General features: G+C 38.9%; 2 protein-coding genes across 2 annotated transcripts; both read left to right on the top strand.

Moving 5' to 3' along the window:
* The first annotated feature begins 17,043 nt into the window (after positions 1 to 17,043).
* LOC127122646 (uncharacterized) lies at positions 17,044 to 41,393 on the top strand. Its single transcript, XM_051052947.1, has 3 exons — positions 17,044 to 17,335; positions 39,011 to 41,259; positions 41,364 to 41,393. Exons 1-3 carry the CDS (start codon positions 17,044 to 17,046, stop codon positions 41,391 to 41,393), a joined length of 2,571 nt encoding a protein of 856 aa, XP_050908904.1.
* An 869-nt stretch (positions 41,394 to 42,262) lies between these two features.
* Positions 42,263 to 45,196, top strand: LOC127121316 (uncharacterized; the record flags this gene model as incomplete). Its single annotated transcript, XM_051051846.1, has 1 exon — positions 42,263 to 45,196. A coding segment is annotated over exon 1 (2,934 nt), but the record flags the coding sequence as incomplete, so codon positions are not given.
* Positions 45,197 to 72,089: the final 26,893 nt, after the last annotated feature.

Raw genomic sequence — 72,089 nt, 5'->3', positions numbered from 1 at the left:
TTCAAGCTGAAGAAGAGGGTGATGAAGACTGTGAACTCCCTGAAGAACTTGCCAGGTTGTTAAAACAGTAAGAAAGGGTCATTCAACCGCATCAAGAGTCTATTGAAGTGATTAATCTCGGCATCGAGGACGTCAAGAGAGAAATCAAGATAGAGGCTGCTTTGGAAGACAATGTGAAGAAGGGGCTGATTGAGTTGCTGCAAGAGTATGTTGACATCTTTGCTTGGTCTTATCAGGACATGTCAGGGCTTGACACAAACATTGTGGTACACCGTTTGCCTCTCAAAGAGGATTATCCTCCGGTCAAGCAGAAGCTCAGAAGAACAAGACCAGAGATGGCTGTCAAGATAAAGGAAGAAGTGCAAAAACAGTTGGATGCAGGGTTTCTAGCGGTTACAAATTATCCGCTATGGGTTGCAAATATCGTTCCTGTACCTAAGAAGGATGGAAAGGTACGGATGTGTGTTGACTACTGGGATCTGAACAGAGCTAGTCCTAAAGATGATTTCCCATTACCTCACCACGACGTTTTGGTGGATAACACGGCTCAGTTCTCTGTATTCTCATTTATGGATGGCTTTTCTGGCTATAATCAAATTAAGATGGCACCAGAAGACATGGAGAAGACAACTTTCATAACCCCATGGGGAACCCTCTGCTACAAGGTGATGCCGTTTGGTCTGAAAAATGCTGGGGCAACATATCAACGAGCTATGGCAACTCTTTTCCATGATATGATTCATCATGAAATCGAGGTTTATGTTGATGATATGATTGCCAAATATCAGACGGAAGAAGAACATCTAGTGAATTTGCAGAAACTGTTTGAGCGTTTGAGGAAATTCAAGCTGAGGCTTAATCCGAACAAGTGTACTTTCGGGGTGAGATCTGGAAAACTGCTGGGTTTTATTGTTAGTGAAAAAGGGATTGAGGTGGATCCGACCAAAGTGAAAGCGATACAAGAAATGCCGGAGCCAAGAACAGAAAAACAAGTCTGTGGTTTCTTAGGAAGGTTGAACTACATTGCAAGGTTCATCTCTCACCTGACAGCCACGTGTGAGCCAATATTCAAATTGTTGAGAAAAGATCAGGCTATCAGGTGGAATGATGATTGCCAAAGGGCTTTTGAGAAAATAAAAGACTATTTACAGAATCCTCCAATCCTTATGCCTCCAGTCCCAGAGAGGCCGCTGATTATGTATTTGACAGTACTTGATAATTCCATGGGTTGTGTTCTCGGTCAACACGACGAGACAAGTAGGAAAGAGCATGCCATCTACTACCTGAGTAAAAAATTCACAGATTGCGAGTCGAGATACTCAATGCTTGAAAAGACATGTTGTGCACTTGCATGGGCTGCTAAGTGATTGAGACAATACATGCTGACTCACACAACCTTACAGATCTCCAAAATGGATCCAGTCAAGTATATATTTGAGAAGCCATCTCTCACCGGAAGGGTTGCTCGTTGGCAAATGGTACTGACAGAGTACGACATCCAGTATACATCCCAGAAAGCCATCAAAGGGAGTATTCTGTCAGGCTATCTTGCTCAGCAGCCGATTGATAATTATGAGCCGATGAAGTTTGATTTTCCGGATGAAGACATCATGTTCCTCAAGATGAAAGACTGTGAAGAGATAGTTGTTGAGGAGGGACCTGATCCAGATGAAAAGTGGACTTTAATGTCTGATGGGGTCGTCAATGCCAAAGGAAGTGGAATTGGTGCTGTCAATACCACTCCGAAAGGTGTCCACATGCCTTTCACCGCTCGTCTGACTTTTGAGTGCACCAATAATGAAGCTGAGTATGAAGCATGTATCTTGGGTATCGAGCAAGCCATTGATTTGAGAATCAAGACTCTGGACATCTTCATAGATTCAGCTCTAGTGATCAATCAAGTGAATGGTGATTGGAATACTCTCCAGCCTAGTCTGGTCCCCTACAGAGACTACACGAGAAGACTGTTGACATTCTTCACAATAGTTAGGATGTATCATATACCTCATGATGAGAACCAGATGGCAGATGCTCTTGCTATTCTGTCCTCTATGATCAAGGTGATTCGGTGGAACTATGCTCCCAAGATCGATGTTATGCACCTTGATAGGGCCGCGTATGTGTTTGCTGCTGAACTGGTAGTTGATGACAAGCCTTGGTACCACGACATCAAGTGCTTTCTGAAGAATCAAGAGTACCCTGCAGGGGCATCCAACAATGATAGAAAGACTTTGAGAAGATTGGCAGATAGTTTCTTCTTGAACAAAGACGATGTGCTGTATAAGAGAAACTTCGACATGGTTTTGCTCAGATGCGTGGATAGACACGAAGCAGACATGTTAATGCAAGAAGTTCATGAAGGCTCCTTCGGTACTCATGCCGGCGGACATGCAATGACTAAGAAATTGTTGAGAGTGGGTTATTACTGGATGACCATGGAATCTGATTGTTTCAAATATGCTCGGAAGTCTCATAAATGCCAAATTTATGCTGATAAGGTGCACGTGCCGCCAAATCCTTTGAATGTGATGTCTTCGCCGTGGCCGTTTGCTATGTGGGGCATTGATATGATTGGAAAGATTGAGCCGACTGCTTCCAATGGGCATCGTTTCATCCTTGTTGCCATCGACTATTTCACCAAGTGGGTCGAAACAGCGTCATTTGCGAAGGTCACCAGACATGTGGTTGCCCGATTCATTAGGAAAGAAATCATTTGTTGTTACGGGATTCCCGAAAGAATCATTACTGATAATGATTCTAATCTCAATAACAAAATGATGAAGGAGTTGTGCAAGAACTTCAACATTCAACATCACAACTCTTCCCCTTATCGTCCTAAGATGAACGGTGCTGTTGAGGCAGCAAATAAGAACATAAAGAAGATTGTGCAGAAGATGATCGTTACGTACAGAGATTGGCATGAGATGCTACCCTTCGCCTTGCATGGGTACCATACTTCAGTACGTACATCGACCAAGGTAACCCCTTACTCCCTTGTGTATGGTATGGAGGCAGTCCTACCTGTTGAAGTGGAGATTCCTTCTCTAAGAGTCATGTTGGATGTCAAGTTAGACGAAGCTGAATGGGTTCGGACAAGGTTCAATGAGTTGAGTCTTATCGAAGAGAAGCGAATGGCAGCCATTTGTCATGGGCAGTTGTATCAAAGTCGGATGAAGAGAGCCTTTGATCAGAAAGTGCATCCTCGATGCTTCCAAGTCAGAGATTTGGTGTTGAAAAGGATCCTTCCTCCTCAGACAGATCACAGGGGCAAGTGGACCCCTAACTATGATGGACCGTATATTGTCACCAAGGTTTTTGATGGTGGATCCTTAATGCTTGCAACTATGGATGGTGAAAACTTCATTTCCCCTGTGAACTCAGATGCAGTTAAAAAATACTTCGCATAAAATAGACCCGCTGGACGATAAAAAGAATAGTCCAGGCAAAAAAATTGGCATCCCGGCGAACCAAGAAAATGAAAAAGGTTCGGGAAAAAGTTAGGGATTAAAAAATGAAAAGATTGTACACCCGGTAAGTTGAAAACCTGAAAGGGCAACTTAGGCAAAAATGGGTATCCCGGTGGATTGAAAACCCGAAAGGGCGATCCAGGCAAAAGTTACGGATTAAGCGAATGGCTGCGTTCTGAGTAGTTCTGAATATCATCTCGTGTCGATAACCGGAAACTTCCGAAGGATAGGAAACAGTCCAATCACCTTTTTCGGAAAGCTGATCATCTGGAGGATCTTAAAGACGAGCGAATCATAGTAGAATTGGAACCCGATAGAAATCCATTTCACATTGCCATTAGATTAATTTCTATTTTTATTTGTTGTGCAATTACCTCTTTCCAGGGATTGCTTCCTGATGTAAATACCTATTCAGAGGCCACTAAATCAATAAAATCATGTTATTCAGTACATCTCTGTGTTCATTTTCATTTTACTGTTTTGTTTGCAAAAATGACGTCCAAATTTTTGATAAACATTGCATCATGAAACATAAGAGCTTTACAGGTATGTGCTTAATAAACATTGAAAATTGCAGTAAATTTTAAGTGCTTTGGATCGTCTATTCAGAATAGGTACACTCGGGGCATTTCCTTAAGGACCCATCAAATGATCACATATGTTTTTCCTCAACAGTTGGAATTTGGTATCTTATCCCTGCAGAGCTGGTCCGAGCGTTGGATTCTTCAATCCCCAGCAGGCTCTCACTGCTGTACTTCCCCAAGCATTTGTTTCAGATTATACATTCACCAGTAGAGTCGACAGTGTCTGACTGTATATCCCCAACGAAGTTGACAGTGTCTGACTGTATATCCCCAACGGAGTTGACTGTGTCTGACTGTATATCCCCGACGGAGTTGACAGTGCCAAACTGTATCTTCCTAGCAGAAGCGGCTGCTCCTCAGAGTTCGATGCAAGATCGATGATCTCGACGGTAGACCCATGGTCTCTTTCCTTGAAGTAGAATCTCGGTACGCTAGACTCATACTCATCGCATACTGCATTAGTGACATGGAGATCAGGTTTTGATCGATCACTCCTTAACAGAAGGAGCCCACACAAAGCAAGATTGAGAATTGGACCTCATTTTCTAAGTATACAAGTCTCAAGGGTCTCAGGGGGGTCCAAGTATCTTATTATGGTCTTCAGTCCATCAGTGAAGGATTCAAAGCTATCAGAGTGTTCATCTTGATTTAATCAGAAATTAGGGTTTCATGGCTACCTGCAACAGGCAATATTTGGTTGGAAGTAGAGGAGCTCATCCATGCCATGATTAGATAGGCATCTTGGCCTAGGAATATTCATAATCATCTTAGAAAGATCCATTGGCAAGCAGTGCAATCAGTTCTTGATCATTTTGCTCTAAAACTAGGGTTTGGTATAAAATCAGTTTATTTCTGATTCTTTGGGTGAAACCCTTTTCCATGGCCCTCCATATGTCCACAAGGGTCTACATAGAAAAAATCAGCTCTTTATTTGAGCTGGAAGTGCTTCGATTGATCAATAGAATCGAGAATCAGACAGTTTGGGAAAAGTCAACTCTGGGGCCAGAAAAGTCAACTCCTGACATTTTGAGAGTGGAATCTCAAAATCCATGCCTAGGGGATCCTACATGTGAAATTTGATCAAGGTTGGATCATGGATTCATCATTTAATCAGGAATTGGAAAAGTTACTTAATTTGGAAACGGTTGACTTTCCGTTTAGGGCAAGTTTTCATGATCGTTGCACTCACTTTAAGCCCATTTTTCATCAAGATAAAAGCTCCATTTGAAAATTTCTCCAACATGAGCGTTGTTCCTATTGTTCCAAGCTTTCTAGAGATATAAAGTTTGCTCCATTTGGATTAGAATTGAGAAAGTTATGCTTAGTCAAAGTGAGATATTTTTTTAGGACACTTAGAAAAATTTCTAAGTCCAAAATCTTCAAAATTTGTCAAGACTTCTTGGCAAGTTTTCTTGCACTTCAAGGCATTATTTTAAAATACTTTCTTCACAACAATTGTACCTTGACATGTCCTCTTCTCACATCCTTTTGACCAAGTTTGGTTGGTTGACTTTTAATTTGACTTCTGTTTTATTTTAATTAATTCACGTACCAATTTTCATTATTTTTAAAATCTTTTAGGGGGATGATGATGTCCTGACCCCACCTTATTTAGTTTATTTTTTCATAATTTTCTTGATTAATTTACTATTTTTTCTTGATTTATTTCTAACCTAGTCTTATTAATTGACTTTTGGTTTGACCTGTGTTTTGTTTTAATTAATTCACGTGCCAATTTTTTCATTATTTTTAGAATCATTTTGGGGGATGATAGTGTACTGACCCCACCTTATTAAGTTTAATTTTTCATAATTTTCTTGATTAATTTGCTATTTATTTGTTATTTTTTAAGATGACTTGAATTTTCAGTTGACTTCTTTATGATCGATGTTTGACTTAGGGATTGCTTATGGCAATTGAAGAGATCTTTTGATCCTCCCTCGTTCATCTCATATGCCATGTATTAGAGGCCTTTTACCTTGATTTTATTTGGTCCTTACCTCATTTCCTGATTAAATTATTCAGTGGACCCTTCGTGTGCATATTTTCCTCTGTTTGATTCATCTGTTATCTTTTATACTTGTTTCTCTCATTCATGCATTTTATTGCTTGATTATTTAACATGTTCATACTCACATGCATTGTTTAAATGCTCCATTATTTGATTCTTTGGTTTGATTATATATTGTTTATTTATCCGATCTAATTGATAACTGTTGCCTACTTGTATGATGTATGAGGCATATATTCTTATTGTTTGTTTGCCATGAACAATCCCCATTCATAACAAATGTACCCCTCTCCCATAAAGTGTGTAATATTTATTTCTTTATTTCTTTAGTCACCTGTTAATACAAGAATTAAAACGAGCATCCGATAACCATTTCAAAATAAGATCAAAAGCTCGATCCAACGTCGAGTAATCATTTTCAAAACTTAACAGAACCAGCACGCATTCATCCATCCTCTTGTAAGTCGATTTCCTCAGGCATCGCCATCTACCTGTAAGTCGATTGCCTCCGACATCACCATCTACCCTTATCTGTAATTCCTCTCCGCGCTCCATCCGTCGACTCTTGTTCCGTTTAGGTAGCACCCATTAGGTAGAACCCTTTGTATGATAACATAGGTAGAATTCCCTTATTCTTTGCATGCTAACATTAGGTAGATGTTCCCCTTTGTAAATCCTAACACATAGGTCCATATTGCATGACAACTCTAGAGCAGAGCTTCCCCACTTTTAGACCTTCCGTGCGTCTCCGATCTTGTGGCATGTCAGTCCGTTCTATTGCAAAGAGGTAATTGCCTAAGACTCGATTCAGCAAGTTGCGACACCTACTGCTAGGACGTGAACGCATTGCCCACTTTCCTTTGACACAGTTGGTGTCCCCTTTTGTAAGTCCATGTTCAGATGGCAATCCTTAACCCCTAGTTAGCCGAACTACGATAACTCTGATTCTCATGTTCAGATGAGATACGTAGGTACGAGACACAATGTCTTGCCGAGTTTGACTGACGACTAACAACTAATCCTTACTAGCTTTCGCCCTTGCTGCGATTCTTTTTTCACGCCCTCGTTACGATCGAGACCGTCCCTTTCCCTTGCCCTAGTTGCAATCGAGACCCTTGTTCCCGTAGTTAGCCAAACTACGTTTTACTCTGATTCTTATTCCAGATGAGATACGTAGGCATAAGATGCGATGTCTTAGCGAGCACACTTCCCTTTAACCCATAGGTAGCCGAGCTACGAAGACTCTGATTCTCATATTCAGGTGAGATACGTAGGCAGTGGATGCGACATCCTTGCGAGTCATTTTCTTTTAACCCTCCTTTTGATAAATAGTACTTTAGATATACCTACACCCTTTAGACTAGAACAACACTTATGAAAAGGGCTCCCTAGGAGTACCTAGGATGTTTTGGGTGCTCAAAACCTTCCCATTGCATAACCTACCCCCTTACCCAGATCTCTGACATTTTTACTAGTTTTTGAATTGATAAAACTTTTACGTTTTTGTTCGCTTTCTAACCATTCCTTTGGTTAAATAGAAGTGCGGTGGCGACTCGACTTGTATGGTTTACCTTGGATTTAGTCAATATCTCTAATGGTAATGAATACCCCGCTACAATAACCAAGCAAGTTGTTGTAAGGTTTATCAAGAATCAGATTATATGCCGGTATGGTGTGCCAAGTAAGATAATTACTGATAATGGATCAAACTAGAACAATAATATTATGGAAGCTCTTTGAAAAGACTTCAAGATTGCACATCATAATTCTTCTCCCTACAGACCCAAGATGAATGGGGCTGTTGAAGCTGCAAAAAAGAACATCAAGAAGATTATTCAGAAGATGGTTGTAACATATAAGGATTGGCATGAGAAGCTCCCATTTGCTTTACACGGTTATCCATCCATCTGCACTTCAATAGAGGCAACCCCTTTCTCTCTTGTATATGGTATGGAAGCAATGCTCCCCGTAGAGGTTGAGATTCCTTCATTGCGTGTGCTCATGTCAGCTAAGTTGGCTGAGGCTGAATGGTGTCAAACCAGGTATGATCAGTTGAATTTAATTGAAGAGAAGAGGTTGATTGCCATGTGTCAGGGACAATTATATCAGCAAAGGATGAAGAAAACTTTTGACAAGAAGGTCAGACCTCGTTTGTTTAGAGAAGGTGACCTTGTGCTCAAGAAAATTCTATCTTTTAAACCAGATTCTAGGGGCAAGTGGACCCCTAATTATGAAGGCCCATATGTTGTTAAGAGAGCCTTTTCAGGCAGTGCTTTGATTCTTACAACTATGGATGGTGAAGAGTTCACTCGTCCTGTGAACATAGATGTAGTCAAGAAATACTTCGCCTAAAAAGAAAAGAACAACTCACTAAGTTGAAAACTCGAAAGCGCGACTTAGGTAAAAATGAGCGTCTCGGTGGATTGAAAAGCCGAAAGGGCGATCCAGGCAAAAGTTAGAGACATAAAACAGAAAGAATCATCCCAATAAATTGAGTACCCCACCTTGGGAAAATTTATGCAAAAATAGGGATTATGGCAAGTAACTGCATCCTGCTGATCTTCAGTTTGGAAAACTTTGTTGAGCATAAGGGTTGACGGTGATGCATCACCCCAGTAGCGGCCAAAAACACAGTGAACATCAAGAGTTGGTGGAAGTATTAGTGGTCATTTGTATTCAGTGTAACCCTTTTCCATGTAAATTACCATTTTCAACTTTGTAAAAGATATATGGAGTCTTGTCATTTACAGACTACTATTATATTAAATAAAGTTGAGCTTTTATCCAATTGTTTCTACTCTTGTTTACTTCAGCCAAATAGTTTTAAATTTTATTATGATCATTTTTTAAAATTAGATTTTTTTTTTAAAATCAAAATCATTTTTCTTAAATATATAAAAGCATGAATTTTAAAGCAATTAAAAGGAATGTCAATAGCAGTTCGAAAGCAGTACACCTTAAGTGTGGAGCATTATTGGTTCTCCCTAAGCAGTTGATTCTCCGTAATCCCCAAGCCAAGTTGGTTAATTCAATTCCCCAGCGGAGTTTGTGTATATTCCCCAGAGGAGTTAGTATTTATTTTACCTAGCTTGTTTCTTATCTCCAGCAGAGAAAGGTTGGTGTCCTCAGCAGTTCATATGGTTGCGGTAGAACTTTGGTTTCCTCACCAATCACCATTAGATTCGCTCCCAGTCAGAGTTTCCTCCTATTTTCTGAGCAGCTTTTCGCGCTTGTTCCTCTGCAGGATTGTCTCCCATTCAATTTTGTGTTGACCTAAAATTCCTCACAAACTCGATAACGTTTTCTTTTCCTCACCAGATCTCCTTCTTCCCCAGCTAGGGTTGAGCCTTTGGGATGTTGATCTCTCTTTTCTCCAGCATTTGTATCCCTCTCTTGTGGATTGACCGAGAATTGTACCGATGAATCAAATTTGCGACACCTTCGAATCCTTTGCAATCGTTTTGTCAGCATAATCATCACATATACATATACATATATACACTCATATAATTTCATTATTGCATAATTACATGTTCATAGTGGTTGATTCATTCCTGTGATTATTATTCTCTGTTATGGCGGTACTTTACCCCATATGAGTTTGGTGTATGTCCTCCCTCAATTATAGAGTGTCAGCCCCTTAAGCAGAAAAACTTTAACCTTTCTCCTTTCTCCCGCTGAGTTATTTCCTCGTGGATGATTATTGTTGCAGTTTCCTCCCCAATCGATTATCTGAATGGAACCACTCCCCTTGAGTTATATCCTCATTGGGTTGAGTCTTGATTGACCGTTTCTTTCTAACTCTTACCCAGATAGATGCTTTAGGTCCCCTAAGAATTTATTACCCAGTAACTGGTAATATCCTTCTTAGTTTGCAGTTTGCTACTTCTTGCCCAATACCCGACAAAAGTACCCCTTAAGAATTTATTACCCAATAACTGGTAATATCCTTCTATCCTTGATATGTTCATCCTAACCGATGACAGATATTTTCTTCCCCTGTTTTGAGTTTATCCTTGATATGTTCATCCTAACCGGTGACAAATACTCTCACCTTCGGTATTCTACCCAGTAAAAAGGTAGTTGTAATCCATATGTTGTTCCCCAGAGAGTTAATCCTTGATATGTTCATCCTAACCGATGACGGGTTTCCTTCTCTTTGGTCTTCTACCTAGTAACCGGTAGTTGTAAATCCTTCCTTTTATTCCCTTTTGTAGAGTTTATCCTTGATATGTTCATCCTAACCGGTGACGGGTACTCTCTCTTGTGGTATTCTATCCAGTAACTGATATATGTAATTTCTATTTATCTCCTCACAGGGTCTATCCTTGATATGTTCATCCTAACTGGTGACAGATTTTCTCTTTGATGGTATTCTATCCAGCATTCGATAGATGTAATTCCTACTTTTTGTTCAGTTAGTTTATCCTTGATATGTTCATCTTAACCGATGATAGATATCCTCCTTAACATCCTCAAGCAAGTCTATCCTTGATATGTTCATCCTAACCGATGACAAATTTTCTTTCCTTTGAGTCTATCCTTGATATGTTCACCTTAACCGGTGACGAATATTCTCATCTTTGATCTTCTGCCCAGTAACTGGTAATTGTGAATCCTATTTCTGCAGTTTTCCCTAATAGGTTTATTCTTACCCAGTAACTGGTAATGAATACTCCCTCCTGGCGGTTCCCAGCGAGTCATCCTTGATATGTTCATCTTAACAGATGACAAATGCACTCTCTATCAGATCTTTATTATCTCCTTACCCACTAGAAGGTAGTGGATAATAGATTTATGCTCCTCCTACGTTGGAGTTTATTTCTTCTCCAATTGAGTTGAGTGCGCATTTCCTTAGTGAAATCGCTTTTCCTGCATGAATCAAGTACTTCAGTTTTATCCTGATCTACTCGTATCCCCTGCAGATGTTTTTGTTTCCCTCAAATGAGTCCTTTCATTTTCATGGAATTCCTCTAGTCTCCCAGCAGTTTTTAAGTCGTAGCCTGGCCTACGCATAACCCTTTTTATCCCCTCAAAGTCTCTGTCTCCCCCAGTGAGCTTTCCTTATGGAATGCTTTATGCTCCTGCCGATTGTCGATTGCTCTGATTTCTTTTCCTTTGTGGCAATGTTTCCCCATAAATAATTGGCTTTTACATTCATATCATACGCAACATGAGGTCTCTTAGGGACAAAAATTTGTTTCTATATGTGGTTATTTAAGCCCATTCTACTGAGTTGATACGAAGATTTTAACCTTCACCTCCTCAATTAGAATGTCCTTAAATAGGGGCAGTTGTAAGACCCCAATTTTGACCCTAAGATCCCTCATGTAATTTCATCATATGCATTAACATTGGGATCATACCTTGGCATCCTCCTTACCCCTTTTTCCTTGGGTTTGTTTTGGGAGATATCACCAAGCACCATGTGATTGTACCATGCTTGTATATTATCATTTTACTAACCAAAATACCAAAAATAGGTCTTTGCATTTGCGTAACTCTTTTGCAGGAAGGGCATGGTTCCCATTGATCTATCAAGTTCATATCTAGGGCTTAAGACCCTCATGGATAAAAGAACAACCAAGGATTTATCCAAAATGTCTCAAAGCATCATATATGAGTCCCCATTATCTTTACATGTTATTTTGATCAAGATTTCTTCAAGAGTTTGAGGGTGATTTGCCTTGGAAACCCTAGTTTGTATGGGTATCTTGAGTAACTTCCTCAACAAGCTACCTCACCAATTGATTAAATTTTTCAAGGGACACTTCAAATTTCATCATATTATGCATATATGATCTACCATGAGCCTAAAAAGTCAATAGAATTGAAAGTTAGCAAGTTGGTTGATGGTGGTTGGCCAGATGAATTCATCTGATCAAAATTGGGACTCCCTAGACATTACTCTAAATGACATTCCAAACAACTTTCATGTTGAGACCCAGAGCTAGTTTTGCCTTGAAAGTCATTTTCTATGTAGAAACATTATAGGTCATTTTGTCTAAACCCTAATTTGAAAGTCAACTTCCCAAGGCCATAACTTTCTAAATTTTTATGAGATGAAATATTTACAAGATGCACAATTAAATTCAAGATGTATAATTCAACTTTAATGTTTGGTGTGAAAGCTAAATCAACTTTTATGAGCATGTGATATGAGGATACATTATAAGTCATTTTTGACCTATACCATTGAACAAGTGATTTTCCTCAACTTCAAAAATGCATAACTCTATCATTCTAAATCCAAATGACATAAAACTGGTGACCATTTTGAACGTATTTTAAAGACCTACAACTTTGATGGATACACTTTTATCATTTGCAGCTCACATTAAAAGTTAAGTAAGGTGGAACATTGAGGTATATGACTTGACACTTAGAAATTTTTTCAACATGTTGAAATTTCCAAACTTCCACCTCAAAATTCACCATGATCCAAGGTCCAAATTAAAATGTGTCCAACATCAAAGTTGTTCCGCTTGATCTAAGCTTTCCAAAGAGTTTCATTTTATGCATTTTGGATGAGGTTTTCTAGGGATGTGCATGGCCTTAACGGGTTTGCATCAAGTGGAAAGATCAAATGTCCAAAACACCATTTCACATTTCCTTGCCATTCAAGCTTCTTTGAGACTTCAGAACAATTGAATTTGGACCAAAATGGATTGCCTCATGGGCCTGTACACGTCCATGCAAGCTTGTCCATGACATTGCCAAATTTGGAAGCAAATTCAAATATGCAAATATAACTCCCTCATGCTATAAATACATGCCCTCTGATCTCATTTGGAAGATCCCTTGCGCGCCAGCTTTGCCCCCTCTTTTCAAACCCTCATAATTTAAAGGAAAACCCGAGAATTTTCAATATGAAAATTGAGTTTGAATCTCACTGTTTGGAGATTCAAAAACTCCAGGATCCAAAGCTTTGTTCCATTGCCAAACCACTTCTGCAAGTTCCCTGAGTGTGATCAAGCAAGGATTGAAGCAAGCAAGATCAAGTTCTGCATAACATTGAAGGCATTTTCCATAATTTTTTTTCTCTTTGATTCTCACTCAATTCTCATCAATTCTCTTAGATCTTTGGTTATCTGAAGTCCTATCAATGTAGGAAAGAAGATTGAGTTGCTTTGAGGTCAAATCGAAGCAACTCAGTTGACACACCTCAAAATTCAACTCCTCATATTTTTCTATATATGTGGAGTTAGTTAAAATTGAGGTCAGATTCGTGCTCTACGCCATTTTTTCTTTCAGATCATGTCCTCATTTTCATTTATGTGATGGTGATGACTGAAACAGTCAGGCGAGGTTCGCCTGAGAAGGTGACCGGAGTTTCAGCGCTGGTGGTGTGCTAGACAGGTTCTGAGCCACATGATCAATTCAAAATGTTTTAATCTCACGCGTTGGTTTTGATTATCATCCCTGTGGCGCATTGACTTAAGTCCATGGTGGAAAGCGCGTTGATGACCACTTGAACTGCCACCTCAATTAATGAGGGAGATCAAGTGGTCAACGTTTTCTTGTATTTTCTGATTTTCATTTTATTCCTTTGATTTTCATTAATTCATATTAATTTTAATATTGATCCAAAAAATATGAGAGTCTCACCAAAAAAATTTAAATAAAATCCTATTTCATATTTTGAATTAAAATTATTTTTTGTATCATTATTAATATTTTTCATGATTTAATTGACTTTGTGAATATGTTAAATTGTTTAAAAATACTTTTAAGTCTCTTAAAATTCTGAAAAATTTTCTCCAAGGTCCTTTGACCTTGTATGACCTATGATGAATCTCATGGCCATTTCTTTGGTGTTTTGATGAGATTTTAGGAATTTGACACACCATATTTAAGTTAATGCATTATTTTTAGTATTTTTAAATTGAATAAATGCCAAATAATTGTGTTGAGCCATTTTGATTGTTTGTAAGAGTTTGACTAGTGTTGTTGGGCCTTGGTCAAGGTTGATATGACTTTGCTAGGTTAAGATCATTGGATTTAGGGGATTGATGGAATGTACATTCCATCTCCAAAAATGAATGAATGATCTTAATTTGGAAAAATTCCTCTTTTGTCCAATTTGAGTTTTGATCCATTACCCCCTCTTCATCTTATTCCCCTTATTTATGCAGGACCTATGATATCTCAAAATCCTAAGGCTAGTTGATTGAAAAATCAACATAAGTATGGATGAGATTATGCCACCTCTTTTGCATATTCATTTTGTGTGTGGTATATTTCATGAGCATAGTCCATTATACTATGTCTCTAACATGCATTAACACCAAAATTTTATTGCCTGACCTCAAATAGTTGTGACTTCTACATAAGTCCAATTACGATTGCTTAACATAGCGCTAAATTTGTGACACAAAAGGCATAGCATTCTAGTTAGTGAGATTGTAAGTCTCCCCTCTTTCATGGTATTGTGTGGAAACTTGGCCTTTTTTCCTTCCTTTGGAAGATGTCTTGGTTCAAGAATCTATGTTTATGATAAGTGGGTTGAGTATTCTCCAAAGAATGACTTAAAAAGAAAAAAAGCAAAAGCAATACTAACCACTAACTCATTAACAACTAACATTTATTTTCAAGTTATTTACTTTAATGCACTTTACTTTTAAGCCATATTCATTTGCCATTATTCATACCATTCTAATCGTTTATGTTAATGTCATTTTCACTTTGTCCATTTGGGCCATATTTTCTGATATATTTTGCTTGTGTATATTGTGTTGTTTGGTCTTTGGCCATTAATGTACATAATAAGAACAAAAACCCTAAAAACCATCTTGTGTGGATTGTTGGTTTGATCTGAGACAATTGGACTTAGAATTTAGGCAACACTCCCTATGCAAAGGACTTGGCCAATGCCAACTTTCATGTAACCAAGTGCTTGTAATCTGAAACTTCATCTGATACATCATTAAAGATCCATTTGAGTTCATCTCCAACATGATCATTGTGAAGCTGTCATTTTGAACCTATGACTTATGTCATTATGGAATTAATCTGCTACATGGGCAAATTTGAAGAAGATCATGGAAGGGTTAAGCTTGGTTGTGGATATCTTTATTTGATGCCTTGCTCTTCAAGTTAATATTGTATGATTTATTTGTTTCTTGATTCTAATGTCCAAGGGAATTTGGGTTTCTATATGACATTCTTGTCTATTGGATTGCAGCCCATTGATCAGATCTTTTCAACTCTCAACTTTTAAATTTATGCTTAGGATTAGCCTCTTCATCTCCTCCCCATCTTTTTAATTTCAAAATATCTCTCTCCTTTTAAAAATTTCTTTGTTTGTATTTGTTTTGTTTCTAAACTTAGACCATTTTGCAAACTATAAACTTTGGCCTTATGCCATTGCATTTTCAAACTTCTTTTCTTAAATAAACATGTAAATAAACTTAACTATACTTGACTTAAAGATTTCAAAAGCCAAAAAGAACTAACTCATTAAAACCACTTTTAGGCCTCTATGCCTTTCAAATCTAATTTTTGTTAAAAGCAAAGCATCCATTTTGAAATTTGTATCATGAACTACGAGGTTTTGATCCCTTATTCTTATGTTGGTACGTAGGCACAAGTCCGAAGGTCTTGTCAAACACAAAAATATAATTAATGAATTCTTTTCTCATCCCCCCATTCTATTTGTTTGTAAACATCATTTTGTACAAAATACATATGCACACAAGAAAGGGCTCCCTAGAAGTACCTAGGACACTTTGGGTGCTAACACCTCCCTCTATGTAACCAACCCCCTTACCTCTAATCTTTGGCATTTTATTAGTTTTGATTTGGAAACTTCTTATTTTTGGGTTTTGTTCGTACTTTTGTTATTTGATGTCTTACTTATCCATAGCTTGATGATCATGAATTTACCGCTACAGGTAGTTTGAATATCATTGACAGTTGTGGTGAGTTCTCTAATGTGCCTCTCATCGGTACGTAAGGAGGAATCAACTACAACCCTACTTTGGTCTGTCGTCAACTTGGGTTCCCCTTGATAGATAAGCCTAATAACATTCAGTTAGAGGGTCTATTCTATCAGGAGGGTAAAGATTCCTAACTTTTGAAGAGTAGAATGATGCATTCTTGGCATAATGTGCATAGAAAAGGAAGATTTGAGCTTGGTCCAGGCAACTGTGTAGCTTTGGAAGCTTACACTGTTTGGGTGAAGAAGAGAGCTTTGGAGCTCAAGATGTCGTATGCCTGTGAGAGACCTATGTCTGTAGTTGTGGATGAGCCATTAACTCTCCCTAACCAAGATATAGAGGAGTTGGAAGACGCACTTGCCAAGATGAAGCAAGAGAGAGACTTGTGGGAAGAACGATTCCATGCTTTGAACCAAAAGCATGAGGAGTTGCAACTTGAGTCGAAAGACAAAGATGCACTTATTGAGATCCTTGAGGATCGCGCAGTGAAAATACAAAGAGATCCAGAAGGCTTAGTTGCCTCTAGCATGCCTCATCCTTCCTGTGCTTGGAAGAAAATTGTTGATCAACTTGTCCTCGAGAAGGCTCATATGAAGAAATCATTTGAATAAGAGATTCGATGCATCCGAAGGAAGTACACTCCCATAGCCAGATCAGTTGATGCAAGTACTAGAGATCCTTAGGATGATAGTTTCCTTTTCTCTTGTATTTGTATTTTGGTTTCTGAAATTGTACTCAGTGTAATCCTTCTAAATTTTATGAATAAAAAGAGGTTTTATGGTTAATCGAGTTATTATTATTGTTAATTGTTATTATATTTGCAAATGAGACTTCATATGTTCCCTGAAATTAAAAACAATTAACATTCATGCATCATTTGCATAACAGGTTGCTTCTGCCATGTATCTTATCAATTCTTCTTCTGTGTATCAGCCAAGATGACCCATCATTATAACACCTGAGCTAATCGACTGAAAAGAACGGAGCACCTTGAACAAGAGAACAAAGAGTTGAAGGATGAGATTGCCAGACTCACAACATCGATGGAGTATGTAATTGCTGCTCATAACCAACCATCTTCGCCTCCTGCAATTCCTCCTCCTCAGAGGACTGTTATTTATGCGATTTCTTCAGCATCTGTGCTTGTTGTTGCTGCCAGCCAATTTGTGCCTGCTGGGTCCCCTTGGGGAATGCCACACAACTTTGTACCTGAAGGGTACGCTCTAACATTTGCTTCCATGCCAGAATCTAGCCCGGTCCTGTTTGTGCCTCCTCCTATTGTGCATACTCTTCCTTGTGTTGAGGAAACCATTTACCACTTTGAGCCGTCTGAAGGTCCAGATGTCTATGAGAAGATGGATGAGATGAAGGATCAGTTTCTTGAGCTATGTCTAGTGCCTAATGTCAAAATTCTGGTGAAGTTCAAGGTCCCATAATTTTAAAAATACAAGGGAAATACTTGTCCATTAAGTCATCTTGTCATGTATACAAGAAAAATGTCTACTCAAACTGACAACGACCAGCTGCTTATTCACTACTTCCAGGATAGGCTGACTGGAGTTGCCCTCAGATGGTATATGGGCCTGGACAGTGCTAACATCCGTACTTTTAATGACTTGGGCAAGGCCTTTGTCAAACAATACAAGTACAATGTTGATATAGAACCAGATAGAGATCATTTAAGGTCGATGTCTCAAAAGGACAAAGAGACATTCAAAGAATATGCTTAAAGATGGAGGGAGTTAGCTGTTCAGATTAGTCCACCTTTGGAATAAAAGGAGATGACCAAGATTTTCTTGAATACGTTCAGTTCATTTTACTATGAATGTATGATCACAAGTGCCCCTAATGATTTTACTGAGATGGTAAACATGGGGATGATATTGGAAGAAGGAGTTCGTGAAGGATATTTATCCAAAGATGAGGCGTCAACAAGCAAAAAGTACGGTGGTAGCTTCTCCAAAAAGAGGGAAGGATAAACTAACGCAGTATCAGTAGAGAGGAAGAGGAGGTCTCATGTGAGGAAAAGTTCTACGTTAACATCTGTAGGTGTTTAATTGGCTGCATTGTATGGTAAAACACTAATGTCTTGACTGATGTCATGACATGTATATGTGACTACATTGTAGTTACTGCAGGACTAGCTAACACAGGATTATTGAATGCTGTGACATTCATACCTGTCAACAGATACTAAGGAACAGAAGTTCTGTTAGAACTTAGTATTCATTTGCAGTCTGGTTATCAAGGAAGAACCAGACCTGGCATAAGGCCTACTGACTGAATGTCAAACTGGATGTTGTGACATTCATCATTGACAGCAGCTACTGAAGATTAGGCAGAGTGGTGTTCTGCTATACTTCAGCATATTACTTAGTTTGTTCTTCAAGAGAATAACAGAACTAACTTAAGGCCAATTGTGTAAATGTCAAGTTGGACACTTTGACATTTATTAATGTAAGCTGTTACTGTAGTATGGTCATTTTGATCATGTACAGGTCAGCAAATTTGTACAGTCTGTTTTCTGGAAAAACAGACTCAGCATATGGACCTTGATGTCAAGCTGAATGTCGTGACATTCATTCCTGACAGCATATGCTATTTTGTAGGTTGTTCAGTTTTCTGTTTCAGCTTTTTCTCAGGCTATTCTTTAGGGATTCAACAGCTGAGAGAAAATCCAGGAAATCAACAACCAAGCTACATTCAATGAACCTAACAAATAGCCTATATGTTAGCAACCTAATTGTTGAATTTGAGGGAACTTGTGTGACCTAAAATTCAGGAAAATACAGGTGCAAAAGCCCAGGTGCTGCAATATAAAAAGGAAGGCATTCCTTCATTCAGTCTCGGGGATTTTGAAGCGTGAAGAGTCAGTGTGTCCATCATACTTCACTGCTGTATTTTGTGAGTCTTGTATTAGACGTATCTTGTAAGCCAAGCCATTATCAAGTAGATGATTGCTTTGGCATAGGGTGTTCATTGAGTTGTAAGTGTTGTGTCACTCAAAGCTTTTAAGCGTGAGTGCTGTGTATCTTGATTTAAGCTGTGAAGCATAATCAAGAGTTGTTTTTGAAGTGTGACTTCAAAGTGTTTTTAATATCACTGAGGTGATTGAGGGGGAGTGAGTAGGAACTCTGATCTTAGGTTAAGATTGAAATTGCATTGGGTAGGGATTAAGTGATAAGTTGTAAACGGGTGAGTTTAGCTTTGAATTGATACTACTAATAGTGGATTTCCTCCCTGGCTTGGTAGCCCCCAGATGTAGGTCATGTTGGACTGAACTGGGTGAACAATTACTTGTGTTATTTACTGCACTTACTATTAAGTTCTGCATAATCCCTGTCTGTGCAGAATTGGATGTCATAACAACCAGTGTGACATCCAAAGTCTGATAACTAGAATTTCAATTGGCATCAGAGCAGGCACCCTGCCTGTGAAGTTCTGGGTGAGGTCTAGGGAAGTTACTTTCTAGTACCATGGACAAGGATTTAGGACACTCAAACAGACCACCCATGTTGGATGGATCTAATTATGATGACTGGAAGCCTCGCATGATAGCCTTCTTAAGGTCTCTAGACAGCAAAGTCTGGAGAGCTGTCAACAAGGGATGGGAACATCCAACGAGGACTGATGAAGATGGAGTCAGTGTGCAGATTCCTGAAGAAGATTGGGACAAGGAACAAGAGGCATTAGCTCTTGGAAATTCCAAAGCCTTGAATGCACTGTTCAATGGAATCACTAAGAACATCTTCAGGCTAGTGCACCATTGTGAACTAGCTAAGGAAGTTTGGGATACCCTCAAGGTAACTCATGAAGGTACTTCCAAGGTGAAGATGTCAAAACTTCAGATGTTGACAACCAAGTTTGAAAATCTGAGGATGAAAGAGGATGAGACTATTCATGACTTTCACATGAATATTCTTGAAATTGCAAACACCTCTGGTGGACTAGGTGAGAAAATGACTGAAGAGAAACTTGTAAGAAAGATTCTCAGGTCCTTGCCTAAGAGGTTTGCTATGAAGGTCACTGCCATAGAGGAGGCTCAGGACATCAGCAATATGAAGGTAGATGAGCTCATTGGTTCTCTCCAAACCTTTGAAATGGGCTTAGGTGAGTATGCTGAGAAGAAGAAAAGCATAGCCTTTATATCTAATGCTGAAGAGGAGTCAGAAGAAGGATATACTGGAGGTGATGAAAGTATATCAGAAGCCTTAGCCATGCTTGGGAGGCAATTCAACAAGTTCATGAAGAAGATTGATCAAAGAGGTAGACCCAATGTCAAGAACATCCCGTATGACATTAAGAAAAGATCAACTTCTGAAGAAAAGTTCAACCATGGGAAGGGAATCCAGTGTCATGGTTGTGAAGGGTATGGACACGTCAGAGCTGAATGTCCTACCTACCTCAAATTGCAAAATAAGGGGCTAGCTATCACATGGTCTGAAGGAGATTCTGAAAGTGAATCTGAAGGAGAATCTGCCAAACATGTCACTGCACTAACCAATGTGTGTGTCTCTGAAGATGACACAAGTGCAGATGAGCTGACTTTTGATGAACTTGCTGCAGCATATAAGAAGCTGTGTACCACCAGTGCTGAAGTGCGTGCACAAGGAGAAAAGCAGAAGAAACTCATCAAGGAACTGGAAGATGAGAGACAGAAGCAATTGTCTGCCATAGAGGGGCTAAATGATGAGATAGCCCTGCTGACCTCCAAGCTGAACCAGATGACCAAATCCATCAGAATGATGAATAAGGGAACTGACACCTTGGAAGAAATTCTAAAGGTGGGACAGCAGTCTGGAACCAAATCTGGGCTAGGATTTGGAAAAAGAGCTGAACACAAACGCCCAAAGGCTAGAGTTCAGAAGTTCAAGCAGATGTCAAAGCCAATGTCTCAACATCGAGGAGCTAGGATGAATGATCATCAGAAGAGAATATACCAGAATTGGAGGTGTCACCACTGTGGCAGGCTTGGACATATAAAAGCCTTCTGCTACTGGATTCATGGCTTCCCTAACAGAGCCTCACATGTCAGACCTAAGCAGAACACACGTAAGCGATGTGTTCCCATTAAGAAGCAACAATGGTATGTTAGGATAGCATACACTGCCCTAAGGGCTTCTTCCAGAGAAGACTGGTACTTTGACAGTGGATGCTCAAGACATATGACTGGTATGGAAAATCTACTGGTAGACATTCAACCTCACACCACCAGCTATGTGACTTTTGGTGATGGTGCCAAAGGAAAAATAAGAGGTGTGGGCAAACTGGACTGTTCTGGAGTGCCAAAACTGAACAATGTGTTGTTAGTAAGAGGACTAACTGCAAACCTCATCAGCATAAGTCAGCTGTGTGATCAAGGTTTTCATGTTCAGTTTACTAAGGAGCTGTGCATTGTGACAAATGGTGACAATCAGGAAGTTATGAGAGGAACCAGGTCCAAAGACCACTGCTACCTGTGGGAACTTGATCTCTCTAACTTTTCCACAACATGCTCCTCAGCCAAGGAAGAACAGGAGGTGAAGCTGTGGCATAGAAGACTTGGACATCTCCACTTACGGGGAATGAAGAAGATCATATCCAAGGAAGCAGTCAGAGGAATGCCAAAGCTTCTGATTGATGAAGGAAGAGTCTGTGGAGAATGCCAAGTGGGCAAGCAAACCAAGATGTCACACCCAAAGCTGGGACATTCCACAACCTCCAGAGTTCTGGAACTGCTGCACATGGACCTAATGGGACCTATGCAGGTTGAAAGTCTTGGTGGGAAGAAGTATGCCTACGTGGTGGTTGATGACCATTCCAGATACACGTGGATAAGCTTCATCAGAGAGAAGTCAGATACATTTGATGTCTTCAAAGATCTGTGCATAAGACTTCAAAGGGAAAAGGACAGTTGTGTGGTCCGGATTAGAAGTGATCATGGTACTGAATTCAAGAATTCCAAGTTTGATGAGTTTTGCTCATCTGAAGGAATAAGCCATGAGTTCTCCTCCCCTATCACTCCTCAGCGGAATGGAATAGTTGAAAGAAAAAATAGAACTATCCAAGAATCTTCCAGAGCAATGATTCATGCAAAGAAGCTCCCTATGCACTTTTGGGCTGAAGCAATGAATACAGCGTGCTATGTTCACAACAGAGTCACCTTGAGAAAAGGAACCTCCTCCACTCTGTATGAAATATGGAAAGGCAGAAAACCTACTGTGAAGTACTTTCATATTTTTGGAAGTAAATGCTACATTCTCACAGATCGTGAACAGAGAAGGAAGCTAGATCCCAAAAGTGATGAAGGCGTATTTCTGGGATACTCCACAAACAGCAGAGCCTACAGAGTGTTCAACTACAGGACCAATGTCCTGATGGAATCCATAAATGTCATTATGGATGATAAAGAGGAAGGAACCGATGTCATGGAGGATGTTGAAACATTCCTTGACAGTCCAACTGACAGTCCAGTCAAGTCTGAAGAAGTACAGGAACCTCCTCCTGAATGTGAAGTAGAGGCACCCTCCAAAGTGCCATCTATCAGGATTCAGAAAGACCACCCTAAGGATCTTATCATAGGGGATCCCACCAGTGGTGTAACTACCAGGTCAAGAGGAATAAACTCAAATTCCTGCTTTGTTTCCAAGGTTGAACCAAAGAATGTGAAAGAAGCCCTGACTGATGAATACTGGATCATTGCCATGCAAGAGGAACTCGAGCAGTTCACAAGGCATGAAGTATGGGAGCTGGTTCCAAGACCTGAAGGGTCCAACATCATTGGTACCAAGTGGATCTACAAAAACAAATCTGATGAGAAAGGAGTAATTACTAGAAATAAAGCAAGACTAGTAGCTCAAGGATACACTCAAGTTGAAGGAGTAGACTTTGATGAGACATTTGCTCCTGTGGCTAGACTTGAGTCCATCAGATTGTTGTTGGGGGTAGCATGCATCCTGAAGTTTAAGCTATTCCAAATGGATGTGAAGAGTGCATTCTTGAATGGCTACCTGAATGAAGAAGTCTATGTGGAACAACCCAAAGGGTTTTGTGATCCTAACCAACCTGAGCATGTATACAAGCTGAAGAAAGCCTTGTATGGGTTGAAGCAAGCACCCAGAGCTTGGTATGAAAGGTTAACCAAATTTCTGACCACAAATGGTTACAGAAAGGGTGGCATAGACAAAACCTTGTTTGTGAAGGATGAAGAAGGCAAAATCATGATAGCTCAAATCTATGTTGATGATATAGTCTTTGGTGGAATGTCCGAACAAATGGTTAAAAAATTTGTTCACCAGATGCAGTCTGAGTTTGAAATGAGTCTAGTGGGAGAACTGACCTATTTCCTTGGAATGCAAGTAAACCAAATGGAGGACTCTATGTTTCTCTCCCAAAGCAAGTATGCCAAGAACATAGTTAAGAAGTTTGGTATGGATCATGCCAGGCACAAGAGGACTTCTGCTCCTACTCATCTGAAGTTAACCAAAGATGATGGAGGGCCTAGTGTTGATCAATGCCTGTACAGAAGCATGATAGGTAGTCTGCTGTATCTAACTGCAAGTAGACCTGACATTTCTTATGCAGTTGGAGTGTGTGCCAGATACCAAGCAGAGCCCAAGGTGAGCCACTTGAATCAAGTCAAAAGGATTCTCAAGTACATTAATGGGACGTGTGACTATGGGATGCTGTATTCGCATGGGTCTGAGCCTGTCCTATCTGGGTACTGTGATGCTGATTGGGCTGGGAGTGCTGATGACAGAAAAAGCACATCAGGTGGATGTTTCTTCTTAGGAGAAAACCTCATATCGTGGTTCAGCAAGAAGCAGAACTGTGTCTCTCTGTCCACTGCAGAGGCTGAATACATAGCTGCTGGAAGCAGTTGCTCCCAACTGGTTTGGATGAAACAAATGCTCACTGAGTACAATGTCACTCAAAATGTCATGACATTGTTCTGTGATAATCTCAGTGCCATCAACATCTCCAAGAATCCCATCCAACACAGCAGGACCAAACATATTGACATTAGGCACCACTTCATCAGAGATCTGGTGGAAGACAAGGTGATCACTTTGGAACATGTAGCCACGGACCTTCAACTGGCTGACATATTTACAAAGGCTCTGGATGCTACTCAGTTTGAAAACTTAAGGAGCAAACTGGGAATATGTCTCTCTGAGACCTTATAGCAACCACTGATGTTTGGGATAAATTGTTTAATATCTCTGCCTATTAAACAATTTGTACTAGGCTATGATTGGTCAACAGATCATAACTATGCTGCTTGCAACAAGGGTGGATACAAGAGGGTAAGGAGACACCCTACAGAGAGAAGGCCACTGTACCTGCAGGAGTTCAAGGATGCTGTTCATGCAGGAGTGGTTCTGGATGTCAGAAACAAAATCATGGCATCTGATATGGTGGTACCTACTGTAAAGCAAAAGTGGGTGATCACTTGATCGAAGCTGTGAAGCAAGATCAAGTGGATGTTAACTTGGTTGAAACTGTGAAGTAAGACCAAGTCTGGAACTCTGTCATTGTGCTCTGACTATGTTGTTGGCTTTGGCAACATTTGTGACAAAAAGGGGGAGTAATAACCACCAATACCCCTGACAAACAGAGTGGGTCTTTACAACAGACTCTCATGACAGATCTGAAGATTCCCCCCCCTGCAGCTGATGTTGAAGTTTAGGTGCAACTTCTAATATATGTGTGCTGCTATGTGAAGTTTTTATTTAACTTCCATGTGTGTGAGTGTGCTGCCACTCTGAGTGTATTAGCTAGTATTATTCCGCTGCTATGAACTCTGTTATGGGGATCAAAGTGTTTTAGCCAAAAATTTGCCAAAGGGGGAGTTTGTAGGTGTTTAATTGGCTGCATTGTATGGTAAAACACTAATGTCTTGACTGATATCATGACATGTATATGTGACTACATTGTAGTTACTGCAGGACTAGCTAACACAGGATTATTGAATGCTGTGACATTCATACCTGTCAACAAATACTAAGGAACAGAAGTTCTGTTAGAACTTAGTATTCATTTGCAGTCTGGTTATCAAGGAAGAACCAGACCTGGCATAAGGCCTACTGACTGAATGTCAAACTGGATGTTGTGACATTCATCATTGACAGCAGCTACTGAAGGTTAGGCAGAGTGGTGTTCTGCTATACTTCAGCATATTACTTAGTTTGTTCTTCAAGAGAATAACAGAACTAACTTAAGGCCAATTGTGTAAATGTCAAGTTGGACACTTTGACATTTATTAATGTAAGCTGTTACTGTAGTATGGTCATTTTGATCATGTACAGGTCAGCAAATTTGTACAGTCTGTTTTCTGGAAAAACAGACTCAGCATATGGACCTTGATGTCAAGCTGAACGTCGTGACATTCATTCCTGACAGCATATGCTATTTTGTAGGTTGTTCAGTTTTCTGTTTCAGCTTTTTCTCAGGCTATTCTTTAGGGATTCAACAGCTGAGAGAAAATCCAGGAAATCAACAACCAAGCTACATTCAATGAACCTAACAAATAGCCTATTTGTTAGCAACCTAATTGTTGAATTTGAGGGAACTTGTGTGACCTAAAATTCAGGAAAATACAGGTGCAAAAGCCCAGGTGCTGCAATATAAAAAGGAAGGCATTCCTTCATTCAGTCTCGGGGATTTTGAAGCGTGAAGAGTCAGTGTGTCCATCATACTTCACTGCTGTATTTTGTGAGTCTTGTATTAGACGTATCTTGTAAGCCAAGCCATTATCAAGTAGATGATTGCTTTGGCATAGGGTGTTCATTGAGTTGTAAGTGTTGTGTCACTCAAAGCTTTTAAGCGTGAGTGCTGTGTATCTTGATTTAAGCTGTGAAGCATAATCAAGAGTTGTTTTTGAAGTGTGACTTCAAAGTGTTTTTAATATCACTGAGGTGATTGAGGGGGAGTGAGTAGGAACTCTGATCTTAGGTTAAGATTGAAATTGCATTGGGTAGGGATTAAGTGATAAGTTGTAAACGGGTGAGTTTAGCTTTGAATTGATACTACTAATAGTGGATTTCCTCCCTGGCTTGGTAGCCCCCAGATGTAGGTCATGTTGGACTGAACTGGGTGAACAATTACTTGTGTTATTTACTGCACTTACTGTTAAGTTCTGCATAATCCCTGTCTGTGCAGAATTGGATGTCATAACAACCAGTGTGACATCCAAAGTCTGATAACTAGAATTTCAACATCAACATCAAGTATCATAAGTAGTTCCAGTGTTTTCCAACAATTCAACCAATCAATTAGTCCCAATTCAGCAACAACATCAACAACAACCACAACAACGTACTAACTACCACCACAACAACAATCATCACCAGCACTTTGAAAGGAAGAAGGTCTCTTTTGACCTTATTCCTATAACATATGTAGAGTTATACCCGTCCTTGATAGTCAAGAATCTTATCCAGTTGAGGAATCTGTAAGACCCCAGTTTTGACCCTAATATCCCTCATGTTATCTCATCATATACATTGGCTTTGGAATCACCCCTTGGCATCCTTCTTACCCCTCACTCATTGGGCCTGTTTTGGGAGAGATCACCAAGCACATTTTAATGTATCATACTTTGTTTTTCATTATTTACTAACCAAAATACCAAAAATATGTCAATGTATAGTTTGTTACTTTTGTAGGTAGTGTGTGTGTGTGTTCACCCATGCTCCATCAAGCTCATATATAGGGTTTGAGACCTTCAATGCAAGTAGACTAATCAAGAGATGGTGCACATTGACTCTAGACATCATATATGGGTCCCCATGATCTTCACATGTCATTTTGATCAAGAAATCGTCAAGAGTTTGAAGCTTGTTTGCCTTGGAAGCCCTAATTCATCTGGGTATCTTATGTGACTTCCTCAACAAGTTTCTTCATTATTTGATCAAATGTTTCAAGGTATACTTCATGTTACATCATCTTACACGTATATTATCCTCCATGAGTCCCAAAAATCAAGATAATGTCAAGCTAGCAAGTTGGTTCATGGTGGTTGACCAGAGAAAGTCAACTGGTCAGAATTGGGGTTCCCTAGACCTTATCTCCAACATTGTTTGTCATATGAAAATAATTCCAAGAGAAAAGTTACTCATAATGACATTCCAAACAACTTTCATGTTTAAGTCAAGAGCTAGTTTTGCTTTGAAAGACATTTTTTATGATGAAAGATTATAGGTCATTTTGTCTGAACCCTAGTTAGGAGGTCAACTTCCCAAGACCATAACTTGCTCAATTTGTATGAGATGAATTCCATTCAAGTTTCATGATCAAATTCAATATGTCCTAGTAAACTTTAATGTTTTGAATAAGTTCAAATTCAACTTTCAAATGCATGTTCCAAGAGGAAACATTATAGGTCATTTTGGGCCATTACCATTGAACAAGTGATTTTCCTCAACTTCTGAAATGCATAACTCCTTCATGCCAAATATGAATCAGGTCAAATTTGTGACAAAACTTAAGAGCTTTGAAATGTCTACAACTTTAATGAAGAAAGTTTTTCCATTTGAAGTCCATAACAAAAGTTATCCAAGGTGGAAGAAGTGAACATTTGACTTGGTACTTAGAAAATTTTCATTTATGTTTGATTTCCCAAACTTCCATCATGATCGAAGCTTCAAATGGAAAAGTGTTCAACATGAAAGTTGTTCCCCTTGATCTCACCTTTCTAAAAAGTCCACAATCATCTCATTTGGATGAATATTGAAGTACTTGCGCATGGGTGTAATGCTTGGCACCATTTGGAAGTTTCTCATCTTCAATTTCATTTCAACATTGCATGGCTTAATGCATTGCTTTCAACATCACATGTGCATGATTTTGTACCTTTTCCAATCATTTTTTAGGCTTTGTACACGCCCATGCAAGCTCATGATGCAAATTTCTATTTTTGTATTTCAAATGAAAGTGTGTAGAAAACATTTGAATTGGCTATAAATAGAAGTGCAATGAGCTCAGAACTCCATGAATACCTTGCCCAAGCTTTGCCAAGACGATTCAAACCCCTATGTAGCACCTCAAATTTGCACCCCCCATTCTTGCATTAATTTCTTTTTTTAGGTCATTAACATTACATTGACATTACATTAACATTGCACAGTACATTGCATCTCATCAGTCAAGACTGGCATCAGGAGGATCCCTTAGTGCACAAGAGAGCAAGGTTTTTACTTGAGATAAAAGCCCTATGGTGATTCTAGAGAGCTTATGTGAACCAAGGTTCATTTTGAAGCATTGTACCAAGTGCTAGAGGCTCAAAGTCCACAGTGCAGTTTCAGGTCATCTAAGGCCCACGAAAGTCAACTGAAAGTCAACTGAGGGCTTTGAGGTGTGGGAAATGAGTTTCAACATCTCATTCGTGTCCCAAAGAGGATTATTCATCATTTCAAATACATATCTTGAAGATTTTGAGGCCAGATCAAAAGTTTCCCAAAATGGAAAGTGACCTGTAATTTCAAGTTTCCAAAAATGGAAAGATTTTGGTTCAAATTCAACTTGATCTTACATCATCAAAAAAGCTTCAAATGAATTTTTGTCCAACATGAAAGTTGAAGATCTTTCTCTCCCACTTCCAAAAAGTCCAATATCATGAGCATCTGATGAATGGTTGAGGAGATATGATCAAATCATTGCCAAGTGTGCTTGAAATTTCAAAAGGCCATAACTTTTGACTCATAACTCCAAAATGAGTGCCTCGTTTTGCATATTTCTTCTCATGACCTATAATTTCCAAAACCAACATTGCATTGCATGAAATTTCTTCATATGATCATGGGTGCATACATGTGATTTTTGGAGGGAAAATCATGAATTCAAAATTGGTGCATCACATGAGCCTTTTGATCATTCCAACATGTTCATAAATGGTTTTAAGTGAAATTGCATGGCCATTGGCTACTGTTCACGTGGGATTTCCATGCATGAGGTGAAAAATCAATTTTGGTCATACACCTCTTTTCTTCTTAAAATTCCATTAACCAAGCCTAAGCATGATTAGCAAATGGATTAACACATGGTATAAATAGTAAAGCGTAACAAAATTGTGGGGTTTTTTGGCTCATTCTAGATCTAAATTCTTCTTTCCTCCAAAATTTTCTCTCAATCAAAACTTGAAAATTCACCACATAGCATTGCATTTTTCTTCCATATTCTGGTTCATTGAGTGTAGTGGATGAGGAATCAAGCATTGGATCATTGATTTTGGCCAGAATTCGTGCATAATCCAAGGAAGAACATGAAGATGGAAACTGATTTTTGAGATGGATCTAGGTCGTGCCAAGCCTCAATTTCTATTTAAAGCTTCATAACAAGTGCTCAGGAGTAGATCTACACACGTGCCAAACCTTGAATCACCAGAATTCAGCAACTTCTCTTCAAGAGGTCAGATTTTCGAGTAGCATAATTCTTTATTTTGCGTGTATAATCTTGTAGATCCTTGCTTGCTGATCAATCTGATCTAAATTTCATGTGAATTGGTGGATTATTGGCTGAGATATAGTGAATTGAAGTTTTGAATGCCAAACTATTTTTGCTCGATTCTCATGATTGGTGATGAATTAGGTTTAGTTATTGCTTGATCTGAATTCCTCATTGAATGAGCGTTCCAAGGATGTACATTTTGGCTAATTCTGCAAAAAAAATCGTGATGCTGATACTGTTCACTACCGTCTTCATGAAGAAGACGGTGGTTTCCACCGCTGACCGCCGTGCTGTTACTGTAGCGATAGGGTTTCTGGTTCGTTCATGCAATGTCACTGTTTAAATGCTATTTACTGAAGCCGTGTGTGTTCGATTCTTGCATTTGGTTGTTGGTTGTTTAATTCATTTCCATGTCACTGCTTGCATGACACTCCGTGGCACAACCGTTGGTTCTTGTTTATTTGACCAAGCCTTGTGTGCATTGACTGGCTGACTGGGATGCCATGTCAATTAGTTATGCTGTGCGTTTCGATGGCGCGCTGAACATGCTTCGATTCTGGACTCCAACATGTTTTCAAATTAATTCAGCATTCTCCTTTCCCTCCAATTTCCATATGTGTTTTGTTCATTATTTCAAATATTTTTACCAAACTTTGAAAAATCATATCAAATTGAAAATGATTCCAATAAATTTCCAATTTTTTGCAAAATGTTCATGTGTTTGTCTATTATTTTTTGGTGGTGGTTTCATGATTTTTATCATCTTTGGAATTAATATGTGCTTGATCCTTTGGACATGTATGCTTTTGTGACATTGCTTCATTCAAATTGATGTGAAATGCTCAATACTTGACCAATTGCCTTGAAATTTTATATGCTGCTTCCTAACATGTTGTAGGATATTTGAGATTTTATTTGGCATTTTTAGCATTTTCCTTCTCTGTTTGGGACACATGATTGTATGGTGTGACAATGTGTGTCACACAATTTGATGTTGATCTTATTCATTTTCATTGACATATCAAATGAGCTTCTCTGATCCTAATATTTGGCATGATAATTATATTTGACATGTTGTATGCTCATAAAAATTTCCTGAATTGTCTGAGTCATTTCAGTTTTAATATGGAATTTTCATTCTTGATGATCAATTGAGTGCATTGAAATTGCCTTTGCCATAGCTTGCTCATGAGATGACTTTGCTTGATGCTTTTGACTTGGTCCTTTTTAGGACATGTTCATGATAGATTAAATGAGCTTTATGTTGAGTTTTGGTTGCTGTTTTAACTTTTTTCCTCACCTTTGACCCTAGGCTTTGCCCTAGGGGTTTGTACTCACATTTTGAGTTGTGCATTTCAGGTTCAAGCCATAAGTTCTAATGAATGATGTGATCTCCTTACTTGAGATGCAATTCACTTTGCTTAACTAATGTTGATTGTGTTGTAGGTATTTGGTGGTGAACTCAATTGAGTTTATGGCCTACATGTTGTGTATATTGGTTGTCTGACTGTTGTTATCTGTTGATTGTTTGTCTGAACATAGTACTGATTGTTTAGCTTTTCTTACAGGTACTTTAGCCGCTTTAACTCATTGCTTGAGTTGCTTTGCTTGTGGTTGGCATACCACCTAGGTAACTTCTTATTCTCCATGTAGTCTGGAAGACCTGTCATTTTCTTTTGGCAGGCACCTGTCTGAAGTCCTTTTTAAGAGGCAATGTTTGTGTATGTTTATCTTTGTTCTTAAGACCTCCTTGTCGAGGCATACAGGTTAAGTCCTCCTAAGTGAAGAGGCATTGGCAGATAGAAGGGATGTGCAATCCATCCTCTGCTATTCAGTTGAGTCTTTCATCTTGCTCGCACTATGTGCTGATGCATTTTGAATAAACACCCAAGATCCTTTGTATATAGAGTCGGTCAAGTGGAGTAGAGTCCCACATTCTGGACTCCCACATTTTCATTGATTCAAGCTCACCCAGGCCCAGGTTAAGAGCTATGAGGACCAATCCTCATTACCTTTCATCTGCTCACCCTGACGGTCAATGTCAGTGGTTAAGAGCCGTCATATACCCTTCCAGTTGGCTTGTTTGTCGAGGTTGATATGACCCCTTGACTAAAGCCTTACCCTTGATGTTTGAGCCCCCTTGTTGGTGTGTTTACTTCATGATGTATGTGTTTGTGTGGTGTGATTGTATCCCCAAAGGATTGCTAGACTCCGTGTAGTCTCTCGTTTGCATGTCAATTAAGGTAGCACGGTTCCTTCGTCTAGGACTTCCTTTCTTGCGTGAGCTTTCCTAAAACACAAACCAACTTTATCCCCTCTTAGGGACACGTTAACTCCTTCTACTACAGGCGAGTAAGTCTCCAAAGGTCGAGCATCCGGAAGATTGCGTAGTAACGTCATCCACATAAAAAACACAAAACAAACAGAAATAGTTTAGCCGAACTACGACAACTCTGATTCTCATGTCCAGATGAGATATGTAGGTACGAGATGCGATGTCTTGTCGAGTTTGACTAACGACTAACTTTAATCCTTGTCTCTCGCCCTCGTTGCGATCGAGACCTTCCTTTTCTCTTACCCTAGTTGCAATCGAGACCCTTCTTCTTCTTGTGTGTTTGTTTGGAGTCTGAGGTAAGTCCAGCGATTGGCATTCGGTTTCCTGTTGGTGTTTGTTTGTTTGGAGTCTGATGTAAGTCCAGCGATTGGCATTCGGTTTCCTGTTGGTGTTTGTTTGTTTGGAGTCTGATGTAAGTCCAGCGGTTGGCATTTGGTTTCCTGTTTGCGTTTCTTTGTTCGGAGTTAGATGTAAGACCAACGATTGGCATTCCGTTTTCGGTTGTGTGTTTGCTCTGACGTCTCAGCGTCTTCTTTCAGCGTTTTGCTTCGGCGTGCGTTAGCCGAGCTACGACTGCTCTGATTCTTACTCTGGTTAGAGAAGATACGTATGCATAGGATGCAATGTCCTAGCGAGCACGTTCCCCATTTCCCCGAACTACGTCGACTCTGATGTTTGTGTCTGACAAACTACGTAGGCCCAGGATGCGACATCCTGCCGAGTCCGCTTTCTCCGTTTTTCATCTGTGTTTACTCCAGCTTGTGTAGTTTTGAGCAGTTATTCAGCAACCTTTCTTCTATTCTTTCTGAGCGTGGATCCCGTCGAGTACGACGGATGCGTAGGGGTGCTAATACCTTCCCTTCGCATAACCGACTCCCGATCCTTGCAATCTCTAGTCGTGAGACCATTTCCTTTCCAGGTTTACTTCGAGCGTTTCCTTTCCCTCCTTTGGGATAAATAACGCACGGTGGCGGTTCTGTTTCTTTTCCCGCCGGTTTTTCGCGTAATGCGACAGCTGGCGACTCTGCTTGGAAAATGAGAAGTTGACCTCTTGCTGGTCCATCTTCCCTAAGCGAGTCAATCCTAGCACTCTCTAGGATAGTTGTGGTTGCTTTTACTGCTTTATTTATTGCATTTATGTTTATCATGCTGTGATTGTATATATCTGCATAGATGTTTGCATGCATCTGTCGCACCCCAAAATTTGACTTTGGCTTTGTTGACCACATCTTGATTAATCTCGTTGTCTCGTATTCATCTCAATTTCTTAAACTTCGCGTGACAACTGGTTTGATTAGGTTTTGTGTGTTTTCGTTGCTTACCGTGTTGTATTTCGTTGTTTTAGCAAAACCTGGCCGATATCGTTGCCTCGTATTTATCTCGCTTATCTCTATTGTGCGTGGCATCGCTTCGATTAGGTTTTGTGCGTTTTTATCTATTTAATTGTTTGTTTGTCGGTATTTTGACTGTATTTTGAATATATTAGAGTTTTCGTATTGTCCGATTATTTATGATTGTGTTTGTCAGTGTTTTCGTGATGTCGTGTTGATTTTATTATTGCCTAGGGTTGTTTATTTAATTACGTGTTGTGCCGTGTGATTTAATCGAGTCTGTTTGAGTCGTGTTGTTGATTTTACTGGTTTACCGGTTTACTGGTTTATTGGTTTTATCAATTTGTCTGTTTTGCTGTGCAAATTGTCATCGTTTTTATCGCGTTCGTGTCGCTCTATTTTATCGTATTTTAATCGTGTGCCGTTTAATATTATTTGTGCTTAATATTAATTGTGTTTAGTTGTTAATTAGTTTATTTGATTAGGATTAATATTATATTAGTTATTATTATTATTATATAATATATAAATATATTATTAATTTATGTTAGATATTTTTTAGGTTTCCTATTGTTTAAGTAATCTAAATATATATTATTAATTTATGTTAGATATTTTTTAGGTTTCTTATTGTTTAAGTAATCTAAATATATATTATTAATTTATGTTAGATATTTTTTAGGTTTCTTATTGTTTAAGTAATCTAAATATATATTATTAATTTATGTTAGATATTTTTTAGGTTTCTTATTGTTTAAGTAATCTAAATATATATATATATAGATGTGGTTAGTAAGAAAAAAGAAAAGGAGAGAGTGGATCAGTAAGGAAAAAACGTGTGGTGAGAGAAACAGAGAATTGAAAAGAAATATTTTTTCAAAAGCATTACCGTATTTCACTTGTTCTTCATTTTCGGTAACCCAAAATCGTCCCGATTATTCACCGAAACACAAAACCGATTTCATATATTTGAAGTTCGTTGAGTCCAGGTCACAAATATCCAAGGTTCATTTCATTCCGGCGTCGTTTCACCGATCAAAAGCGACGTTGAAGTCAGGTACTCACGAAGGCAGCCAGCACTGCGTCGGTGACGGTTTCCAGCTTTCGGTCGATCATTTGAACGATCAGAAGTTCATCCTCTTCACACAAGGTAATATTCTTCACTTATCTCTGAAATCGGCAAAGTTCCGGCTTGCCGACATGTGTTTTAATATATTATTTATCTATATATATATATATATATATATATATAATATATAATATATAATATATTATTTTTGTCTATATATATCTAAATAAATTATATATATATAATTATTATCTTTGTCTATTATATATTATATTTGTCTATATATATATATATATATATATATATTATAATATATATATATATATATTATATATAATATAATATATATATATATATATATATATATATATATATATATATATTATATATTAGTTTTGTCTATTATATTATTTGTCTAAATGTACATATATATTATTTTTGTCTACTATATATTTATTGTCTAAAATATAAATATATATATATATATATATTATAATATATATATTATATATATATATATATATATTACTTTTGTTTACTAAATTTGTTTATCTTTTTTATTATTTTGCATATATGTTTTATTTAAATGTTAGTTAAATTAATTATTTGTTTAAATGTTTATTTTAATAAATGTTTATTTATATCAAATGTTTATTTTGTCTAAAGTAAATGTTTATATTGTTTTTTTTATATTTGTTTATGTTGTTACTAACCGTTTCGTTTCAGTTTCAGCTCGATTAACTCCACTGACTATTCGTAATACTAACTATTCATAGCTAACTGTGTTGTAATAATTTACTTTCTCGCATTTTTTATGTTCTGTATTGTGTGTTTAATCGTATTGTTCACGTTTTATGTTAAAAAATCGAAAAATCCAAAAAAAAGAAACCCGATGCGATTCCGACGGTCGCCGTTTAAGAAACCCTTTTCACACACTCATAAGCTTACTCTTGGGCTTTCCTGTAATGAGCCCATTTATTTATTTCTTTAGGGTTTAGGCTCGTTCAAATCTAAAATCAACAAAACAGACTTTCCCCTTTTCTTTTGGGAGAACTACGTGGATTCTGATTTCTCCATTGCGCCTTGGAGATACGTAGGCATGAAGTCTACGACTTCATCGAGTCCAAAAAGCAATAAAATCAAGTTCTTTTCTCATCTCCCCAATCAAACGATAAAAGCGAAAAAAGCAAAGCATTCACATAAACATAAGCAAAAAGGTTCCTGTGGAGTACCACAGATGTAGAGGGTGCTAATACCTTCCCTTTGCATAACCAACCCCCGAACCCGTAACTCTAAAGGGATTTATCATTATTTTTCCCTTCCTCTTTTTGGATAAAATAAAAGACGGTGGCGACTCTTGCATTTAAAATATTTTTCAAACGGGTTAAGTTCAATCAATACTTAATCCCGTGAAAAATCCCGCCGCGACAGAATGGCGACTCTGCTGGAGACAACAATGCTTAAACTTATTTGAGGGTTTAGCCTATCTTTGCTTGTTTATATGTTTGCTTTGTGAATATTTGCTAAATTGTATTGTTTGTAATGTTTGTTATTTTGGGTTTTGGGGGATACTTGTGATAAATCCTATACCCGGATTTGGGGCACATTTGAGATAGGATGGATGATAATTCAGGTTGACTTGATAGGAGACAATCCTTACCGAGTTGACTTGAGCCTTTGTCCGCTTGGTGGAGGCCTCTTTGAGGGTGATAGTGCTAAACAAGTCATTTGTGAGGCATTGTTGCTTTCGACGGGCCCGTGAAGCCAAGGACCTTAGTTTACCTTTACCCCATCTTGGCCTTACTTAGGATGTGATGCGGTGACCACTTCGGACCAAAAGTTGGTTTGGTTGATACGCGATATCACACTCAAGCGAGATTCTTTTGAGAATAATATTGGAAAGCGAGCAGTTGCTTAACCCGATATTATCCGAAGAAGGATCCATAACCTTGGAACTTTTAGAACCCGTTTGGCAGGTGAACCTTAGAACTTATCTTGGGGCTTTGTCCTAAACTCCATGCTGGTGATGAACTTTGAGCCTTGTATTGTTTGACCATGTTTGTGTTTGTTGCATTCATGCATGACATGCATTCATTCCCATCATTTCAACCTTTTTCCAAGGAACTTAAAGTGAGGATTGCAAATATTGCAGGAAACATGGATTTTGGACGGAGAAGTGTGAAAAAGTACAATCTCATCAATCCAAAGATAGATGAACTAAAGAAACTGGTTTCTTCGATCGCAGATCCTATTGGTTTCAGAGACAGATATGGGGCACTTATATCTTTATTGACACTTAGGATGGAAGAAGGGTTATTGCAGACATTAGTACAGTTCTATGATCCAGTCTATCACTGTTTCACATTCCCAGACTATCAACTCATGCCTACATTGGAAGAGTATGCCCAGTTGCTTCACATCCCAGTTGCTGATACAGTACCTTTCTCTGGTTCAGAAAAGTTACCCGAGCACAGTTCTCTTGCAAAAGTGTTGTACATGAAGAAGTCAGAATTCAAGAATAACTTCACCACCAAAGGAGGACTTCCAGGTTTCACTGCCAAGTTCTTAATGGGGAAGGTTTCTTATTTTTCCAGTCAAGGTTGTGATATTATTGTGGAGCATTTGTTCGCCTTGTTGATCTACGGTTTGTTACTATTTCCTAATATTGAAGGTTTTGTGGATTCATATGCTATACGCATCTTCCTAAGTGGTAATCCTGTTCCAACTTTGCTCGGAGACACCTATCATTCCATCCATTACCGTACTTTGAAAGGAGGAGGAACCATAGTCTGCTGTATACCGTTACTCTACAAATGGTTTGTCTCTCATCTTCCTAAGTCAGCTACTTTTTGGGATCGCAAGTCAGGACTTCAGTGGTCACAGAGGATTATGTCTCTTACCCAGTCAGATATTGCATGGTATAGTAGAGTTTTAGACGATGTGAAGATCATTGATAGTTGCGGGGAGTTCCCCAATGTGCCCCTCATGGGCACAAAGGGAATCATTTCTTATAATCCAGTACTTGCTAGGAGACAACTCGGTTACCCTATGAAGGACAAGCCTCCTAACATTCTTTTAGAAGGTATTTTCTTGAGGGATAACGAGGAGGACCCTACCATGAAAGAGAGAGTAGTAAGAGCTTGGCATCGTGTTTGTCGCAAAGGGAGACTTGAATTGGGTAAGAAAGATTGTACCTCCTATGAGCCGTACCTCCAGTGGATCAGAGCCAGAGCTATACAGTTGAAAATGCCATACCCACATCATGATCCTATCAAACCCGCTCCGTTGAAGACCCCCTACCTTCCGCTAGATGACAAAGAAGAACTCCAAGCCACCTTGGAGAGGGTCAAGAAAGAGAGAGACGCTTGGAAGGATAAGGCCCAGGTGCTCGAAATGGAAAATGAAGAACTTCAGAGACAGTTAAAGGAGCAGAGTGGAGAAGATCGTGCAGGTAAACGTCCAAGGGTGCAAGAGGATTTATTTTCCTCAGGCACAACAGATTACTCCCAGATTCCACAGTCCTCAGGTGCATGGAAAGGTCTTGTAGACAGTTTGGTGAAGGAGAAAGCTTTTATGCAGAAGGCCTATGAAGAAAGAATTGAGAGACTTGAAGGACAACTCCTACTTGTTTATGCTCGTCCTGATGACACATGTCCTTAAATGGTTTTCTTGGTTGTATTTTGGGTTGATAACTTTGTATATTTTGATAAAAATGCTTAAAATGAAATTTTGTTTTGTTATCAAAAATGTTTGCAATTCTATCTTTTCCTTCACTTAGAGTTCCTTGGAAAATCATTCATTTTGCATATCCATGCATCACGTGCATACAGGTTGTCTGTCTTGGTCCAGTCTTCTAACAGTTGCTTCCCGCCAGCAGATCCATTTCAAGCTGACGCATAATTACAACACAAGAGCCAACTACAAAAGAAGAATGGAGATAACAGATAACGAGAACCGAGAATTGAAAGCTCAGGTTGACCGCCTTTCTGCTATGGTCGAGACATTGATAGCAAACCAAGCAGCCCAAGCTGCTCAACTTCAAACAGCACAAGCTCAGGTTGCCGAAGCACAAGATGCACAGATCCAGGCGCAAGCACAGGCAGCAGAGATGCGCAACCAAATGTTAACCGCCCGTCTACAAGCAGAGGAAGCCCAGGCTAGGGCTCAAGTTCATAATTCAGGACAGACTTCGGCACAGAATCAACCTCAAATTCAGAATCAGACAACAGCAGCACCCGTCACTACAGTCATCGCTTCAGAAATCAACGCTGTCCCAGTCACTTCTGTTACCATCACAGCATCCCGTCCTTGGGAAATACCCAGGGATCTTAATCAAGATAGATATCAACAAGAGTTCGTTCCACCAAATGCTCCTGTCTTCACTAATGTGCCTCCCGTTGTTCACTATACTCCTCACCTAGGAGAACCTGTCTATCACGGCCCTACCCCAAGTGAGGATCCTGGTCTCAATGATAGAATGGATGAATTCCAGGATCAGTTTGCGGAATTACAAAAAGAGATAAAAGCTCTTCGTGGGAAAGAACTGTTTGGCAGAGATGTAAATGATATGTGTTTGGTTCCAGACGTAAGGATGCCAGCAAAATTTAAACTACCAGAATTTGAAAAGTACAAAGGAAGTTCTTGTCCACAGACCCATTTGGTTATGTACGTGCGAAAGATGTCAATGTACACCAACGACCAAAGGATGCTCATTCATTGTTTTCAAGACAGCCTTACCGGTGCAGCTTTACGCTGGTATATGGGATTAGACAGTTCTCAGATCAAGACTTTCAACGATTTAGGCGAGGCCTTTATCAAACATTACAAATACAACCTTGATAATGTGCCAGACCGAGATCAGTTGAGGTCCATGCAACAAAGAGAAAAGGAGACATTCCGTGAATACGCGCAAAGGTGGCGCGAAATTGCAGCACAGGTTGTTCCACCTATGGAAGAAAAGGAGATGACGAAAGTGTTCTTAAAGACTCTTGATACTTTTTATTACGAGAGGATGATTGCAAGCGCTCCTACAGACTTTACTGACATGGTAAACATGGGAGTCCGTTTAGAGGAAGCAGTTCGAGAAGGGCGTCTAGTCAGAGAAGGAAGTTCATCTTCAAGCGGGGCAAAGAGGTACGGCGGTTTTATGAAAAAGAAGGAACAAGAAACTAATGCTGTGTCCTATAATCATCCAAGAAGGATCAATTATCCTTACCATTCCCAACACCAACATATAGCAGCCGTGACTCCAGTAATCACTTCCGCTCCAGTTCAAGTCCAATACCCTCAGCAGCGTACCAACCGCTTCCAACAGAATACTCAGTATCAGCAACAACATCAACCTCAACAACATCAACATCAGTTACAACAACGTCCACCACAGCAGCAAAGAAGAACCAATTTTGATCCAATTCCAATGTCATATGCAGAATTGTATCCAGCTTTGATCACTAAAAACCTTGTGCAACCACGACCACGACCTCTTGTACCAGAAGTGCTACCTTGGTGGTACAAGCCAGAGGTATCTTGTCCCTTTCATCAGAATGCTCCAGGTCATGACTTAGACAACTGTTTTGCTTTAAAGTTGGAAGTACAGAAGTTGACAAGAGCAGGTATCCTGACCTTCAAGAACATGGGTCCCAATGTGAAGGACAATCCAATGCCAAGTCATGGTCCTTCATCAGTGAACAATATAGAAGTTTGTCTCAATGAACAACGTGTTACGAAGATAGAGGAGATTCGGCAGTCTTTGGTTGAAATTCATTCTGTTTTATGTGCTCATGGTCTATTCCAACATGACCACCAGATCTGTGGTACATGTTCAGTCAATTCAAGAGGTTGTAGAAAGATTCAAGATGATTTGCAAGGCGTCCTTGATCAGGGTTTGATTCAGATTTCTAGACAAGTGAGTTCTCCAGAATCACAAGAACAAGAGGTGAATGTCATCATTCCTTGCTTCAACATTCCAGAGAAAGTAGAGATAGCTTATCATCCGAGGGAGCCAGTGGTGATTTGCCCTCCGGGCCCAATGCCTTACACTTCAGATAAAGCGGTCCCCTACCGCTATGCAGCAACTATTATTGAGAACGGTAAAGAGGTCGAGATTAAAACCTTAGCCTCAGTTACCAATATCGCAGCAAATAGCCGAATGACGCGCAGTGGCCGCGTGTTCGCTCCGCCGGTTATCCCAAGTAGAAATGTTGAGAAAGATCCAGTAGTCGTGGTACCAGTGACAAGAGAAGCAGAAGGGCAAACAAGCAATTCAACCCTTGATAAAGAAACAGATGAACTACTTAGAATTATCAAGCTCAGTGACTACAAAGTGGTAGATCAGTTGCTACAGACACCGTCAAAAATCTCGATCCTGTCCTTATTATTGAATTCAGCTGTCCACAGAGAAGCACTACTGAAGGTGCTTGATCAAGCCTTTGTAGAACAGGATATAACAGCAGAGCAGTTCAACAATGTTGTAGGCAGCATCACTTCGTGCAATGGCTTAGGCTTTTGTGATGAAGAACTGCCAGAAGAAGGAAAGAATCACAACTTCGCTCTCCATATCTCAGCCAATTGTCAAGGGGATTCTTTGTCTAATATCCTAATTGACACCGGTTCATCTCTGAATGTCATGCCCAAGTCTACCTTGGTGAAGCTAAAGTACAAAGGGGGGCAAATGCGGCACAGTGGAATTATTGTGAAAGCGTTCGATGGATCAAGAAAAACAGTCATTGGAGAAGTTGATTTGCCTATTGGTATTGGACCACACGTATTCCAGATCACTTTCCAGGTTATGGACATAGTGCCAGCTTATAGCTGTCTGCTCGGACGCCCATGGATTCACGAGGCGGGTGCCATTACATCCACGTTACACCAAAAGTTAAAGTTTGTCAAGAATGGGCAAATAGTGACGGTTAATGGGGAGCAGGCTATGCTGATTAGCCACCTTTCATCGTTTAGTGTGATAGAAGTAGACGAGACGGCTGTTCAAACTCCATTTCAGGCCCTGACCATCGATGATTACAAGAAAAGTGAAGGTTCAATCGCGTCATTCAAAGACGCCCAGCAGATTGTCAAGACAGGTCCTACAGAAATGTGGGGCAAGGTGATAGAGTTGCCAGAAAACGTTAACCATGCAGGATTAGGCTTTGTTGATGGAAAACAAGTGCAGACTTCAGTGGTGCGACCTTTCAAAGATATCTTTCACAGCGGTGGGTTTATCAACATGGTAGCAGTTGAGGAGGATACTTTTGAGGGAAAGACAGAAGACGAAGGCCCCAGATTTGTGACACCAGGAGTAGTTATGAAGAACTGGACCGCAGTTGACATCCCACATTGTGTCCACATATCAAAGTAATTAAGCTTTTCAGTTTTCAAAAATCTTCCGCTTTAGCCCAAAGCGCGAAGCATTAATTTTGTAAAATGGGCACTTTTGTCAAAAACGTACTATCCATGAAAAAGATCTTTTGTGTTCCTATACACTTGTGTCCTTTTATCTTTTCAGCTTTTTCGGAAAATGGTAACAAAAAAAACCTTAAAAAGAACACATTTTTGCATGTCATGGTCAGTCCTCTAAAAACAATTGTTTGTACAGGTTACTTAAACCCGTTGAACACAATGACATCATGCCCTCTCCCAACTTTGAACATTCTGTATTCGAAGCTGAAGAGGAAGAGTGGGATGAGATTCCAGAAGAGGTCGCCCGCCAGCTTGAAAATGAAGAAGACACTATTCAGCCATACAAGGAGCCTTTGGAAACAGTCAACTTGGGTTCGGAAGAAAATGTGAAAGAAGTCAAAATTGGAGCATTGTTATCCCCACAGGTCAAGGAGCAATTGATCAGCCTGTTGAAAGAGTATGTAGATGTGTTTGCTTGGTCTTATCAAGATATGCCTGGTCTCGACACTGACATCGTAGAGCACAAGCTACCTTTGAAGCCAGAATGTCCACCGGTCAAACAGAAATTAAGAAGAACACATCCAGATATGGCCGTCAAAATTAAAGAAGAAGTTCTGAAGCAAATAGATGCTGGTTTTCTTGCCACTTCAGTGTATCCAGAGTGGATAGCAAATATTGTGCCAGTTCCTAAGAAGGACGGGAAGGTACGAATGTGTGTCGACTATCGTGACTTAAATAGAGCAAGCCCAAAGGATGATTTCCCCCTGCCTCACATTGACATGTTGGTAGACAATACAGCAAAGTTTGACATATTCTCCTTCATGGACGGATTCTCCGGGTATAACCAGATCAAAATGGCTCCCGAAGACATGGAAAAAACTACATTCATAACACCATGGGGAACATTCTGTTATCAAGTGATGCCGTTTGGGTTGAAGAACGCAGGTGCTACTTACCAGCGAGCCATGACAACGCTCTTTCACGACATGATGCACAAAGAGATTGAGGTTTATGTGGATGACATGATCGCGAAGTCTCGTTCAGAAGAAGGTCACTTAGTAGATCTATTGAAGCTGTTTCAACGATTGAGGAAGTTCCGTCTTCGCCTCAATCCGAACAAATGCACATTTGGCGTCAGGTCAGGTAAACTCTTGGGCTTCATTGTCAGCCAAAAAGGCATTGAAGTTGATCCAGATAAAGTAAAAGCTATCCAAGAGATGCCCGCACCAAAAACAGAAAGGCAAGTGAGAGGTTTTCTAGGACGATTGAATTACATATCCCGGTTTATTTCTCACATGACTGCCACTTGTGAACCTATCTTCAAATTGCTGAGAAAGAGTCAGAATTGTGTTTGGACAGAGGATTGTCAGAAAGCATTTGACAGTATCAAAGAGTACCTCATGGAGCCTCCTATCTTGTTACCACCTGTTGCTGGAAGACCGTTGGTTATGTATTTGACAGTGCTTGAGAATTCTATGGGCTGTATTCTGGGTCAACAAGACGAAACTGGAAAGAAAGAGCATGCCATTTACTACTTAAGCAAGAAATTTACTGACTGTGAATCACGATACTCCTTACTCGAGAAGACATGTTGTGCATTGGCTTGGGCTGCTAAGAGATTGAGGCAGTATATGTTAAGTCACACCACTTGGTTGATATCCAAAATGGATCCAATCAAGTACATTTTTGAGAAGCCTGCACTCACTGGTAAGATTGCCAGATGGCAGATGCTGTTATCAGAATACGACATTGAGTATCATACCCAGAAAGCTATCAAGAGCAGTGTGTTGGCTGAGTACCTTGCTCACCAACCCGTTGAAGATCACAATGATAATGAGGATGAGTTTCCTGATGAAGATGTCATGTTCCTAAAATCCAGAGATTGTAAAGAGCCACTTCCTGAAGAAGGACCTGAACCAGATTCTCAATGGGGTTTAGTATTTGATGGAGCTTCCAACGTTTATGGACATGGAGTAGGTGCAGTCATTATCACTCCAGAAGGTTCTCATATTCCTTTCACGGCAAGAATTTGCTTTGAATGTACAAACAACATTGCTGAATATGAAGCCTGTATCATGGGTCTTGAAGAAGCCATTGACCTCCGCATCAAAAATCTTACTGTTTATGGTGACTCAGCGTTAGTTATCAATCAGATCAAAGGAGAATGGGAAACACGCCACCCTGGCTTGATCCCATACAAAGACTATGCAAGAAGATTGTTGACTTTCTTCACCAAGGTTGAATTGCATCACATTCCTCGGGATGAGAATCAGATGGCGGATGCTCTAGCTACGTTGTCTTCAATGTATCAAGTGGGTTTTCCAAACGAAGTACCCAGAATTGTGATCAAGCGACTTGATAGACCAGCACATGTGTTTACAGCTGAGGCCAGTTTTGATGATAAACCATGGTACCACGATATCAAGCATTTCCTTCAGACTCAGGAGTATCCTCTTGGAGCAACAGAAAAAGATAAAAAGACTTTGAGAAGATTGTCAGGCAGTTTCTTCCTTAATCAGAATGTGCTCTATAAGAGGAATTATGACATGGTCTTACTCAGATGTGTTGACAAAAAGGAAGCAGAAATGTTGATGAAAGAAGTTCACGAAGGGTCCTTTGGTACTCATGCAAACGGCCACTCTATGTCAAGAAAGATGTTGAGAGCTGGTTACTACTGGTTGACCATGGAATCAGATTGCTGCAAATTTGTAAAGAAGTGTCACAAATGTCAGATCTACGCTGATAAGGTTCATGTACCACCAACCTTTTTGAATGTGATTTCTGCTCCTTGGCCATTCTCAATGTGGGGCATTGACATGATCGGTATGATTGAACCCAAAGCTTCCAACGGACACCGTTTCATTCTCGTGGCAATTGATTACTTCACCAAATGGGTGGAAGCAGCTTCGTATGCAAAGGTGACAAAGCAAGTGGTGGTCAGATTCATCAAAAATAATCTCATTTGCCGATATGGCATTCCAAACAAGATCATCACTGACAATGGCTCCAATCTGAACAACAAAATGATGGATGAATTATGTGAAAGTTTCAGGATCGAGCATCACAACTCTTCTCCTTACCGTCCCAAGATGAATGGGGCAGTTGAAGCTGCAAATAAGAATATCAAGAAGATCATTCAAAAGATGGTTGTTACCTACAAAGATTGGCATGAAATGCTGCCTTTTGCACTACACGGATATAGAACATCAGTCCGTACTTCAACTGGGGCAACCCCATTTTCACTTGTATACGGTATGGAAGCTGTGTTACCGATAGAGGTTGAAATTCCATCAATGAGGATACTAATGGAAACTCAGTTGTCAGAGGCTGAATGGTGTCAAAGCAGATACGATCAGTTGAATTTGATTGAAGAAAAAAGAATGACTGCCTTGTGCCATGGACAGTTATATCAAAAGAGAATGAAGCAGGCATTTGATAGGAAGGTTAAGCCGAGAGAATTCAAAGAGGGTGACCTTGTGCTCAAGAAGATGATACTATTTCACAATGATTCTAGGGGCAAGTGGACTCCTAACTATGAAGGACCCTATGTTGTCAAGAAAGCCTTCTCAGGCGGTGCTTTAATTCTTACAAACATGGATGGTGAAGAGCTTCCACGTCCCGTGAATACAGATGCAGTCAAGAAATACTTCGCCTAAAAAATAAAAGAACAGCTCGCTAAGTTGAAAACCCGAAAGGGCGGCTTAGGCAAAAATGAGCGTCTCGGTGGACTGAAAACCTGAAAGGGCGGTCCAAGCAGAAATTAGAGACATAAAAAAACAAAGAGAATATTATCCCGGTAGATTGAAAACCCGAAAGGGCAATCTAGGCAAAAGTTAGGGATTTCAGGCAAGTAACTGCATAACAGAGATAAGATCATTGAAGTATCAGAATATTTTCAACAGTTCTCCAACTTTCTCAAAGCTGCAATACAGGTCAAAAGTGGAAGAGAGAATGATGTCATTGTAGTTCAACGTACCCTTTTTCCACGAAATTACCATTTTCCAATTTGTAAAGATCTATGGAATCACGCTGTTGGCTGATTACCATCCTATCAAATCAATTTGAGCCTTTCTATATTTCTTGGCACTCTTAATTTTCATTTCAATTTACGAAAGTTCTTTTACTTTGACAGATATGTTTGAAACAAAAGTTTTGAATTAAAAACAGTTTTTGAAAACTATAAAGATTATTTACTTTAATTTGTGGACATCAATAAAAGGATTGAGACATGTGGTCCCAGTAATTCTGAAATCATGTGATTCCAACTAGACATGTTCATATTACTATCCTTATATGTATATGATGAAAAAATCTCCACAGGTGTCTTGGCAGTAATATTTCTCCAGCAGAGGTTGTGATTCTGGATATCCCCAGCTATGCTTCCTAGTTTTCCTCAAGAGATCATGCAAGAAATATTTCAAGAAGTTTCTTCCCTTCACTTGGGGCATGAAGACTCCCCAGTTAATTGATCATGAAGACTCCCCAGTTTAATTGATCATGAAGACTCCCCGGTTAATTGATCATGAAGACTTTGATCCAGGTTTTAAGTTACAGATTTGGCCTATGGGATTACTACAGGTATTTCCCCAGTAATTTATTAAGGAGGGATCAGCAATGTCCCCAGCAGAGGATGAGAAGGAAGCTTTGATTTCCCGAGCAGGAGTAATACAGAGGTCTCCATCCCTCAGCGAGTGAAGAAAGTTGATATTCAGAAACTACAGGGAATCTCCTGTTGTGCTATGTCCATTCAATAGAAGGATATGTCTCCTCCTCAGTAATGTTTTATAGTAAAAGAAGAGTGTGTTATGCATTTTAAGCAAATTCAAGAATTGCAGGATTTCTCCTGAATTCTCATTTATATTCAAAGGTCAGACATCACTGTTCCCCGACAGAGTCTCCTAGAGGAAAGATCTCGTAACCAGATATCAGACACCATAATCCCCTGCAGAGTCTTCAGATACAGAAAGTCTCCATGATAATTAAAGAAAAAAAATCAAGGATAGATTTCCCCTATATTCTTATTCCCTGGAAAGATACCACCTATCCCCAGCGGACTTTATCCCCAGCGGAGTCTTCCAGAAGAATAATCCCTTCTGCATTATCAGCAAATTCAAGAATTGCAGGACCTCTCTTACAATATCATCTTATTTCCAGAGGATAACACCTTGTATCCCCAGCGGAGTCCTCAGAAAGGTCCAATCCTCATATACCTCACAAATTCAAGAACCACAGGGAATCTCCTGCATTTTTGAAGTAGAAGGCATCTCCATTCTTCTACGGAATCCTCAGCAGAGACAGACTTTTAAAGAAACCTGGATATGGTGCTCTTGTACCAATTCCCCAGCAAGTCTTTGTACTACTCCCTAGCGAGTCTTAGTGCAAATCTCCAGCAAGTCCTTATGCAGCTGTTAACATTTTTAGTTATTCCTAGTTTTGTCTGTCCATCATGCATTCATTACTAAATATTCATGCATATCTATGACATATCATGCTTGCATTCATATGCACCTTGTTTCCTTGTTTATATTGTGGGTTGAGTCAATCTCTCCATATAGAGTATCCTCATAAGCAGCAAAATACCTTTTATTGGTCATGTTCCCCACAGAGATCTATGCCTCGTGGAAGATGGTTGTTTCAGTTGTAAATCCTGATGAGTTCATTCCTCTTCAGTTGAAGTCTTGTTTGACCATTTCATTCTAGTTCTATCCTAGTTTGAACCTCGTCACTCCAGATAAAGCTCAGAAATTGCCAGTAAAAGAAGGCAACAATATAGTCTTTGTGACTCTCATTCAGTAAAACAGACATGACAGATATTGTGTCCAAGTCCTTTATACCTTCATCTTTGAGTTGGTACCCGTTACAAACTTGAGTTACCTACATCCATGAGTGGTAACCTTTGTTATCCCTCGGATAAATTAATTATTATCTCCATCTATGAGTTGATAACATCCTCATAGAAAGTTCCATGGTTCTACCTGCAACTTTGAGCTGGTAGCGTGCTTTCGTCTTTGAGTTTAGCACAGATTCCTTTTGATTCCACCTTCGTCTTTGAGTTGGTGAAGTACCTGCAACTTTGAGCTGGTAATATGCATTCATCTTTGAGTTCGCACATTTTCCTGTGATTCCATCTTCGTCTTTGAGTTGATGGAGTACCTTCATCTATGAGTAGGGTATGTTTGATCCTTGTTGAACTGATAGTGTGCTTTCATCTTTGAGTCTGCACAGATAACTTCTGATTCCATCTTCGTCTTTGAGTGGATGGAGTACCTTCATCTATGAGTTAGGTACATTTTGTCCTTCCACCGTCATCTTTGAGTCGGTAATGATAAACATCTCCAGGAGAATATGTTCTAAATTCTTTTAAACACCTTTGTCAATGAATCGGTGGTTGCCTTCAACTTTGAGTCGGCATTTCTCTGTCTACCTTATCAATGAGTTGGTAGTGTGCATTCAACTGTAAGTCTGCACAATGATCCTTAGATCTGATTCTTCATCTACACCATCATCAATGAGTTGGAATTTGATTTCCCTAGCAGTGTTATTATCAATCTTTTGAAGCTTGCCTTCAACTTTGAGTTGGCATGCCCTGTTTACCTCATCAATGAGTGGGTAGTGAGCTGACAACCATGAGTTAACGCAGTTCGATTCTTATTATGCCCTTGTTATACCTTCATCCTTGAGTTGGTATTCATCTTTTCTGTTACCTCCATCTTTGAGTTGGTAATGTACTGTCACATCAGTACTCTTCTTATATTGATCTTTTCCCACTTTCATCAATGAGATAGTGATGTATCGTCAACATTGAGTCAATATCTCTTTTCCTCCTATTTTCCATCTATGAATAGGTAGTGAATCTTCCCCAGCTGAGTATTCTCAGTGTTTACCTTCATGCATTGAGTCGGTGTATGTCCTTCCCCAGTAGAGTTTGCACTCCTGTGTCTCTGTGTCTGTCTGTCTTTTGCATCATGCATACATGCATTTGCGGTCAAATTTTGTGGCATTTGTCATATTTAATTACCTTACGCCATTCGATAGCCTCCGGCTATCTGGCATAAGTTAATTAAATAGGGGCATCTGTCGCACCCCAAAATTTGACTTTGGCTTTGTTGACCACATCTTGATTAATCTCGTTGTCTCGTATTCATCTCAATTTCTTAAACTTCGCGTGACAACTGGTTTGATTAGGTTTTGTGTGTTTTCGTTGCTTACCGTGTTGTATTTCGTTGTTTTAGCAAAACCTGGCCGATATCGTTGCCTCGTATTTATCTCGCTTATCTCTGTTGTGCGTGGCATCGCTTCGATTAGGTTTTGTGCGTTTTTATCTATTTAATTGTTTGTTTGTCGGTATTTTGACTGTATTTCGAATATATTAAAGTTTTCGTATTGTCCGATTATTTGTGATTGTGTTTGTCAGCGTTTTCGTGATGTCGTGTTGATTTTATTATTGCCTAGGGTTGTGTATTTAATTACGTGTTGTGCCGTGTGATTTAATCGAGTCTGTTTGAGTCGTGTTGTTGATTTTACTGGTTTACCGGTTTACTGGTTTATTGGTTTTATCAATTTGTCTGTTTTGCTGTGCAAATTGTCATCGTTTTTATCGCGTTCGTGTCGCTCGATTTTATCGTATTTTAATCGTGTGCCGTTTAATATTATTTGTGCTTAATATTAATTGTGTTTAGTTGTTAATTAGTTTATTTGATTAGGATTAATATTATATTAGTTTATTATTATTATTATATAATATATAAATTATATTATTAATTTATGTTAGATATTTTTTAGGTTTCCTATTGTTTAAGTAATCTAAATATATATTATTAATTTATGTTAGATATTTTTTAGGTTTCTTATTGTTTAAGTAATCTAAATATATATTATTAATTTATGTTAGATATTTTTTAGGTTTCTTATTGTTTAAGTAATCTAAATATATATTAATAATTTATGTTAGATATTTTTTAGGTTTCTTATTGTTTAAGTAATCTAAATATATATTATTAATTTATGTTAGATATTTTTTAGGTTTCTTATTGTTTAAGTAATCTAAATATATATTATTAATTTATGTTAGATTTTTTTAGGTTTCTTATTGTTTAAGTAATCTAAATATATATATATATATATATATATATATATATATATAGATGTGGTTAGTAAGAAAAAAGAAAAGGAGAGAGTGGATCAGTAAGGAAAGAACGTGTGGTGAGAGAAACAGAGAATTGAAAAGAAATATTTTTCCAAAAGCATTACCGTATTTCACTTGTTCTTCATTTTCGGTAACCCAAAATCGTCCCGATTATTCACTGAAACACAAAACTGATTTCATATCTTTGAAGTCCGTTGAGTCCAGGTCACAAATATCCAAGGTTCATTTCATTCCGGCATCGTTTCACCGATCAAAAGCAACGTTGAAGTCAGCTACTCACGAAGGCAGCCAGCACTGCGTCGGTGACGGTTTCCAGCTTTCGGTCGATCATTTGAACGATCAGAAGTTCATCCTCTTCACACAAGGTAATATTCTTCACTTATCTCTGAAATCGGCAAAGTTCCGGCTTGCCGACATGTGTTTTAATATATTATTTTATTATTTATCTATATATATATATATAATATATATATATATAATATATATATTTATTTTGTTATATATATTATATATAGATATATATATATATATATATATATTATATATTATATATATATATTATCTTTGTCTATTATATATTATTTGTCTATATATATATATATATATTATATATATTATATATATATATATATTATATATATATATATATATATATATTATAATATATATATACTTTTGTTTACTAAATATTGTTTATCTTTTATATTATTTTGCATATATGTTTTATTTAAATGTTAGTTAAATTAATTATTTGTTTAAATGTTTATTTTAATTAAATGTTTATTTATATCAAATGTTTATTTTGTCTAAAGTAAATGTTTATATTGTTTTTTTTATATTTGTTTATATTGTTACTAACCGTTTCGTTTCAGTTTCAGCTCGATTAACTTCACTGACTATTCGTAATACTAACTATTCATAGCTAACTGTGTTGTAATAATTTACTTTCTCGCATTTTTTATGTTCTGTATTGTGTGTTTAATCGTATTGTTCACGTTTTATGTTAAAAAATCGAAAAATCCAAAAAAAAGAAACCCGATGCAATTCCAACGGTCGCCGTTTAAGAAACCCTTTTCACACACTCATAAGCTTACTCTTGGGCTTTCCTGTAATGAGCCCATTTATTTATTTCTTTAGGGTTTAGGCTCGTTCAAATCTAAAATCAACAAAACAGACTTTCCCCTTTTCTTTTGGGAGAACTACGTGGATTCTGATTTCTCCATTGCGCCTTGGAGATACGTAGGCATGAAGTCTACGACTTTATCGAGTCCAAAAAGCAATAAAATCAAGTTCTTTTCTCATCTCCCCAATCAAACGCTAAAAGCGAAAAAAGCAAAGCATTCACATAAACATAAGCAAAAAGGTTCCTGTGGAGTACCACAGATGTAGAGGGTGCTAATACCTTCCCTTTGCATAACCAACCCCCGAACCCGTAACTCTAAAGGGATTTATCGTTATTTTTCCCTTCCTCTTTTTGGATAAAATAAAAGACGGTGGCGACTCTTGCATTTAAAATATTTTTCAAACGGGTTAAGTTCAATCAATACTTAATCCCGTGAAAAATCCCGCCGCGACAGCATCATATTATCATTGTGCTGGCTGTGTATCTGTTTCTCTATTGGGTGGGGAGTTACAAGAGGTAAAAGGCCCAATACCCAGGCTATGAGTGAACTTTAGGACACCTAGGAATAGAGTGATTCATGGGAAGCGGGTGGTGTGGCGCCACTTAGCGGAACATGATATCACGAGCAGTTCAGATCCTGATGGGGTATTATCGTTGCATACATTTGGTATGTATATGATGATATTCTTGAAAGGGTTGTTTATCCTGCGTTTCTCTTGACCTTACCCTGGCCTAGATGACACCCGTGAGTGGGGAGGGAATGGATCATTACAAGTACTGTTGGTGACTGTGTCTTGTTGGTGACTCTTGGTTCCTGTTGGTGACTTGGTTCTGCAATATGGGTTCCAGATGACCTTGGGTTCCAGATGACCTTGATATGTGGTTTCTGGTTCCGAAGTCATGCCGAAGCTCTGATCCTGTGCCTCGTGATGCACAGCCAACCAGTCATGGTCTCATCATTTGCATCATAGCATGTCTATTTTAAAAAAAGGATAATGCAAAAAAAGAACAGTTAACCCGCATACGCATATCCTTTTTCAGGATCATTCATGATAAACAGCATACACATCATACGCATCATATACATATCATTCTTGCATTACAGGTGTTCTTGAACAAGACTTCTCACTCTGGTTCCTGTTCTAGGCAGGATTGCTGATCGTCGTCCGCACCGCTACGCGACCAGACTGAATCAACAGAGAAGCATGGATCAAGTTCAGGCTGAATTGGCAGAGATGAGGGCTAACATGGCCCAATTTATGAGCATGATGCAAGGGGTTGTACAAGGGCAAGAGGAGCTGCGAGCCTTGGCCCAGAGACAGGAAGCTGTGATTCCACCGGTCAACCGTGCTTCACTAGAGGGAGTCCCTATTAATGACAATGTTGCTGCCACCATCCCCGTCCCTAACTATGCCGTGGGTGATGAATTGAGGGGTATCAGAATCAACGGACAACCTATTGCTGCAGAGACTGCTAATGTTAGAGCAACCCGTGCTCCAGTTCGTCATCCTGCTCCGTTGGTTGACAGACAAGAGGATATGTTCACCGTTCTCAGTGAGGATGATGAAGTTGTAAGGACTGAAGAGAGGGACAGAAAAGTTGATGCCCTTGCTGAGAAAATCCGTACCATGGAGTGTCAGAACTCTTTGGGATTTGATGTTACTGATATGGGTTTGGTTGATGGGCTGAGAATCCCTCACAAATTCAAGGCGCCATCCTTTGACAAATATAATGGCACTTCTTGTCCTCGCACCCATGTGCAGGCCTACTACAGAAAGATTTCCGCATATACTGACGACGAGAAGATGTGGATGTACTTTTTCCAAGACAGCTTGTCTGGAGCGTCCTTGGACTGGTACATGGACCTGAAGAGGGAGTCTGTTAGAAGCTGGAGGGATTTGGGTGAAGCCTTCTTGAGGCAGTACAAGCACAATATGGATATGGCTCCGAGCCGAACTCAGTTACAGAGTTTGTGTCAGAAATCTGGTGAAAGCTTCAAAGAGTACGCCTAGAGGTGGCGTGAACTAGCCGCAAGAGTGCAACCTCCGATGTTGGAGAGAGAGCTGACTGATATGTTCATTGGAACCCTGCAGGGTGTGTTCATGGACCGTATGAGAAGTTGCCCGTTTGGTAGCTTTTTAGATGTTGTAATCTGTGGAGAAAGAACAGAGAGTCTTATCAAAGCAGGAAAGATCCGAGATCCTGGCTCTTCAAGCTCTTCCAGTGCTAAGAAGCCATTTTCTGGGGCACCCGGAAGGGGAGAGGGTGGAACAAATGCTATGCACCATCGGAGGAATGTGAACAGAAGACAATATCGTCAAGTCGCTGCTGTGATTATTCCAGCAACTCAACCTCAACAACAGCAAAGAAGACCAACTCAGCAATATCAACATCAACAACATCGTCCTCAGCAGCAGGCTAACCAGCCTCGCAATGATAATCAAGCTAGTATGGGTAATGAGAGGAAGAAGATCACTTTTGATCCGATTCCTATGTCATACGCAGAACTGTATCCCTCTTTGATAGAGCGGAACTTGATTACTCCCAGAGACCCTCCGGCTATACCCGTCAACCCTCGGTGGTGGTATAAGCCTAATCAGCATTGTGTGTATCATTCGGGTGCTCCTGGCCATGATGTGGACAACTGCTTTCAGTTGAAGAATAAGGTTCAAGACCTTATGAGATCAGGTATTCTGAATTTTGAGGACGTAGGTCCCAATGTTAGTCGAGCTTGAAGACAGCAAGTCCCGGGATGGCATTGGCTGTTCTTCTGGGGTATTCAACGAAAAGGGTTGTTCAAGAGTGGAGGTTTTATCCACGCCGATCAGAGCGAAGAAGTTGCTACTATTCTAGAAGAAGATACAGAGGATTCTGACAATTTTGTCATCCCTGGTGGGATCTGCAACAATTGGGTCGCTGTGGATGTTCCTACAGTCATTCATAAGTCAGAGTAATAATCACTTTGTTTAAAAACCCTTTTCCCATGCCAAAAGGAGAAGTGATGACATTGTTGGCAACATTTGTGCAATGATATTTTCATTCAATAAAAGCATGTTAAAACATTTGTTTTTCCATTTGTTTTCCCTTTTCGCTTTTTGCATGAAATTGGTGATCACAAAAAACCCTAAAAACAAGAATAAAAGCAATCTTTTCATCTGCATAATGATTGCCTTGTTTGATTTCCAAAAAGCTTTTCATAGCAAAATCATTATGCAGGTTGATTCTTAAACCCATTGAACATAATGATCCAACGCTATCTCCCAATTTTGAATTCCCTGTATTCGAAGCAGAGGAAGATGATGTTGAAAGGATTCCTGACGAGATTTCCTGACTTCTTGAGCAAGAAAAGAAGATCACTCAGCTGCATCTCGAGAATCAGCAAAACAGTCCAATTGGGGCATTACAAATGCAAAAAAAAAAAAAAAAAAAAAGAAAGAAAGAGGAGGGTGAAAAATAAAAATAAAAATAAAAATCAAAATCAAAATCAAAATCAAAATCAAAATCAAAAGAAAGAAAAAAAGAAAGAAAGAGACAGAAGAAAAATAGCACCCTCAAATCCCAAGTTGACTGATGCTGAATGGATTCAGAGTCGTTACGACCAAGTGAATCTGCTCGAAAAGAAGAGATTAACTGCCATGTGTCATGGTCAGTTATATCAGCAGAGAATGAAGAAAGCATTCGATAAGAAGGTCAAGCCTCGTGTGTTCCGAGAAGGTGACCTCGTGCTTAAGAAAGTCTTGTCTTTCGCACCCGATTCCAGCGGCAAGTGGACTCCAAACTATGAAGGTCCATATGTTGTCAAGAGAGCCTTTTCAGGCGGTGCTTTGACACTTACAACAATGGATGGGGAGGATTTCACTCGTCCTGTGAATTCAGATGCAGTCAAGAAATACTTCGCCTAAAATAAAAACAGAATAACTCGCTAAGTTGAACACCCAAAAGGGCGACTTAGCCAAAAAGGAGCGTCTTGGTGGATTGAAAACCCGAAAGGGAGATCCAAGAAAAAATTAGAGACATTGAAAAAAAGAATTTGCATCCCGCTAGATTGAGTACCTCACACTGGGGCAATCTAGGCAAAAATTAGGGATTTGGCAAGTAACTGCATCTTGAAAAGACTGTGTTCTACATCTGTCATCCGCCAGAAAATTCTTGATTCGTCGTCGACTGAAGCTTCGAATACATCGAAATTCGGAATTGGTGGAGAAATGGTCATTATGTTCAATGTAGCCCTTTCTAATATATATCACCAATTTCAAACTTGTACAGATCTATGGAGTCTTGCCATTCGCAGACTACCATTCCATCAAATCAATTTGAGCTTTTATCCAATTATTTGCACTCTTATTTGTTTCAACTCAACAAATGTTTTGCATGTCTTAATTGATAAAATATCATTGTTTTCAAAATAAACAAATCTTTCACAAAATTGTTCTTAAACAAAGTGAACATTCACGATGATGGAAGGATACTTAGGAGATCTGCAGTGCTCTCCCAAGGGTGGTAGGATTCCCAAAAGGGTAAGACTTTTGTTCATATCTCTGGCATAACTGTATCTTTTTCCTGTAGAACCTTTCATGGTTTCTCCTCAGCAAGGGTGCTCAGTGTAGTGTTGTTTGAAGTTGTTCATCTTCATTTCCCCGGCAGTGCAACATTCTTCCTCCAAGCCATATTAGCCCCTATTGTGGGTCATCCCCAGTAGAGTGCTGTTTGAGCCCTATGGTGGGTCATCCCCAGTAGGTTGCTGTTTGAACACTTTTGTGGGCCAGTTCCCAAGCAGAGTGTTTGTTGAAGACTTCAACTTTCTTCTCTCCAGCAGAGCAGTCTTCTCCTTTTCCCAGCATAGGTGCTTTTCTTCGAAGATTTGGTATTTGGTGGATTGACATCCCAGTACTCCATCATTTCCTCGGATAGATCCCCAGCGGAGTTGTTGGCATGATGAACTTTATCAATGCCTATCTATCCCCACCAGAGATTTGGTTGCTTCTTGGTATCTTTGACTCCCAACATGAGTTGTTGTTGTGGCAGTGTTTGCCTGTGCTATGAACTCTTTTCTCCGGTTGTGACTGACGATCCCTCCGGAAGCCTCTCGTGGCCTTCCTCCCCTGCAGGATGATGTTGTCCCCTGATATCCCAGTCTCCGGCAGATCTCTTTTGCTCTCGGGTGATCTTTTGGCTTTCCCTCTAGAAGGGTAGTGCCGGGTGGTTGATTCCTGGACTTATGTGTGTCAGACATGTCTGTTTGTCAGCATTCATCATGCATAATGCATATACGCATAATCATAACATTCAGATATTCATGTTGCATCTTTTGCCATATATCTGTTGATTGTTGTCTCCTGCTAATTGGTGATACCGATCTCCCTAGTAGATCTCCCCAAGCAGATGTTGGTATGTCTGATCTCTCCATATAGAGTCATCCCTTTAAGCAGAAAGTGTCTACCATTTCCTTTTGCACTCCCCACTGAGTTATATCCTCGTGGATGACAGTTGTTTCCGTTCCCTCCCTACACACATAACGGGATGGGTTTTCCCTATCGAGTTCTTTCCTCGTTAGGATGAGTCTTGATTCACTTTGCCTTTTCGGATCGATCCTAAATTGGCTTCCTATTGGTTGTCTCTTGTGCTTCCCTGTGGTATAAATGAATAGTTGCTCACTAACCGACACTCATTCATCTTATCCTCAGCAGAAGTTGTTGGCTTCTACCTACTAACTGATAGTTGTAAGTCCTATCTTTACGGTTTTCTACCTACTAACCGGTGGTTATAAATCCTACTTTCATCCCCTAGCAGAGGTAACCTTTGGGGTTCATTCTGGTTGTTGGCGGATTGTTGTGGTCTTCTACCTACTACCCGGTAGTTGTAAATCCTATTTTCTCCCATTATGTTCCTCAGCAGATTGTTGTGGTCTTCTACCTACTAACCGGTAGATGTGAACCCTCTTTTCTCCCCTTTGTGGATTCAACCCTTGTGCTCATCCTAGTCGATGACGGTTACTTTTCCGTGGTTTTATACCTACGAACCGGTAGATGTAATCCCCTCTTTGCGGTTATCATTATCCAGTTTTCGGTATTGATAGTCCTTTTCCCTTTTGGATATTTGCTTTGATTAAGCAATCTTATCCCCAGCGGGTCTTCCCCTTCCTTGTGGATAATTGCTCTGAGTAAGCAATTATATCCTCAGTGGGTCCTCTTTCATTCACCGTTTGCCGATAATGTTTGTAGTTTCCCCTTTTGATTGGTCATCTTTACATACTTAGTCTGGTATCCCGATGCCTTTCTTTTCGGTTGATTTATCCTTTGACAACCTACAACCTGGTTATGGATAATCTTCCATGCGAGAGTATTATCTATGTTTTGACGGCTATAGATAATACATCTCATGCACTCTTCGGTCGAAGCCCTTCGTGTTTCCCCAGTCGAGTAAGATTCGTTGTCCCTTTGCGGAATCGAATATTCATTCTACCCCAGTTGTTTGGATAATTGCCTTGTTCGCGCAATTTATCCCCAGTGAGTCATCTCTCGTCTACCCTGTTATTGTTGGTAACGATTGTTTCTCTTTCCGGTTGATTTATCCTTTGACAACCTACAACCCGGTTATGGATGATCTTCCATGCGAGTATATTATCTACGTTTTGACGGCTATAGATAATATATCTCATGCGCTCCTCAGTCGAGGTTTTGTCCCTCCTAGTTGAGTAAGATTCGTATTCCTTGTGGAATCGAATATCCATCCTTTAACAAGTTTGCTTTCGCTCTCTTCAGGATGATAAGTGTTTTGGAACACACACCAATTCATGATTTCGGTTGATTTATCCTTTGACAACCTACAACCCAGTTATGGATAATCTTCCATGCGAGTATATTATCTACGTTTTGACGGCTATAGATAATATATCTCATGCGCTCTTCAGTCGAGGTTTTGTCCTTCCCAGTTGAGTAAGATTCATATTCCTTGTGGAATCGAATGTCCATCCTTTAACAAGTTTGCTTTCGCTCTCTTCAGGATGATGAGTGTTTTGGAACACACACCAATTCACGATTTTGGTCGATTTATCCTTTGTCAACCTACAACCCGGTTATGGATAATCTTCCATGCGAGTATATTATCTACGTTTTGACGGCTATAGATAATATATCTCATGCACTCTTTGGTTGAACCCTTTGTTTGTTTCCCCAACTGAGTAAGATTCGTATTCCTTGTGGAATCGAATGTCCATCCTTTAACAAGATTGCTTTTCTAGCTCTCTTCAGGATGATGAGTGTTTTGGAACACAAACCAATTCACGCCTTGGTCGGTCACCTGTTATATGCCTACAACCCGGTATCCTTGGTGTTCCTTTCTGTCTGCTCCCTATTGGGACCTTGGTCCCCTGTGGAGTCAGATCTTCCTGAGTCGAAATATGCCTCTTCAGGTTTTCCTCAGATGTTTTTGGTTGATTGATATCTCTCACCAGTACACCGGTCTTAGATATTCCTTCTTCCCGAGCTTGTTACCTACTAACCGGTAACACCTCCCCCTTTCTTGCTTCCCTAAGAGAGTCTTTTGTAGACAGTTGTTGCTTTGTCGGCGTCTTCCCCAATACATGCATGTTCCCGGCAGGGACATCTTGTTCAGGTCTTTCCCGTTCGTCCGTTGACGTCGGGTCGTTGTTTCTTTACTTCATTCCCCGCATAGTGCAAATTCCAGGTTCTTTTGGTATTCAATCCCTGATTACCTTGAAAGTATGATAGTAGTTGCTTTCATCCGTTCAGGTTCTTAGTTGATTGAATAGGGGCAGCTGTAGCACCTCAAATTTGCACCCCCCATTCGTGCATTCATTTCTTTTTTTAGGTCATTAACATTACATTGACATTACATTAACATTGCATAGTACATTGCATCTCATCAGTCAAGACTGGCATCAGGAGGATCCCTCAGTGCACAAGAGAGCAAGGTTTTTCCTTGAGATAAAAGCCCTATGGTGATTCTAGAGAGCTTATGTGAACCAAGGTTCATTTTGAAGCATTGTACCAAGTGCTAGAGGCTCAAAGTCCACAGTGCAGTTTCAGGTCATCTGAGGCCCATGAAAGTCAACTAAAAGTCAATTGAGGGCTTTGAGGTGTGGGAAATGAGTTTCAACATCTCATTCATGTCCCAAAGAGGCTTATTCATCATGTCAAATACATATCTTGAAGATTTTGAAGCCAGATCAAAAGTTTCCCAAATTGGAAAGTGACCTGTAATTTCAAGTTTCCAAAAATGGAAAGATTTTGGTTCAAATTCAACTTGATCTTACATCATCAAAAAAGCTTCAAATGAATTTTTGTCCAACATGAAAGTTGAAGATCTTTCTCTCCCACTTCCAAAAAGTCCAAGATCATGAGCATCTGATGAATGGTTGAGGTGATATAATCAAATCATTGCCAAGTGTGCTTGAAATTTCAAAAGGCCATAACTTTTGACTCATAACTCCCAAATGAGTGCCTCTTTTTGCATATTTCTTCTCATGACCTATAATTTCCAAAACCAACATTGCATTGCATGAAATTTCTTCATATGATCATGGGTGCATACGTGTGATTTTTGGAGGGAAAATCATGAATTCAAAATTGGTGCATCACATGAGCCTTTTGATCATTCCAACATGTTCATAAAGTGGTTTTAAGTGAAATTGCATGGCCATTGGCTACTGTTCACGTGGGATTGCCATGCATGAGGTGAAAAATCAATTTTGATCATACACCTCTTTTCTTCTTAAAATTCCATTAACCAAGCCTAAGCATGATTAACAAATGGATTAACACATGGTATAAATAGTAAAGCATAACAGAATTATGGGGTCTTTTGGCTCATTCTAGATCTAAATTCTTCTTTCCTCCATAATTTTCTCTCAATCAAAACTTGAAAATTCACCACATAGCATTGCATTTTTCTTCCATATTCTGGTTCATTGAGTGTAGTGGATGAGGAATCAAGCATTGGATCATTGATTTTGGCCAGAATTCGTGCATAATCCAAGGAAGAACATGAAGATGGAAACTGATTTTTGAGTTGGATCTAGGTCGTGCCAAGCCTCAATTTCTACTTAAAGCTTCATAACAAGTGCTCAGGAGTAGATCTACACACATGCCAAGCCTTGAATCACCAGAATTCAGCAACTGTTCTTCAAGAGGTCAGATTTTCGAGTAGCATAATTCTCTGTTTTGTGTGTATAATCTTGTAGGTCCTTGCTTGCTGATCAATCTGATCTAAATTTCATGTGAATTGGTGGATTATTGGCTGAGATATAGTGAATTGAAGTTTTGAATGCCAAACTATTTTTGCTCGATTCTCATGATTGGTGATGAATTAGGTTTAATTATTGCTTGATCTGAATTCCTCATTGAATGAGCATTCCAATGATGTACATTTTGGCTAATTCTGCAAAAAAAATCATGATGCTGATACTGTTCACCACCGTCTTCATGAAGAAGACGGTGGTTTCCACCGCTGACCGCCGTGCTGTTACTGTAGCGCTAGGGTTTCTGGTTTGTTCATGCAATGTCACTGTTTTAACGCTATTTACTGAAGCCGTGCGTGTTCGATTCTTGCATTTGGTTGTTGGTTGTTTAATTCATTTCCATGTCACTGCTTGCATGGCGCTTCGTGGCATAACCGTTGGTTCTCGTTTATTTGACCAAGCCTTGTGTGCATTGACTGGCTGACTGGGATTCCATGTCAATTAGTTATGCTGTGCGTTTCGATGGCGCGCTGAACATGCTTCGATTCTGGACTCCAGCATGTTTTCAAATTAATTCAGCATTCTCCTTTCCCTCCAATTTCCATATGTGTTTTGTTCATTATTTCAAATATTTTTACCAAACTTTGAAAAATCATATCAAATTGAAAATGATTCCAATTAATTTCCAATTTTTTGCAAAATGTTCATGTGTTTGTCTATTATTTGTTGGTGTTGGTTTCATGATTTTTATCATCTCTGGAATTAAAGTGTGCTTGATCCTTTGGACACGTATGCTTTTGTGACATTGCTTCATTCAAATTGATGTGAAATGTTCAATACTTGACCAATTGCCTTGAAATTTTATATGCTGCTTCCTAACATGTTGTAGGATGTTTGAGATTTTATTTAGCATTTTTAGCATTTTCCTTCTCTGTTTGGGACACATGATTGTATGGTGTGACAATGTGTGTCACACAATTTGATGTTGATCTTATTCATTTTCATTGACATATCAAATGAGCTTCTCTGATCCTAATTTTTGGCATGATGATTATATTTGACATGTTGTATGCTCATAAAAATTTCCAGAATTGTTTGAGTCATTTCTGTTTTAATATGGAATTTTCATTCTTGATGATCAATTGAGTGCATTGAAATTGCCTTTGCCATAACTTGCTCATGAGATGACTTTGCTTGATGCTTTTGACTTGGTCCTTTTTAGGACATGTTCATGATAGATTAAATGAGCTTTATGTTTAGTTTTGGTTGCTGTTTTGACTTTTTTCCTCACCTTTGACCCTAGGCTTTGCCCTAAGGGTTTGTACTCACATTTTGAATTGTGCATTTCAGGTTCAAGCCATAAGTTCTAATGAATGATGTGATCTCCTTGATTGAGATGCAATTCACTTTGCTTAACTAATGTTGATTGTGTTGTAGGTCTTTGCTGGTGAACTCAATTGAGTTTATGGCCTACATGTTGTGTATATTGGTTGTCTGACTGTTGTTATCTGTTGATTGTTTGTCTGAACATAGTACTGATTGTTTAGCTTTTCTTACAGGTACTTTAGCCGCTTTAACTCATTGCTTGAGTTGCTTTGCTTGTGGTTGGCGTACCACCTAGGTAACTTCTTATTCTCCATGTAGTCTGGAAGACCTGTCATTTTCTTTTGGCAGGCACCTGTCTGAAGTCCTCCTTAAGAGGCAATGTCTGTGTATGTTTATCTTTGTGCTTAAGACCTCCTTGTCGAGGCATACAGGTTAAGTCCTCCTAAGTGAAGAGGCATTGGCAGATAGAAGGGATGTGCAATCCGTCCCCTGCTATTCAGTTGAGTCTTTCATCTTGCTCGCACTATGTGCTGATGCATTTTGAATAAACACCCAAGATCCTTTGTATATAGAGTCGGTCAAGTGGAGTAGAGTCCCACATTCTGGACTCCCACATTTTCATTGATTCAAGCTCACCCAGGCCCGGGATAAGAGCTATGAGGACCAATCCTCATTACCTTTCATCTGCTCACCCTGACGGTCAATGTTAGTGGTTAAGAGCCCTCAGATACCCTTCCAGTTGGCTTGTTTGTCGAGGTTGATATGACCCATTGACTAAAGCCTTACCCTTGATGTTTGAGCCCCCTTGTTGGTGTGTTTACCTTATGGATTATGTGTTTGTGTGGTGTGATTGTATCCCCATAGGATTGCTAGACTCTGCGTAGTCTCTCGTTTGCATGTCAATTAAGGTAGCACGGTTCCTTCGTCTAGGACTTCCTTTCTTGCGTGAGCTTTCCTAAAACACAAACCAACTTTATCCCCTCTTAGGGACACGTTAACTCCTTCTACTACAGGCGAGTAAGTCTCCAAAGGTCGAGCATCCGGTAGATTGCGTAGTAACGTCATCCATATAAAAAACACAAAACAAACAGAAATAGTTTAGCCGAACTACGACAACTCTGATTCTCATGTCCAGATGAGATACGTAGGCACGAGATGCGATGTCTTGTCAAGTTTGACTAACGACTAACTTTAATCCTTGTCTCTCGCCCTCGTTGCGATCGATACCTTCCTTTTCTCTTGCCCTAGTTGCAATCGAGACCCTTCTTCTTCTTGTGTGTTTGTTTGGAGTCTGAGGTAAGTCCAGCGATTGGCATTCGGTTTCCTGTTGGTGTTTATTTGTTTGGAGTCTGATGTAAGTCCAGCGATTGGCATTCGGTTTCCTGTTGGTGTTTGTTTGTTTGGAATCTGATGTAAGTCCAGCGATTGGCATTTGGTTTCCTGCTTGTGTTTCTTTGTTCGGAGTTGGATGTAAGACTAGCGATTGGCATTCCGTTTCCGGTTGTGTGTTTGCTCTGACGTCTCAGTGTCTTCTTTCAGCGTTTTGCTTCGGCGTGCGTGAGCCGAGCTACGAGTGCTCTGATTCTTACTCTGGTTAGAGAAGATACGTATGCATAGGATGCAATATCCTAGAGAGCACGTTCCCCATTTCCCCGAACTACGTCGACTCTGATGTTTGTGTCTGACAAACTACGTAGGCCCAGGATGCGACATCCTGCCGAGTCCGCTTTCTCCGTCTTTCATCTGTGTTTACTCCAGCTTGTGCAGTTTTGAGCAGTTATTCAGCAACCTTTCTTCTATTCTTTCTGAGCGTGGATCCCGTCGAGTACAACGGATGCGTAGGGGTGCTAATACCTTCCCTTCGCATAACCGACTCCCGATCCTTGCAATCTCTGGTCGTGAGACCATTTCCTTTCCAGGTTTACTTCGAGCGTTTCCTTTCCCTCCTTTGGGATAAATAACGCACGGTGGCGGCTCTGTTTCTTTTCCCGCCGGTTTTTCGTGTAACGCGACACCCTCACTCCATAGAAAATCTTGAAGATTTCATTGAAATCGAGTTTGAATTTCACCTTCTGTTTTGAAATTCAAACTCTAAGAATTCATTGCCCTTTCCATCTCAATTGATCACTGCAAGCAAGAGGAAGAGGAATCAAGCAAATCCAGATCAAGATCAAGCGAATTTGAAGCTACTCGAAGGTAAAAATTCAGAAACTTCATCTATTCGATTCACTCTCAATTCTCCACTATTCTTTGTGATTTTTGATTTGCTGAAGTCCTACCAATGTAGGCAACAAGATTGAGTTGCTTTGAGGTCAAATTGAAGCAACTCAGATCATGAACCTCAAATTTCAAATCCATGTATCTTTCAATATACTTGGAATTGGAAGAAATGGAGGTCAGATTCGTGCTCCTGAGCATTTTTTCTTCAAATTAGTGTATTCGTCTTTTATTTTACATGAAGTTTTGGTTGGACCAGTCTGGTGGTCCTCACTGAAGAAGATGACCGGAGCTAGGGCTCCGGTGGTGTATTGGCATGACATGAACCATCTGATCTTGGTCCAATGTTTTAATCTAAGCCATTCTTCCTGATTACCACGCGTGTACACGCGTTGACTGCAGAACATGATGGAAGCGCACACTTGGCCATCAGATCTGCCACCTCAATTAATGAGGGAGATCTGATGGCCCTTGTTTTTTTGAATATCTTTTTATTTTTCTGATTTTTCATTTAATCCATTTATTTTATTTAATTCATATTAATTTCATTTTTAATCCAAAAAATATGGCACTTTCACCAAAAATCTTTAAATATTTTTCTCTTCCATTTTCTGAATTAAAAATATTTTTTGGATTCATTTTGATAGTTTTCACTAATTAAATGCTTTTGTGCACATTTTTAATTGTTTAAAAATACTTTTGACTTTTCAAAAATCATAAAATTTTTTGTTTAAGGTCCTTTGAATTTGTTTAAGGTCCTCTGAATTAAATGCTTGAATTTTTTGTTTTAGGTTTTGACCAAATTAAATTGAATTTTAATTTATTTTTAATTTGATTTTTAAATGATTAATTTGCGTAAAAATTATGTTGAGCTATTTTTATGGCCTTGTGATGTTTGACTATTTGCTTGGGCCTTGGTCAAGGTTGACTTGACTTTTGTTGGTTTAAAATCATTGAATTTAAGGGATTGATGAAATGTACATTTCTTCTCCCAAAATGAATGAATGATTTGTATAAAATTCCTCCCATGACCAATTTGTATTTCTCTAATCTCCCCTCCCTCTTCATATTCATCCCCATTCTTTCCCATCCTTTTCATTGACCAATGAATTCTCAATATCCTAAGGCTAATTGGTTCATCAATGACCTTGTATCAGATGAACCATTACAACTATGAAGGAGATAAGTCCATCCCTTGTGATCTTTTCTTTTAGCGTGTGGTATGTTTTAGGAGTTTGGTTCATTATACCAAATCTCTAACATGCATTAACACCTAAGTTTGTATTGCTTCGCCTTAGATAGTTGTGACTTCTACATAAGTCCAATTATGATTGCTTAACATAGAGCTAAATTTGACCATAAAGGCATATCATTCTAGTAAGTGAGATTGTGAGTCTCCCATCTTTCATGGTATTGTGTGGAAACTTGGCCTTTTTTCCTTCCTTTCGAAGATGTCTTGGTTCAAGAATCCATGCTTGTGAGTAGATGGTTGAGTGTTCTCCAAAGAATGGCTTAATCAATTGAAAGCCAAAACACTCATAACATTTAATTAACTTTGACTAACATTTGACTAACTCTTACTAATATTGCTTTACTTTCAAGTCATTTACTTTATGCAATTTAATTTCAAGTAATTTACCATTCATTGTCATTTACATATCATTTAACTTGTTTATGTTTATGCCATTTTCACTTTGCTCATTTGAGCCATATATTGTGATTGTATATATTTGTTTGTGTATGTTGTTTGTGTTTGTGGTCTTAGGACCTTAAAATACCTAATAAACAACAAAAACCCTAAAATATGTTTGGTGGACTGTTGAGCTTGATCTGAACTTTTGGACTTAGGATTAGGCAACATTCCATATGCAAAAGGACTTGGCCAATGCCAACATTTTGAGACCAAGTTATTATGATTTGAGCTTTCATCTAATGCAAGTATTGGGATCCAATTGAACTTATCTGCTACATGGTCTTGATGCAACTATTATTTTGATCTTGTGTCTAATGCTTTATTCTGAGTCAATCAAGGAGTATTTCATCTAATACATGAGAAGACAAAGAAGACTCCTAGTTATGGGATTTGCTTGCTTGGATGTGGCCATCTTTATCTGATTCCTTGATCTTCATGATGTCTAATATTGCTAATTGCTTGCTGATTGTTGCTTGATTCAAAGTCCAAAGGGAAAATGGGTTTTCTATATGACATTCTTGTCTGTTAGATTACATCTCATTTGTCATATCTTTTCAAATCTTAACTTTTAAATTTTATGCTTAGGATTAGTCTCTTCATCTCCTCCCACTTCTTAAATTTCAAAATCTCTCCCCCTTTTCAAAACCCTCATTTACTTGTGATTTCAAACTTTGACCTTACTTCAAAAATAGAAACTTTGGCCTTATGCCATTGAATTTTCAAACTCTTTTCTGAAATCAAACTTGTAAATAAATCTAACCATATTGACTTAAAATTTCAAAAGACAAAAAGAAATTACACTCATTCAAACTTTTGGGGCTTTTGTGCCTCTTTTAACTTAAATTTTGATTAAAAATAATACACTCATTTTGAAATTGTTACCACGAACTACGAGGTTATAATTCCTCATTTTTATGTTGGTACGTAGGCACAAGTCCGAAGGTCTTGTCGTACACAAAAATATAATCAATGAGTTCTTTTATCATCCTCACACTCTAGTTTTCTCCAACATCATTTTATACCAAACACACATACACACATAAAAAAGGGCTCCCTAGGAGTACCTAGGACACTTTGGGTGCTAACACCTTCCCTCTGTGTAACCAACCCCCTTACTTGTAATCTCTGGCATTTTATTAGTTTTGATTTGAAAACTTCTTATCTTTGGGTTTTGTTCGTACTTTTCCCTTTTCCTTTGGAAACAATAAAAGCGCGGTGGCGACTTTGGTTTTATTGACGTTAAGCTTATCCATAGCTTGATGGGCATGAATTTACCGCTACAGAATCCTCCACAAATTCCTGAGCCACTGCCATGGTGGTTGAAACCTGATCTTCATTGTGCTTTTCACCAGGGAGCCTCTGGTCATGACATTTAAAATTGTTATTCCCTGAAGTATGAAGTTTAGAAGCTAATCAAAAATTGTATGGTGTCCTTTAAAGACAGAGTGTCGAATGTTAAAGCTAACTCGTTGCCTACTCATGGCAACGATTATGTAAATATGGTATATGGTTGTCCTGTGAATTTCAGGGTATTTGATGTGCACCGTATCTGTAGGTCCTTGGTGGAGATTCACAAAGATTTGTGCCTGGTGAGTGTAGCGGGAAATTCATGATCGTCAAGCTATTGACAAGCTAGAGATCAATTAACAAGAGTCGCCACCGCGCTTTTATTGTTTCCAAGGGAAAAGGGAAAAAGTACGAACAAAACCCAAAAGTAAGAAGTTTTCAAATAAAAACTAATAAAAAGTCAGAGATTACAGGTAAGGGGGTTGGTTACACAGAGGGAAGGTGTTAGCACCCAAAGTGTCCTAGGTACTCCTAGGGAGCCCTTTTTGTGTGCATATGTATTTTGTATAAAGTGATGTTTACAAACAAATAGAATGGGGGAATGAGGAAAGAATTCATTAATTATATTTTTGTGTTTGAAAAGACCTTCGGTCTTGTGCCTACGTACCAACATAAAAATGAGGGATCAAAACCTCGTAGTTCGTGATACAAATTTGAAAGTGGATGCATCGATTTTAACAAAATTTAAGTTTGAAAGGCACAAAGGCCCAAAAATGGTTTGAATGAGTTAGTTCTTTTTGGATTTTTGAAAGTTTAAGTCAAGTATAGTTAAGTTTATTTACGAGTTTGATTTAAGAAAAGAAGTTTGAAAATGCAATGGCATAAGGCCAAAGTTTCTATCTTTTTGTAAAATTGGTCAAAGTTTAGAACAAAAGTAGTTCACACAAAGAAGATTTTGAAAAATGGAGGGATAGATTTTGAAATTAAAGAAATGGGGAGAAGATGGAGAGACTATCCTATGTACAAAATTAAAAGTTTAGAGTTGAAAAGATCTAACCAAGTGGGTAGCAATCCAATAGACAAGAATGTCAATAGAAACCCATAATTCCCTTGGACTTTTAGAATCAAGCAATACACAAATGCACAATTATATTATCTTGAAGAACAAGGCATAAAATAAAGATGGCCAAATCCAAGCTTATCCCTTTCGTGATATTATTCAAAATAGCTCATGTAACAGATGAATTCCACAAGTCACAGGTTCAAAATAACAACTTCACAATGATCATGTTACAAATGAACTTAGGGAGGTCTTCAAAGATATATCAGATGAAGTTTAAATTGCAAGCACTTGGTTCTTCAATAAGTTGGCATTGGCCAAGTCCATTAGCATAGGAAGGTTGCCTAGATTCTAAGTCCATTTGTCCAAAATCAAGCCAACAGTCCACTCAAAAGTTTTTTAGGGTTTCTGTTATTATTATGTACATTAATGGTCAAAGACCCCACAAACAAGCAAAGTATACACAAACAAAATATATCACACAATATGGTCCAAATTGACAAAGTGAAAATTACATTAACAAAAACAGTTAGAATGATATGAACAATGGCAAATGAAATAAAGTGCTAAAAGTAAATTGCATTAAAGTAAAAGCTTGAAATTAAAAGTTAGTAGTTAGTAGGTTAGAAGTTAGTATTGTTTTGCTTTTGCTTTTCAAGACATTCTTTGGAGAACACTCAACCCACTTATCACAAGCATGGATCCTTGAACCAAAACATCTTCCAAAGGAAGGAAAGAAGACCAAGTTTCCACACAATACCATGAAAGAGGGGAGACTTACAATCTCACTAACTAGAATGCTTATGCCTTTTATGTCACAAATTTAGCGCTATGTTAAGCAATCGTAATTGGACTTATGTAGAAGTCACAACTATTTGAGGTCCGGAAATAGAATTTTGGTGTTAATGCATGTTAAAGACACAGTATAATGGACTATGCTCATGAAACATACCACACACAAAAAGAATATGCAAAAGGTGTGGCCTAATCTCATCCATACTCATGTTAATTTTTCAATCAACTAGCATTAGGACTTTGAGATATCATAGGACAAATGGAGTGAATGAATGAAGAAGGGGAATAAGATGAAGTGGGAGGGGGATGAATGAAATCACAAACTGGTCAAAGGATGACTTTTACCAAATTAATATCATTCATTCATTTTGGGAGATGGAATGTACATTCTATCAATCCCCTAAATCCAATGATGTTAATTTCACAAAGTCAAATCAACCTTGACCAAAGCCCAACAACAAGAGTCAAACATAAACAAAGTCATCACAATTGGTCAACAAATTTATTTGACATTTAGTCAATTAAAAAGAATAAAATAGTGCATTTAAATTGAATATGGTTTGTCCAATTCCTAAAATCTCATCAAAACACCAAAGAAATGGCCATGAGATTTATCATAGGTCAAACAAGGTCAAAGGACCTTGGAGAAAAAATTTCATAATTTTTGGACATTTAAAAATATTTTTAAATAATTAAAAACAAATGCAAAATCAATTAATTCATGAAAAATATTAATAATGATCCAAACAATAATTTTAATTCACAATATGAAAGAGAAAAATATTTGAATTTTTTTGGTGAAAGTCCCATATTTTTTGGATCAATATTGAATTTAATATGAATTATTGAAAATAAAGCAAATAAAATGAAATTTTAAAATATCAGAAAAAACGTGGACCACTTGATCTCCCTCATTAATTGAGGTGGCAGATCAAATGGCCAGGAGCGCGCTATCAACCATGGTCCTTAGTCAGCGCGTGGCAACATTGATAATCAAAAGGGAGGAACGAGATTAAAACAAAATGAATGGATCATGGGGTTTAGAGACTTGCCAACGCATCGACGAAGCCAAAGCTCCAGTCATCTTCTCCGGTGGACCTCACCGGACTGGTCCACCATCAACCATCACCAAAATGAAAAATAAGGACATGATTTTAAAGTAAAATGGCACTAAGCTCGAATCTGGCCTCAATTCACTCTAACTCCAAGTATATTGAGAGATACATGGAGTTGAAATTCGAGGTACATGAACTGAGTTGCTTCAATTTGGCCTTAAAGCAACTCAATCCTCTTGCCTACATTGGTAAGACTTCAGACAACCAAAGAATCAATAGAATTGAGCAAGAATTTGAGAGAATCGAAGAGTTCAAAATTTCGGGAAAATACCTTCAATGGAGGTCTGGATTCAACTGATCTTGATCTTGCTTGTGCTTGATCTCACTCCACTTGCTTGCAGGAGAAGGATGAGATGCTTGAAAGGCTATGGATTCCTAGAGATTTGAATTTCAAAACAGTGGAAGTTCAACCTCAAATTCAAAAGAATTTCTCAGGCTTATCCTTTGCAAAGTGAGGGTTTGAGATGGGGGATTAAAGCTGACACGAACGTGTGTTTATTTCTGAGCAATTGAAGCTCTATTTATATCCAAAACAGTTGATAATTGCACACTTCAAATCACTTTCCAATTTTGGCAAATGGTGATGCAAGGGTGCATGGGCGCGCACAGGCCCATGAAATCATTGCTTGAGGTCCACAAATGAATGTTGGATGGTCTGAATTAAGCTTGGATTGCAAGGCAAGTGTACATTGATGTTTGAAGTTTGATCCTTGCCAAGTGATGTCACCCTGTTCATGCCATGCGCAGCCTATGCATTCCTTGTCAAAAATGAATGAATTTGAGCTCTTTGGAAAGGTGAGATCAAGAGGAAAAACTTTAATTTTCAACACTTTTTCATTTGGAGCTTGGAACTTTGAGAAATTTGAGGTGGAAGTTTGGAAATTTTTGACATATCAAAATTTTTCTAAGTGTCAAGCCATATGTCTCAATATTCCACCTTGCTTAACTCTTTATGTGAGCTTCAAATGAGAAAAGTGTCTTCATCGAAGTTGTATCTCTCTCAAAGACCTTCAAAATGGTCACCAATTTTATGTCATTTGGATTTGAAATGATAAGGTTATGCATTTTTGAAGTTTGGAAAAATCACTTGATCAATGGTATAGGTCAAAAGTGACCTATAATGTAACTTCATATCACATGCTCAAAAAAGTTGAATTAGCTCCCACTCCAAACCTCAAAGTTGAAGTAGACACATTGAATTTAATTGTTCCACCTGGAAATATTTCATCTCATAAAAATTGAGCAAGTTATGGTCTTGGGAAGTTGACTTTCAAATTAGGGTTTAGACAAAATGACCTATAATGTTTCAACATAAAAAATGCTTTTCCAAGAAAAAATAGCTCTAGGTCTCAACATGAAAGTTATTTGGAATGTCATTTATAGTAAGTTGGATCTTGGAATCATTTTCATATGATTCAAATTGTAGGAGATAGGGTCTAGGGAGACCCAGTTTTGATTAGATGAATCCATCTGGCCAACCACCACCAACCAACTTGCTAACTTCCAATTCTCTTGACTTTCTTGGCTCATGGAAGATCATATATGCATAAGATGATGAATTTTTAAGTGTACCTTGATAAATTTGATCAAATGGTGAGATAGCTGGTTGGAGAAGTTACTCAAGATACCTAGTCAAACTAGGGTTTCCAAGGCAAATCACCCTCAAACTCTTGAAGAGAACTTGATCAATATAACATGTAGAGATCATTGGGACTCATATATGGTGCTCATAACCATTCTTGAATTAATTCTTGGTTGTGCTCTTTGTTCATGAGGGTCTCAAACCCTAGATGTGAACTTGATGAATCTATGTAATCATGCCCTTCCGACAAAGGGGTTAGACAAATGCAAAGACATATTTTTGGTATTTTGGTTAGTGAAATGATAAAATACAAGTATGATGTAATCACAAAGTGCTTGGTGTTCTCTCCCAAAATAAACCCAATGAAGGAGGGGTAAGGAGGATGCCAAGGCATGATCCCAATGCTAAGCTTATGATGAAATTGCATGAGGGATCTTAGGGTCAAAATTGGGGTCTTACAGCTGCCCCTATTTAAGGACATTCTAACTGAGGAGGCGAAGATTAAAATCTGCACGTCGACTCAGTAGAATGGGCTTAAATAACAACATATAGAAAAAAATTTGGTCCCTAAGAGACTTCATGATGCATATGATATGAATGTAAAAGTTAATGCTCTGTGGAGAGATATTGCCACAAAGGAAAAGAAATCAGAGAGACCGAAAGTCCATAGGAGCACAATGCATTCCATAAGGAAAACTTACTGGGGAGACAAAGACTCTAGGGGATAAAAAATAGTTATACGTAGGCCAGGCTACGACTCAAGACTATTGGGGGACTCGAGGAAATCCATATAAAATGGATAGACTTGCCTGGAAATGCCAAGGAGGATACCCGTCATCGGCTAGGATGAACATATCAAGGATATACCAACTGAACAAAAAAAGGGGGAAATTACATCTATCGAAAGCTGGATAGAAAACCGTCGGAGAGAAAATCCGTCACCGATTAGGATGAACATATCGAGGATAAACTCTGCGAGGGGACAAAGTAGGAT

The sequence above is a fragment of the Lathyrus oleraceus genome, chromosome 2 (assembly GCF_024323335.1).
Source record: "Lathyrus oleraceus cultivar Zhongwan6 chromosome 2, CAAS_Psat_ZW6_1.0, whole genome shotgun sequence".
Taxonomy (NCBI): domain Eukaryota; kingdom Viridiplantae; phylum Streptophyta; class Magnoliopsida; order Fabales; family Fabaceae; genus Lathyrus; species Lathyrus oleraceus.
This window is presented reverse-complemented; position numbering and strand designations above follow the sequence as displayed.

Coding starts and splice junctions, on each gene's coding strand:
- LOC127122646 (XM_051052947.1), top strand. CDS start 17,044: ATGGAGTATGTAATTGCTGCTCATAACCAACCATCTTCGCCTCCTGCA. Junction 17,336..39,010: donor CCACTTTGAGCCGTCTGAAG/GTCCAGATGTCT, acceptor ATAATGTGCCAG/ACCGAGATCAGTTGAGGTCC. Junction 41,260..41,363: donor CTACAGAAATGTGGGGCAAG/GTGATAGAGTTG, acceptor TATCTTTCACAG/CGGTGGGTTTATCAACATGG.